Raw genomic sequence first — 60,729 nt, 5'->3', positions numbered from 1 at the left:
TGTGGATTTCCATAAGCTTAGAAGGCATACAAGTGCTTCGAATTGTAGTTTGTTACATGACATGGTGTAATATGAGTGTGCTAGAACCCCTCTGTAAAACGGTTGCCATGGAATATTATTCGAACAACAAATGGCTGATGTATCTGTTCTGGTTGAGGAGAGTTTCAACTGAAATTATAATATTAATCATACATATGCCTTGCCGGGAACTATGTCATTACTGAGTCTGATTCCAGAAGAAAATAAGTGTGCGAAAAGGTATTCTCAAAAAGATTTCCATCACACAAACATAATTAATCCTTAGCTCATCCAGTTACATATTTGTTCAGCATTGTAAAAGGAATTTCTCACATAAATTTCTACATATTGATTTTCCAATATGTGTATTGTCAGATTGTGATTGATAGGATCACTTAATACGATGAATATATCGTTAATTTACATACATTGGGTATTTGTAGTTAAGATAACTTATGAATAATGTGTACATCCGTCGATAAGTTTATCAGTTTATCTTCACACATGCATTATTTTTGTATTATCGGATATATAAAAATATTTTGTATTAGATACGATTTATCATGATGGGATTTTTAAAGGTAAAATTGATAAAATCTTTCAGGAAGTGTGATGAAACGACTATTGTATGTGATGTGTAATTGATTATAAATTTTGAGTATTTCAAAAATGCTAAGCTTATAATATTGTAGTGTTTCTTTATTTTAGCAAAGAAAATTTAAATAAAAGTGTGAAATATCCTTGTGTTTTGAGTAAAAAGAAGAGTCTTCACCCGTTACTCAGTACTACGACAATGTCTATAACGACTCACGGTAATAGAAATGGAGGAGGAGATAGAAATATATCGAAGAGAATTATATCTGCGAAAGATCATCGATTGAAACAACTGCAAAATCAACTTGCTGACGCTCATTACCATTTGAATGTATATTTTTATTTTTAATTTATTAGAAATGTAAATATTTAAATTGAATTTTCAATGAACAAAACGTTCAAACCTTTCAGGAATTGACTAATGAAAATCGACTTCTTCGTAATCTTCAAAAAAGAATGGATTCAGCATTGCAACGGTAACATTTCTATGTTCAAATTTTAAATGAAATAGCATTATATGTATTTTTTTTTTTTTTTTGAGGCTTTTGATCATAAAAAGTATAATAAATACTCATTACTAGAGACCCGTATTTTGGACAACTATTTTTGTCAATTTTCGCATTTTCATTTTGCATTTTAGCGTTTTAGGGCATTAAAAATGTTCAATTTAGCATCTATTTTTATGAAGAGTTTAATTTTAAATAATAAAAAATTTCGATGAATTTTAATAAAATTTATATAACATATACACAATTCAAAGACAACACAACCATTAAAGAATAAAAGAAAAATTAAAAAAATGTTTTGAAATTAAAAATACAATGAAAAAAACATGAATATAAAAATACAAAGACAAAAAATATGAATATAAAAATATAATACCAATTAAAATTGATTAAAACTTAACATGGAGCATATTTCTACAGATTCTTTTTTGAGATTCGTGCGACGATCGGTAACAATTATATTGTATTTACTAAAATACCTTTCAGCATCCACACTATTGACGGGACACCAAATAGATTTTTGAGCGGCACAATCAAACTCTTCATATTTAATTTTTGTTGCCATCAATAATAGCAATATATCCGGCGTGGATTCCCTTTTTATATTCTCTATTAATTGTTCAAAAAGTGCTGATATCCTTCCAAATATTGAGCCTCTGTTAATACATTGAACAATGGCAGGTTTCTAAAAAACAAAACTGTTTCTTTAAACATTAATATTAGATTTTAAACCTGCCACAGATGGATTGAATAGTTTACTCAATGTTCGGAGGAATAGATTTGTCTCATTTAGTCTTGAGTGCGAGTCTAGTTTTAAGAAGCTTTTTTGAGCAGCCTTTTGGATACACAGCTCCAACTGTCTTCTTTTGTTTACAGTAGTAGACAAAACCAGTTGCTTGGTTTCGATAGGAAAAACACCGTCTATAGTAAACTGCAAGCTCTGTTTTATCCCCTCAATTTCTTCACATAATAAATGGGCAAAGGGATAGGAAGACCCTTCTAAATTGTCTATTAATTTTATAAATTTTATGGAAATTTCACTTTTGTTTGTTATTTTAACATCTATTCGCATCTATTCCGAATTTTAACATCAATTAAGCATTAATAGCAAAGTGCCCAAAATACGTGTCTCCATCCATTACTATAAGAATTATAGTCAAATATCTATTTCAATATTTTCTCTATAAAAATTTTTGGGTGATTTTAAGATGAAATTGACAAACATGCTTATTTATGAAATAGTATGAGATCTGCTATTTTTTAAATTTAAAACTTTTAATTACAGATACGTTGGCGTCAATGGCGATATCCCCAAAATTTTCAACAGTCACAATGAAGAGGTAAGATCGTGGCAAGTCAGATTCAAGCAATTGAAGCTTCAACTAAAAGAGACTGAACAAAAATTGAAAGATAAAGAGGTCGAGTTTCAAAAGCTAAACGATGAACATCGTCATCTATTGACTCTTAGTAAAGATGCGTGAGTGCTTGATAAATAGCTCCAGTTCCCAAATATATTGAGTTTTGTGTGTAAAAAAATATTTTTCAATGCAGAAAGTTGTGCGAGAGGGAAAAGCTCCAGCATCAGGTGAATGATTTAACCGAAAAACTGAGCAGGCAAATTGAAACGGTAAACACTTTGCAAAAAAAGTTGAATCTTGAAGCCAAAAGCTATAAACATCAGGTCAACGTTGAAGTTCAAAAGCACAAAGAGACTCAAAACCAATTGAACAACGCTTTGAGCGAATGTGAAAGATTGAATTCTGTTATTGAGGTATAATCGTATGATTTTAATGATGAGTTTAAGTTTTGTCTGTAAAGTTTGTATGCAATTTATGTTATTTGTAGAAGAAAGATAAAGTTATTGCAGCTACGTTTCCAAAAAGAAGTCCAAAGATTAACTTTTCCAATTCGGAAAAAAATATTAAGGACAGTATAAAGAATTCTTCTTTTGATTTGAGTATATTAGTCAACGGAAAATCTATTGTAGATAATCAGGTGATTAATTTCATTTATTGCCTGTATAAGAGATATAATACATAGATGTAATAAATATAATATGCTATTTTTTTATCGTTTAGATATCAACTGAATCATCGTCTAAAGCGGATTATAATACTGGCTCTACTTTTACAGTGAACGATAGTAAATTTTTGACTGACAATAAATTCAAACGCAATAAAGAGTATTTTAAAAACGATAACGAATCGTCTAGCGATTCCAATACACTTACAAAAGACCTTGAATTACCGAAAGTCATAAAAGAAAAAGAGATCGAAGAACCGACGAACGACAACGTCAAAGAAAGAGTCGACTTGTTGAGGAAGCAATTGTCTAAAAAGATGAATCAACCGAAAATTTCTAGCATTCCGATGCGGTCAAAACGCATTCCTAAGACAAAAATAATGACAAAATCATCCAAGTTTTCCAATTCGTGTTCCGACTCCTCGCCGGAAGAGGTGTTAAATTCCCCCTTCGAATTTAACGGGACGAAAAATGCAAATATGCACATTCCGCTGTTGAATTTGGAGGCTGAAGTCATCGAAAATGATGAAGAATTTGCGAATAGTATTAAAGCAAGTAAGGGTTTCAATTTCGACGTCGTAGATGCCAAGTGTCATGAGCTGGAGGAGAAGGCGGCTCAAGAGAGGTTCATGGTTGAAGATATGTTGGAAAAGATTACTGATGATATATTGATCGATCGATCTGAACTGAATTTCGATGATTCCGAGACGAATAGCGTTAGTAAAAAGATTTTCACTGACGATGATGAGGTAGCCAGTACTAAAAAGGAATATAAACTCTTAGAAGTCAACAATAACGGGAATAGGAAAGTTTCGTCAGATCTAGATGAAGAGAAGAAACAAAAGTTGTTGGCCACTTTGAAAGCTATAGATCGTGGTGATGATGACGGTTTGTGTTTCCAAGGTATTCCAAAGGTGAAAAGTCGAGGAAAATTTTCAAAGAATTAGCGTCATAATTTCTAGTGCGGGACCAAATTTAACAAAATTTGTATGTAAAATTGTACTTTATTTCGTCGAATTTGTTTCAATTACAATGTAAAATACTTATATACGTATATTTAAATAAAATTATTCTATATATAATGTTATAAATAAAATACAAGATATAGTAATGCATTATTATTACAATACTACCAGCGAAATTGCCAGGTGTTGCTTGGACAAATTAAAGTTGGACATGAAAAATTAAACTTCTTCAGAACCCGGCGTGAACCACCGGTGGCCACGCGGATAGTGCTATAGCAGACTATAATTTTACGGTTCCACTTCATTGAGCACCCCAACACTAAAATTCCTATAAAATTCTAAAGATTTAGGGACAACTCATTATATAAAGTGATTTAATGCCATCAAGCGTAATTGGGTGCCGATACGCGTGACAGTGCCGCCACATGGGCAAATGTATGAAATCATGCGCCGGGCTGAATGTGTTAAGTTAGAGTACTATGAGATAATATACAAAATTTAGTGGCTGTAACAAAAGAGATACATATTTTACATTAATTTTTTTTATTATACTAGTCAATAATGCTCGCCGCATTTATGTAAGCATTGTCCAGAGTTATTCAGGTGTATAAAAGATGAAGAAATGACTCAACAAAGGACTATAATAAACATGATTTTCTAATAAACAACCATTAGTTCCAATGTTTTCAAGCATTGAATCTATTCAAATTTCAAACCCTGTATGCGGTTTAAGTTAGGGTTCCGTTAGACAATATACCAAATTTAGTGGCTATAAATTGTGAATTTGTATAACAGACAAACATAAATTTTTATTTATAAAGATTATGCAATGCATTTGTACTTAAAATTACAAACATATGTACATACATATATGAATTAATTCATCGATTAAAATTAATTGATTCCAAATTTTTACTTTATCTATGTACGTAGTAACAATAGATGAAGTTTTGTAATCATGCGAAAATTCGACATCGAGATTTTGACTAGTTGGAACTCAGAATCGAACACTGATCACTTTTTCATGATCTAGAAAAAAGTGTGTGTGTGTCTGTGTGTGTGTGTCTGTGTATTTTGGGGATTTTTTGAGCACCGTTAGTCCTATGGAACCAAAACTTAGTATCGGTTACTGAAATTCTTATAGACACAAGTTAAATTTTTTTCAAATTTTTAAGTTGACCGGAAATGGTACCCTCCCCTTATAGGTGTTTTTGAATTCAATTATCGAAATAATAATATTTAAATAATATTTATAACCTAAAATATAAACCTATAACCTAAAGAAATAATAATATTTATAACCTAATATTTTTTGAATATTTTTATCTGAACCGGAAGTAGTAGTTTTACTCTAGAGAATCAAGGTTTTTTATGTTTTTCTCAGAAACCTTATGGTTTATTGAACTAAAATTTCATATCTAGAAGTTTAAGCGTAATAGCAAGTTATGGATAAAATTTTGTAAGCATACCTTAATCGGAAGTGGCAGTTTACTCTTGTTCGATTTATCTTCCACTATTTTTTTCAACCTCTTAAACATGTGTGATCTCCACAAAAAAAATCAAATATAATTCTTGTATTAATGTGATGAAAATAAAAAAAAAATCAGTAAATTTAATAAACCGGAAGTGGGATTTTCTCCTCTTAGAAAGGTCAAAAATGTTGTCGCCTGGATCCTTTCCACACCCCTGAACGTATTAAGCTGAAAAATTATATTTGTATTCTTTATGTACTAACTTAGAGCTGCTAACGTTTTGGTCAGAATTTGTAAACCGGAAGTAGCATTTTTTTTAAAACAATATTTCATTATTTTTTCATTATTTTATTTTGACCTTTTAAATTATTTTAAGCGTCTTAATATTTATTGGGAATAATAAAAATAGTGATTTTAAGTAAAAATAAAAAATAAAATCACCAAATTTAATGAACCGGAAGTAGGATTTTCTCCTATTAAAAAGGTTAAAAATGTTGTCGCCTGGATCCTGACCAAACCCCTGAACGTATTAAGCTGAAAATTTATATTTGTATTTTTATGTACTAACTTAGATTTGATAACGTTTTGGTCAGGATTCGTAAACCGGAAGTAGTATTTTTTTTAAAAACAATATTTCATTATTTTATTTTGACCTTTTATATTCTTTTTATCCTCTTGATATTTAATGTGTATAATAATTATACTGATTTTAAATAATAAAAAAAATTTGAACAAAATCCGACAACCGGAAGTAGAACTTTTGTCTTGTGCTAGTATTTGCATATATTTGCGCTCAATTTGTATCGCTATCATAGTTATTAGTTCAATATTGAATTTTGTTTTGTAACCTTCTTATATTCCTCAAATACATAGATAAAGTCATGGGTTGGTCACACCCGAATTTTTTTATTAGAAGTCACACTAATCCTTACTAAGATTACTTACATACATACATATATATACGCATGCCTACTATATTGCATATTTGAAATTAAACGCGTAACAAATATGTAGATAAAGATAATCTGAAAGCACCTGATAATTTTATAACAAGCATATCACTTATTATTGATTCCAAAGATTGTATCGACTCTTTAACAATTCATGTAGATATGCTTAGTTCAGTTTTTGCCATCGTGTAGATTGATTACAATCGATCGATGCGAATTAAATGTAAATTAGAACGGTGACAATGTTTAAAAACAACGGTCTTGCCCATAAGGAAGTTTTAATTAATAATAAGCTGCTTTTGAAAGAATTAGAATGTACTTCCTGCAATAAATACATGGCAGCGCCCATTCGTCAATGTATTTCCGGTAAGACCAATGTTTTTTTCTTTGATTTCATAAGACGTTTTTGTCTTTTTATAAGTTTCTTTGAAAGTTTTAAAATTAACAAGCATAATAAATACTCTCACTACTAAAATAATGTTTTGGAATAGGAGCCCTTTGATTCTGAGCTCCTACAACTCCACTGTACACTAACCCATCTTCGGTATGAGTGTACGGTGAGATCATTTAGTGTTTCTAAAATGAAAACTGTGAATTTACATATTGAACAAACGTACATATAATACAAAAATGCAAAGGAATATTTAATTTTATTATTATTATTTAAATTACTAGTGTTGTGCCCGTTGATTCCAACGGGTGGCTGAAATGATCCTGGAGCGAGGGGCAAGGATCGAGGGGGTTGAAAACGGAGAGGGGGTCAATATTTATTTATGAACGATGTTCAAGTTGTTAAAGCCGGGTCAAACACGATTCCGCGAAAAAGTCAATCCAAACACCAGTGAATGTCAGATTTTATCAACGGGTAGTCCGGCGTAAACAAAGAAACGCACGCGGGTGGAGAGTACACTATCGAAAACGATCCGATATGGCAAACGTTGCCTCTACTTAATCTGTCAGAGTCATGGAAGTAGAATGCATAGAATGGTCATTGCTAACAAAAGTATCGTCTAAAAGCGAGCCATCGAAGAGAGAGAGTTTTTGTATCAACATTTTTGGAGGCTGAGAGCGATTCTATGCATTCTACTTCTATGGTCAGAATGCGTAAAACTAATCGTCTGAATAATTGATCATTTATTTTAAAATCTTATCATTTCGTTTTATTTTTTTATTTATTTATTTATGACGATTTTTTTTTTGGTTTCGAGACGAAATATGACTTTTATTATAGATCTATCCCCAGTGAACAAAATGTTTAATTTAAATCGCGCGATTTTTCTATATCTTGGTGTTGTCCGGTCGATGTCATAAAATCTGTCAATTTTCTGTTCAAAATGAATATTGTAATCTATAGTCGGGTATTACGGGTGTCTTTATATAAGAATTAAATAAAATTTCACTGAGAAAAATCATATTTTGACTATTCTTGTCGATTAATAACAAAAATTCGTTTATTTTATCGAGGTAAGCTAGCTATCAATAGAATTTTTGTTATTAATCCACAAGAATAATCGAAATATGATTTTTCTAAGTGGAATTTTTTTTAATTCTCATGTAAAGACAATTTAATATATTATCCCTATTAATTCAATTCAGATTCGTGTAAATACGAGTAAATACTAGTCGAGCTTTTAGCTCGAATTTTTTCCGATTTTAAATTCAGCACACTTTCAATCAACCATTTTAAACGAAAACAAAAAATAGTGTGGCCAGAACACTATTAGGATAAACATGTTTCAATAGAAAATACTCAATATAGAATAGTATTAACAGTGGGAAAAAATCCCAAGTGAAAATACGTACTTTTGACTTTTGACTTGAACTGGACGACTACTTAGAGAGATTTGAAAGCTGAAAAGTACTACAAATGAAAAATAAAATACCCGACTATAGATTCCAATATTCATTTTGAACAGGAAATTGACAAAATTTTGAGACATAGACCGAACAACACAAAGATATAGAAAAATCGCGCGATTTAAAAAACACACAATCTCCGAATCTCGATCCAATCAACATTTTTTATTACCAGATTCGTGTTCACTGGGCATAGATCTATAAGAAAAGTCATATCTCGTCTCTGAACCATTTTTCGTGTCGAGCAGTGTTATTTTTACCCACCAAATGTTTTTTGTACTGATTGGTTAAATAGAGGCCTACCGTCGCGGTTTCGGAAACCGGAACACTTGTGATTTTACGATTTTTGGGAAATAAAAATATTGTCCCTTTAGGTGTGTGGTTTTTAACGATCGGGTCATTTACGATTGTTTTCTACGATTTGAGTTCAGTTTAGTGTGAGCTGTTGAGGTTTACGGATCGAAATCGTTGAAAATAAAAATACCATGCAAAAATACACTCAACTATCATTGGAGGAGAATATAAAAATCGCGGCTTTGGCAGACTCTGGACATTTATTGTGATCAATTTCTCAACAAATGGGACGTTCTGTATCTACTGTGTCAATAATAATGAAAAATAAAAAGGATTCTGGAACTTTTGCTCGTAAGAAGGGGACAGGACCGAAAAGATGCACATCCGAGAGACAAGATCACCCGATAACTCAATTATCTTTACGGACACGGTTCAAAACTGCTGTAGAGATAATAAAAGAGATCTCGGATCAATTTTCAATTGAAATTAGTGATGTAACCTTAAGAAAACGACTCAGAGAAGCTAGACTGTACGCTCGTAAACCTGCGAAAAAATCATTACTTACGAAGAAAATGATGAAAAACCGATTAGAGTGGTCGAAATATCACGAAAATTGGACGACATCGGATTGGCAACAAGTGATATTTTCTGATGAGTCGAAATTCAACCTCTTCAGCTCCGATGTTTTTCCGTATGTTCGAAGAAAAGTTCGAGAAAGATTCGACCAAAAGTGTACCCTGAAGACAGTGAAGCATCCCCCAAGCCACATGGTTTGGGGATGTTTTTCTTATTATGGAATTGGTCGAATACAGTTTCTGCAAGGTTCCATTAACGGAATAGAATATATAAAAATTCTAGAAGAAAGTTTTATCCCATCAATGGAAAACCATCTTTCAAATTCTGATGATGTCATATTCCAAGATGACTCTGGCCCTTGTCATCGAGCTAAATTAGTGAGTATTAATTTTATCTAATGATATTGAATGTAATTAATAATATTACGATCAAAAAACTGAAATATTTTTGTTACTTTTTTTAGGTTCGGGTTTATTTGCAGGAATTGGGTGTAAAGACATTAACATGACCTGGGAATAGTCCCGATTTAAACCCAATTGAAAATTAATGGATGGCTATTAAATATAGGATTAGTAAAACAAATGTGTCTAGCCATCAATCATTAAAAGAGATCATTGAAAAAGTATGGTATGAAGACTTCCCCATCGACATTTTAAGAAACTTAATAGATTCTATGCCTAGCCGTATAAAAGCAAAAAAAGCCGCAACAAAATATTAATAAAGTTTTTATAATTTGTAAATAATACCATGTGTCTAATAAAATTAAAAGTTTACACTTAACTGTGTTTTTTCATTCAAAATTTCATTCAACTGTGGAGATTGCGTTTGGTCATAAAAACCGGCTCGGACTAAAATTCTCCCTACCTTTTTTTTTGTTGCTTTTTTTCTTAACGATTGTCGTTAAAATAAAGCACTATGATATAATCTACCATTTTAATGACTTTGGGTATTTATTTTATTTAAGATCATTGAAATTAAAGCGCAAAATCACATTTTTCTATGGTGTTCCGGTTTCCGAAACCGCGACTGTATATACATATACTACCACTAAATGAATGATTTACGATTTTTAGGCCACAGTATGTGCGAAAAATGTGGAGACAAAAACGCTTGTGCCAAATGCAGGAGCGTCATATCAAAAGTGCGGAACATACATTTGGAAAATATAGCATTTAAAGTCAAATACCCATGCAAGAATCTAGAAGGAGGATGCGATTGTAAGTCCATCGACACACTTTACAACACTTTTTTTTTTTTTTATGCATTTTTTTTATTGAAAATTTTCCAGCCATGTTCACACACTCAGAGTTGCAAAATCACGAGGAGCGTTGCTGTCACCGTTTACACACGTGTCTTTTGAACGAAGGATACTGCACGTGGACCGGGCGAATAACCGATCTGAAGTCGCACAGCCTCTATGCACACTCCAGGGAGAAAGTCATGCCCAAGAAGTCCTTGTTTATCTGCAATGGCTTCAAAGATATTACGGATTATGTGCGACTCGTCGCAGCTTACAAGGAGGTGTTTTGGTTTTTCCACGTGAAAAGGGAAAACACGGCGTACTGGGCCATCCAGTACTTGGGACCGGATGTAAAATGTGGGAATTTCAATTTCGATCTGAAAATTCACCATGCCGAAGACAGGGAGAGGTATGTCGGGTTCACGAAGGTCCAGTGCTTCAAAAATGGAGACGATATGAAGACGTATATCTTCGCGTCGAGTGCAACTATGAACCTCGACGACTTGGGTAATTATCTGACGCACGATAATAAAGCTGTCTTCAGTATTAAAGTAAATAAAACAATATTCAGTCACAAAAGTAAAAAATAAATTCAATATCGATAACGATTCAACTGCAGTTATGTCTCAACCAGTATATGTATATTTATGTAGAATCAGTGGTGTCATTCCAATTTCGGAACAACGGGTTTCAGATATACATATGTATGTATATGTTACACCGAATCCATGAAATTGTCTATTATAAGCATTCGCCAAGAGAATTGCCGAATGCGTGAAAAATGCAAGCACGTTGCCCACTTTGACACTTGTCCACGCTGTCCAGTTCTAAAAAACAACACCGGAGCGCTGCTGTCTATTTGCCGACTCCATGCTTTGAGCAGACAAATTCTTGCCGAATACGCGCATTCGCCAAAAAATTTGCCAAATCCGTGAACTGGGCAACATGCTTGAATTTTTCACGCATTCGGCAATTCTCTTGCCGAATGCGTGTAATGGACAATTTCACGGATTCAGTGTAACATATATACATGTTACAGTGAAAGCATATTTCAAGTGAAAATATATTTTCACTAGTGAATATATATTTTCACCGATTCAAGCAGTGAAAATGTATCAAACAATGAATTTACAACGTTTAACTCTATAAATTCAACCCTAACAACCCAATCTTATATGAATGGGGCCAACCCTTACTTAACCTAACCTAAACTTATCCTTAAATGATACCAACCCTAACAATCTAATCTTAAATGAATAAAACCAACCCTGAAAATGTAACTGGTTATGATTTCACTGAAACGTCAGTGAAAAAATATTTTTACTTGAAATATAATTTCACTGTGACATAGGCATACAATATCGGAATAAAATTTTATATAAAATTAGACTCTTAGCCCTTTGAATGCTGACCAACGCCGATCGGCGTTTTGTCAAGAAGTCCATGGGCCTGAAAAACACCGATAGGCGTTGTATTTTGAGCACGTACAAAGTAAACAAAAATACTTCCCTCTCCGAAGTCTTTCAAGATACATAGTATTGAGAAATGAATGTTTTGAGCATGGATCGTGTAATCCGTTATTTGTCAACGTTTTGAACTTTTTTTTTTTTAAGAATTTTATTTACATAATAAACATAATAATAAACATAATAAAACAAATATTTAGTATTTTTATTTTATTTTATATTTAACTAGCTGAACCCCGCATGCGTTGCAATGCCACAATAAGGCATGCAATTCCCGTTCCCGTTCCCGTTCCCGTTCCAGCTCTCGTTCCCGTTCCCATTTGTCGGAAAAACGCAGGCAGCGAACACATTTGAAATTATTCCGTTGCAATGACACTCATTCCCGTTTTTCCCGTTCCCGTTTATGGGCGATTTTTTTTCACAATAATCTTCCCGGACATGCATACAACAAATCCTGAAAATTCAATCGTAATCGGTTCAGTGGTTTAGGAGCCTATACGAGACACACAGACAGACATTCAATTTTATATATATATAGATTTATACTAAGAATGCCTAATAATATCTTTAATTTATAATAAGAAGGTAACCCCAATGCCCCTTCCGGGCCAGAAACATTGTACACTTGATACAAATATTTTAAGTTTTATACAAAGTACAAAATACATATCAATTAATATCCACAGAGACATCTATGGATAAATTTGTAAATTTGCAGCATTTTGCCAAAAATTCGAGATTTTGCTAGAAAATGGCTAAGGTTGCCAATTTTGTGGAACCGTTTCAATGAAAATCAGTTAGATTGGCAAACTATGTTAAGAAACGATCGACCTGGAGTCACAAATCCAAGGCGTGGCCAGCAGATACCATTGGGATTTGAACCCGTGACCACTCTGTTCAAAGCATTATATGCTAACCACTACTCTATTCTTCTGGTATGAATTTCCGACATGCTTTCAAATAATGTTTTATTTTATTGAGCTAATATTATTATATTTTTATTTTTATTTTATTAAAATGAGTTAAACATATAACCAGCGACATAGCTTAGTGGTTAACTAATAATGCTATCAACATCATGGGTTCAATCTCTGGCTTGGTGTTGCTGGCCAGGCCTTGCTAAATAAAATATAGGCACATTATTATTTGTAATTCATATCATACATAGATTTACTTAATGTTTCATTTATTTATAAGTTTGAATTTACATTATATGATTTTAATCATTGAATAAATCATTTTGTAATACGTATGTACGGGTCTACCTCACGGGCCGGAATGTGAAATTACCGAAAACGCAAATATCGGAAGGTAAAGGTCGAAAACCGAAAAATCTTAAGTCCAAAGATCAAAAAAAAAGGGTGCATGGTAAACGGTACATACTCACTTAATTTACGCGAGCAGGATACAACAGGAACAAGAGGAACAGGCTTTTCCTCCCGTATTCTGCGCGCGCACATTAATACGGGAGGAAAAGCCTGTTCCTCTTGTTCCTGTTGTATCCTGCTCGCGCAAATTAAGTGAGTATATACGTAAGTATGTATCGTTTACCATGCATCCTTTTTTATGATCTTTCGACTTAAGATCTTTTGACTTTAGTTCTTTGCCTTCCGATATTTGCGTTTTCGATAATTTCACATTCCGGATCGTCACGGAGACCGATATGTACATATACTGTATATGATATACATACATATAATTTTATGCATAATTGATTTGAATATGCGATATTTTGCGTGCTTTTATATCCGTGTAGTAATCCACATATAATTATATTTGATGGTGGCTTAATGCATAAAAAATGAAAAAAAAAGTTAATTACAATTTCAATGTAGCTGAAAATTAATGCGATGACTGAGAGAAATATCATGATAAAATAAACATTGTCAGCAGTTATATTGAACGAAGAACAACTGATACATTAACTGTCATGTCAAAACCCGTGGTTTTTTGGGTTTCATTTTTGGTTTTGTTCTATTCCATGAAAGGCTTCAATGGCGATAATTTCACGCGACAAATATCCACTGAAGATATCCCACCGTTTGGTTTTGTAAATATTTTATTGTTTCTTAAAGAAATCAAGAATTAATAGAATTTTTAATACTCATAAGTCTTACAATCAAAAATATAGAAATTAAAATTTAAAAAATGTTATTTAAATATTAATACTGAGCAACAAAAAATTTTTTAAAATAACCGAAGCGGAAAATAATCAATCTATCTTAAGTTTGACCCACTAAATTCGAATATGACATTGGTTTTCGTTGGTTTCTTCTCATTTATGAGATACTTATTTTTGTATGTTTAATTGTTATTTTGGTTTTTTTGGTGTTATATTTTTTGAACATTGTGGCGCTTTAGCAATTCCTGTTATGCCACAATGGTCTGTTTAGAATAAATAAATAAATAAGCGAAAAACTGCGCAATTTTTACAGATTTTTAACTTTTGCAGTCTTTAACTCAAAATATAGAGTATTGCTGTGCTAAAAGTGAGTTTTGGAATCCTTAGTCAGATGTTTTTTTTTATATTGATGTGAGTTGTTTTTGCTTTAAAATACATAAATAAATAATAAATAATAATAATTTAAATAAAAAATAAAAATAATTTAAATGATAAATAATAATAATAATAATAATTAATAAATAATAATAATTGAAAATTGTACATAAATAAATAATAAAAATACTTTTTAAATATATAAATAAATAATAATAATAATTTAAAATACATAAATAAATAATAATAATAATTTAAAATACATAAATAAATAATAATAATAATTTAAAATACATAAATAAATAATAATAATAAATAATAAATACATTTCTAGCGAATTTTAAAAGTCAAAAATATAGTTTTTTCTTACATATTTTTTTCTTAAATTATCCTTGAGTAAAAAATGTGTCTATATATTATATCGATGTCTAAAATTTTTTTTCTCTTACTCTTAGAATTCACTTAATAATCAAATAGTTGTTTCACCCGGCTTCGCTCAGTATTTGTAATACAAACAGCGTAAACATGGCGAATCTAATAGTAAATATTCATTTGTTTTTTTATTAAATTTATTTGAATCGAAAGAAACATAATATTCATCCAATTGAATTGTCGTCATAGAAACTTTGTATTGTTTACGAAGTTCCCAACCAAAGTTATATACATACTTACATACATACAAAGTCTCTTTCAAAATTATATATTAGATAATAAGTATTTTAAAGCCATAAAAAGTCACAATCAATAGAAAGAAATTTGGCTACTGATTCCAATACTCACTTTTGGCACATCGATATTAAATTTTGAGTTAAAGAATGCAAAAGCCGAAAATTTGTAAAAGATTGTGCTTTTTTTTAAATTGTTTATATCTCATAAACGAGAAAAAACCAAAAAAGTTCATTCTCATATTTGAATTTAGTGAGTCAAATTTAGTAAAGATTGATTTCTTCGCTCCAATAAGAAAACAAAAGATTTATTGTTGTTCAGTGTAATTAGGTCTTGTCTCTTTTTATTTTATTACTTACCTCTTCTTAGCTTGCAAACGATTTGGTCGTGTGATGAAGTTTTTGTTCTTATTCAATCGTTTTCAAACTTTGCCATTTTGCTCGGTTTGGTCATGACGTCCGCCATTACCATGGTGAAACATTATCGTAATAGACACGTTTGAAAATACTGCATCTTCCTTCACGGTGACGTTTATCGTCCACACTGTCCCATTTGTCCACACTGTTCTGACTCTCGCTATGGAACTTTGCCATACTCATGACCAAAGTTTACGAAGAGAATTGGTGATTTCTAAATTAGGTTTTTTATATATTTTCTTAATTTGTTTTTTATATATTGTCTTATAAGAAGAGGTTAGTTTTTAAAAAGCATTTTTTTGTATTCTTTTTGTTAACAAGGTTTTTATTAGTTTCACTTCGCCAATCGGTCTGACAAACTTCCTACATTCTTCCGATCGCTTTGAAACTTTGTCATTTTTCGAGGCTTGGCCGCCGATAGAGATTTCAATTTCTTCCTCTTTAAGAATTCAAAAATTTGAGACGGTGACGGCTAACCCTTTTTCACTAGCCTGTAGTCTTTTATGTGTGACTTTTAGCCCCCCCCCCATTCGTTTGTCAAATTTAAATTTTTAAACGCCTATAACTTTATCTTTTTCACACTATATTTATAAAATTTTGATTATATGCTCTCATTATCTCTCATATACATATATATTTACTTCATTAAAGGTTATTTATTTACTATCATTAAAGCATTTTATTTTATTTTCATCGTATAATAGATCAATTTCTATTTAAAAATACATTCTGAAGTACACAGGATAAATTCACAGCGTCATAAATAAATTCGCGACCAGGTTGCATTCCAACTTGTGCTTTTAGTACATAATCGATTAATATTTAAAAGTGATTCACCTGGAAGTCTTTAAAGCAAAATAAAAGCTTACTCGCTTTAAATAAAATACAAATCATAATTAACTTTTTGCTTTTTTTGTTTCAATCAAGGGTCAATTCATACTTGTGGTGAAATATCTCGAAAAATGTTTATCGTTGCGTTCCCCTATAGACACTGAAGGACTGATAGATTTTAAATTTGAAATAAAAAAATATAACGCTACGGATTTTGTAATAACGGCAAATATATACGTGCCCAAAAAAATTCAATTTGTCAAGGTGAGTATTTGTCTCTGATTTAAAATATTTAAATTTTACAAATATGTATGTAAAAGACAATTTATCGCCAATTCAACTTTCAGATGCTATATTTACCCGTGTTTGTGAAACCAAATGGAAATTTAACTTCAGTGGTTAAAAGTTCAAACAATCCATGTAGTGATGTAGTATTTATAACGCTGTTGAGATTTTTCACACCGATTAATTCAGCTTGCTGGTTGAAAAGTGTGAGTATACATTTATTGTGGTACACTCTATTATCTTGTAATATTTTTAATGAAATTTTTTATGAATTTTTAGGGCAATTACTCTGTTGAAAATGTCAACATTAACGGTTGGGTTCATAAATTTTTTAAAAGCTATATTTACACCAGGTTTTACGCTCAACTTGAATATTACACAGATTTTGGATTGGTGTTCTGCCTTGATGGATTGATTGATATTAGACCCTTGCCTAAGCCCATCGCTAGAAAAAAATCTCACAAAAAGAAAATTATGTAGCTACATAGATTTAAATTAGCTACTTAGAAAAGTAGCCTTTAAATGTTTATTTAATTTATTATTATTACAGCATATAAAACAAATTTCAGAAGGCAAATCGATAAAATAAAATTAATGTTATTTCAAATCACTTAAACATTTACATCACAAATATTTTAATTTTTATAATTAAGTTTGCTTTATATTTCACAATAATAAATAAATTGATTACAATTATTACACGATATTGCCTTTTTATTTTTTTTTGCTTTATAATGTATAATATTGGTATTGATTATAAAAAAAATCTATTGATTATTATTGACAATAAAAAATTTATTGATTATTATTAATAAAAAACTTTTTATTATAAATTATATCAAAAACACTCTTTATTATTAATTATAAAAAAAAACCTGAAAACAACCCTCATCTTCTACACTGGTGATTCACAACAGAAGTACGTGAATAATAAAATCGATAAGATATAGAAATATACCTTTGCACAGGGGTATGTTCTGGGACCCAAATGATAGATCAAAGTCGGTTCACAATATTTATTCTACGATAGTATTTATTTTTCACATGGTGCGCACCTCCTTTAAAAAGTAGGTAGCTGAGTATTCGGATATACGATAGTCCCCGTATGCCGGGCCTGTTCGGACGTTTTTATACGTTTTTTTCGAAACTCTCCAGAAACGTTATTCCCTGGTTATCGTTATCCTAGAAACTCGGAATTCTCCATTTTACATTGGTCTGGAATTCTTAGGTTACAATACGAAAAAATCACAGACAAAATGCAATACGAAACTGAAACGAAATGTTATTGGCCATCGCGGGCCGAGTGGGGGGTGAATGCAATAGCATGTACATTTTAGTCTAATGCTAGATCGTTTCGAATATATATATATATATATATATATATATATATATATATATATATATATATATATATATATATAAATATAGGATTGATTTTTAAACGAGCCGAGCCGTATGTGTGGTTGGCCAAACTGCTAGGGATAAAGTGTATGTGGTATGCATGGGAGAGACCGGATGCGCGTTGTTATGGTCACTTGTTGGAGAACTGGCCGGACGATATGTTATAATAAATAGTTCTGACTTAATCTGCGCGTTTCACTTGGAATCCTTCACATCCGGATCCTATATTTGGGGGCTCATCCGGGATGCCCGAAGACATTCCAGTGACAGCCAAGAGCGGTCAGACGACGACGCGGAATTGTGACAGTTTTGGTTTAGGACGCGCGATGACAGCTAGAATGCGGACGAGCATTAAGACGACGCCGGTGACGTAGGTGACGTCACGCCACGGTACGATGATGATATCACAAATACGAACATTAAAATTAATTTGAAATAAATGCGTAGGCTAAAATAAATATCATCAGCAGTTACTAAGCTTGACGGGCAACTGAGACATCTGTCATGTCGAAACAAGTGGTCTTCTGGGTTTCATTTTTGGTTTTTTGCTATTTGATGCAAAGTCTCAATAGTGATAATACTACACGCCCAATTATCCTTGAGGACATGCCCCCAATTGGTTTTGTAAATAAGTTACATATATTTAAACTATTTTTTAAGTTATATAAAGTATATTTAAAATTAAGTTTTTTTGGCTTTATTCGACGTCGCAAGACAGCCCATCGATATAAATTTTCTAAGGTTTTCTGCTGTATTTTTTTAATTCAAAAGCAGATTTTAAATACAAGAATTAATATGCAATATTATTTTGTACTAGTCTGCGAATGGCTTTTAAAAAATAGTGTAATATAAAGTTCGTAAAATATCGCAGTTCCGAATAGACGCTTTCAGACCAAAATCAAACCAAAAAGCTAAAATCAGCAAACTGGTTCGAGCTGAGAGACGTCAAAAAGTAACCGCTAGCGTGTTGGCCATAGCATGCATATTGAATTATCAACATTATGATATAAACATTTTAACATTCATTACTTTATTTTAATATATACGAGAGCCTATAATGTAAATTTTATTATAGGCTATTTGAGGTTATGTACATATGTATTCATCGGTGACTGTCAAACGAAATTGATGACACAATACTAAAACTAATATCTGGGCCTGGTTGGGATAGCATTTTTTTGTACATACCTCGTACAAAAAATATGTGTTTTATAAAAAAATGTGTGGATGCACTTTTTATTTTCTATTTCACCACGTCAACGACGTTTTGACAGCTTTACCTGTGGGGATGACAAAAACGAAGTTGGATGAAAAGGTTCGTAAAATATTAAAGTTCGGAATAGACGCTCTCAGTCCAAAACAAGACAAAAAGTCAAAATCAGATAGTTGAAAACAAAGATAGATGAGATCAAAAAAAAGAGACGTTAATCTAGCGATGAGAACGCCTTGGCCAAAGAACAAAAATCGCATCGGCCATTTCAATTTTATAAGAACTTATTTTTATCGTTCATTATATAATCTATTAATGAAGTAAAAATATATAAGAGAGTCTGTAATGCAAATTTTATAAGATATAGTGTGAAAATTATAAAGTTATAGACGTTTAAACAATTAAAATCTGACAAAACGAGTGGGGGGCGTAAAGTAAAAAAAAAACAAGGCTACTGGCTATTGGCAATAGATTAGCTGTCACCGTTTCCAAAAATTTTGAATTCCTAATCGTGGTCATTACGATTACATTTCACCATTGACTCAGCGGACTCAATTGAAATCTCTATCGGCGGCCAAACTTCTCAAAATGGCAAATAACCAGCGATCGGAAGAGTGTAGGAAGTTTGTCAGACTAACGAACGAAGTGAACCAGAAAAACCTTATATGATGCTTAAAATGCTTAAAATGCTTATATGATGCTTTTCGAATGGCTCCTATTCCAAGAGCTATTCGACTTCTCAATGAAATCGTTGCTGCTGTCCCTGAATGTGATATTTTCCACCTTGGGGAGCGTAGATTGTCGGATATTATCTTAACATATTTATCTGGTAACCTGCGCTCATCATTACTTTCTTAATTTGAATGTGATGAATGAGTGGAATCTTAATCTACTCTCTTCCATTTGGGCCTCGCTGTGATTTTATTTTTTATTCATATTTTGTTTTATTTTATTTTATTTTTTCTTTCTCTTTTGTACATTTTTATATACTATTTTAATTTTGATCAGTGTAAACAAAGAATGGGATTTATGGATTTTATTTTTAATTTTTACACTTTTGTTATTTTTTTTTTCTCTCTGAATGATGTATTATTTTCCTTTTGTTACTTTTTTTGTAATTTTATTTTACCATGTTTTCTGCTTTTGCTTTTTTCCTTTATTTACAGTTTACTTGTTTTTATATCATGTTTTTATATATTTTTCAAATGTAGGCCATTGTGGCGCATTAGGTTCTTCCTGTAATGCCACAATGGTCCAAAACTATTAAATAAATAAATAAATAAATAAATAAAATAGCATTTTTCGAAATGTATTTCTCATACTTGGACAACGAAAAATCATCGTAAAACTAATTCCATGCTGGCGATGCTCAAACTAAAGTAAATATTGTTTTAACATTTTTATAGTGATTCGTTGACGCCTGTCATTAAAGACCATGTATTATTTGACTCGGATGTCTTATTTGAGTATGTATAACTTTTATTTGATACAAAATATATTGTTGCGTGGACGTGAAGAGTGGTTTCCAGGATCGGAGAGAAAGGCGCAGCTGTATTGTAGAAGTTGTTTATTGGTCTGCACTCGTCGGCTCTCCAGCTCCGAATGCTCCACAGTTTGAAAGCGGCCAATATTTATACTCATCAGGCGCTCTCCGTATACAGATATTCGCGACATCCTATTGGTCGATGAGTTGCGCGATCCTATTGGCCACTATACACGACTCCTATATACGTCGAGGCCATTTTGGCGCGAACGCGAGACAAGGTGATCAGCGCTAGTAAACCATCGGTCCACGAGCGCCACTCACCTAATATCTATGTTACAATATTTACTTTTTAAAATGTATTCACTTTTATGCTGCGTGGTTGTCAGCGCAGCATTGTACAGTTGCGCGGCCTTGTCGGGTTGCCATAATAAGTGGTTACTTTTTTTTTTGTTAATTGTTTTTTTGTTTTAATCAAGGGTCGATACATACTTAAGATAAAATATCTCGAAAAATGTTTATCGTTGCGAAGTCCCATAGACACTGAAAGAATGGTTGATTATAGCATTGTAATGAAAAAGTATAACGACACAGATTTTTTAATAACGACAAATGTACACGTGCCCAAAAAAGTCAAATTGGTCAAGGTGAGTAATTACCTCTGATTATTTAAATATTACAAGTATGTATGTATGTAAAAGGTAATTTTTTGCCAATTCAACTTTCAGGTGCTATATTTACCCGTGTTTTGGAAACCAAATGGAAATTTTACTTCAGTGATTAAAGCTTCAAACGATCCGTGTGGTGATGTGATATTGATAACGCTGTTGAGACTTTTCGTGCCTATTGATTCAACTTGCTCGTTGAAAAATGTGAGTACACGCCAACTGTTGGATTTTATTTTTCCTCCTGAGGTTTTTAGTGAAAATTTTGTGCATTTTTAGGGAAATTACTCTGTTAAAGATATCAACGTTAACGGTTGGGCTCACCGTTATTTTAATAACTACATTTACGCCAGGCTTCAAGCTCAACTTGAATATTACACAGAGTTTGGATTGGTGTTCTGCCTTGATGCATTGATTGATATTACACCAGCCTCGCCTATGACTGGCGTTGTAAAAATGTCTCGCAAAAAGAAAAGAATCACATACAAATGAAATGAAAAGCTAAACAGTGGTCTCTTATTATTATACAGGCTTTATTTTTCACAATATAAAGATTAATTTTCAATCAAATCAATAAACGAGAGATGCATACAATATGTGTTTTAATCAAAATCCAATTTTAGTAGACATGGTATATGTATGTATATGTATTTATTTACGATAAGGCTTGCAGGCGGTCTTCTTAATGCACTTTCCGTTGATGACGTCACGCACGTATCCATCTACGCAGATGCATCCTGGTTTGCTTCCCTTGACCACGGGTTTTCCCAAAGTTGCACAAGTCTCTTGCACGTAGGGAGAATCATCGACATAGATTTCATACGGTCCGCAAGTTGGACCTGTAAATGAGCAAAAAATTGAATGTGAATATATCATCATATCATATATATAAAAACGGTAATCTGTCTCTGTGTGTCTCTCTGTGTGTGTGTGTGTGTCCTAACGCTCGCCGAACATAATGAATGAATCGATATAAAAATCGATAAATTCATTTTTCGACGAGACGACTTTGTCGCGACTCTTATCTAAAATACTTAACACGAAAATATTGACATTGTTATTGATTTTTTTTATTACAATTTTAAGTACTTGTTTATTTATTTTATTGTGATTTATTTTATTAAAATATATATTATAGTATATATTGAAAACTCCTGTCAACTCTATCTATATAAAAAATAAGCCAATAAGATAATCCTGGAAAAATGAAATACGCCCAAATAGCTCGCGTGGCGACCTGTGACGTACGTACATAAAGTAAAAAATGAAAATATTTTCTTTAACAGACAACTCTTGAAAATATCATATATCTTTTTATTTTTTTTGTAAATTGTGATTTTTCAAGGCTGAAAAAATTCCTCCACCTATTATATCGCATCCGAATTGCGACACATATCGCGCACGGACACTCAAGGTATTTGACTATGCGTTCAATAGAAACTTTCAGGTTCAAATCTATATAAATTATACAATAATGGCTAGTTTCATAAAATATAATTAAAACGTACTATCGAATAAACCATTATATAAAATTTAATTAGAAATTACAGATAAAAAATCGGATTATGTATACGAATCATGTTTAATACAATTATGTGTAGCATATTATGTACATAGTATTAATGACACCACTGACGATCATTCACCTATTATATATGTATGTACCTATACATACATACATAGATATTTTAAATAGTTTATAGATATATAATTATAAATATTATTCATATATGGAGTGGCTCCCTGTGTTAAAATTAAAGGTATATACCAAATAAGTTCTCAACAACTTTTAATTTCAAAATAATCAAGGAAACATGAAAAAAATTACAATTTTCTGAAAATAACGCTTCTCCCATACAAATACCCATTGCGAGTGCGGCGCACTTTGTATGGAGAATTTATGGCTAAGCGGCTAATTTGAATTCTCGTTAATTGGCAAAAAAAAAAAAACTGTAGTAAAAAAAAAGTTTTTTAAAAACAAGGCTCTTCTATGTTTTTTTATATAAAATTAAAAATGGGTGGGTATGTGTGTGGGTGTGTGTGTGTGTGTGTGTGTGTGTGTGTGTGTGTGTGTGTGTGTGTGTGTGTGTGTGTGTGAGTGTGTGTGTGTGTGTGTCCTAACTCTCGCCGAACATAATGAATGAATCGATAAAAATCGATAAATTCATTTTTCGACGAGACGACTTTGTCGCGACTCAAACCGATCACCCCAAATAGCCTGAATATAGGTCTAAATTGAGCTAATGGTCACGAAGATCATGCCAAATCCAATTCTTCATTTTGCCTTTTTTTTTAAACATTAATTGAAATATTCCTTCTCGCCACATAAAAATACGTAATTTTAATAATTTCATTTAGCGAGGTTTTGAACCATTTTTTTTATATATTTATTTTTAATTAAATTTAAATTTAAATTATTTATATTTTGACGATATTCGAGAAAAAAATTGATTTCATTCACCGCGGGCGCCGGGAATCAAACTTCGGACCCTCCGATCCAAACGCGATGTTCTCACGAGCCCGCGCCGAACGCCATATCCTCGCCCAGAATACGTGTTGTAAATACACATCATATGTATATGCACGTAATTTCTTATGTGTAATACTAATATTCAACGTTCCGTGGTCAATGACCGTTTGTGTATAATCGGAAAATATTACATTTTGTTAACTTTAATTAACATTTTGTTAACGTTAACTTTAAGACTTGAAAATTATTACAAATAAATAATTGAAAACTATCTATGAGAGTCTACGAAAATAACAGTTCCGGTTCCGGATTTTTTTTTGTTTTATACTAGTATATAATAATTTTATACTCATGCGATGATATTTCATCGGGTTATTCACTAGTTATATATAATTGTATGTATACATAAATATATTTAGTAAAATAATAAATACTTTTTCCGTCTAAATCTGGCACTGCATTTATATTATTATTCACAATTGAAAGTAAGATTAGAAAACACAAAATGTAGTATCTCTCATAATGTACGAACTGTTATATTAATTTGATGTTTTGATAAAATGGTTAATTTGATTTAAAATTACATGATTCATTAAAAAAAAATATATATACATACTATATATATGTATATATTTATATGCATATATGTAGATACATATATTCACACGCATCATTACTTGAATACAATTACTAATAATAGTTAATGATGGATTAATGCGTACAAAGTAAAGCATATCGCAATAAATTGGTGTAATGGATGAAAAATTATTATATTTACATACATACAAATGAAATTTTTTATCAATATCATTTTTTTTTCATCAACAGTTGGCGGTAGAACTATTTGCCACGATGTTATGTGTGTGGCTTTCATTTTGGATTTTATTTTATTCGATTCAAATTTTACCCGGGATTTTGACAGAGTATGTGCCCCCCCAAGGTGGTGTAAGTGAAATTTTTAATGAAGCCAAATAATTATTTTATGTATTTAATGTCATTTTTTAGATTAGAATTGATTGTCTGTATATTAAAATATATTTTTTATACCGTGCAAATATTTCGCGTAATTAATTTGACTCAACACGGAAAAATCCACCTCAGGAAAAATGAAGGAAACAACAGATTAATGTTGCGAGTAAAATATGGGCAATATGCATATATAATATATTGCGCAGTGCATACATACATATATAAAATAACATAACGGTCTTTATTGATGATTGCTATTTCAATGCAATACTATTTCATAATTCAACACATTATTTATAACTAGCACTTTGTCCGTTAACGTTGGGGCTTAACTAGTTTTCTAGCTTTGGGTTTGATTGGGTTACTAATGGATATTTCAATTTTTAATCAAGGGTACTTATATGATAGTTATCACATCTCTCGAGAAATGTACATCAATAACGGATCCCATTGACACACAACGACATTTGGAATATAAATTTGGAGTACGAAAATACAACGAGACGGAATATACACTATCGGCGGAACTTCACGTGCCGAAAAGTTTCAAAATCCACAAGGTCAGTAGTAGAGCTTCCAATTCGAGTATTCGAATATTCTAATACCAAATATATTCGTCCGTTTTTAAGTATTCATTGTTCGAAGTATTTATAATTTCATTTTTATATTGGAAAACGAAAAACAGTGTGTTTAGATTTGGATGTGTATTCGAACACTATGGATATACGATTTTCTTCATTCTGGATTTACCGCGGCAAATAACTTTTTTTGTTAAAGACCTAATTTATTTTCCTTGTTTTATTTTATTATCATTTATGACAAGCTCGGAGTCAGCAATTGAAATTTCAGTTCTGTACAAAATAATTATGGTTGTGGCTATTTGCAGGTACTATATTTGCGAATTATTGGCAATTTGCAGGTACTATATTTGCGAATTATTGGCAATTTACAGGCGCAAAGCCATCTGCGCAAACTTCCGATTGTCGGATTTTTTAAAATTTTTATTACTTAAAAACATTATATATATATTATATTTTTTTAAGATTTTTTAAAATTGTTATTACTTAAAATCATTATATATATATTATATGTACACATTAAATATCAAGAAAATAAAAATAATTTTAAAGGTCGAAATAAAATAATGAAACAATTTCTACTTGCGGTTTACGAATTCTGACCAAAACCTTATCAGCTCTAAGTTAGGACATAAAAAATACAAATACAAATTTTCAGCTTGATATGTTCAGGGGTGTGGAAAAAATTTTGTGGTTACAACATTTTTGACTTTTACAAGAGGAAAAAACCCACTTCCGGTTTATTAAATATTTTTTCTAGATCATGAAAACGTGATCAGTGATCGATTCTGAGTTTGGATCAGTCAAAATCCGGAGTTCAAATTTTCGCATGACCACAAAATTTCATCTATTGTTACTAAGTAAATAGTAGATAAAGTAATAAATTAATATTTTGAATAAAAATACCAATAATTTTATTTTACTACCGCCGACTACAGAGACGTTACCCAGATTTAAAATTTTCGAACTTGAAACGCGTCTTAAACGATATTTTATCTCTATCGTAATGGCGGAAGATCCATTTACTTATATTGATGACCAAAATGAGCAATAGGTAAATTGTCCTCTGAATTGTAATCGTAATTGAAACGTAAAGGAGGTTTGTAAAAATGACAACAAATAGCACACTGGTCGTTTGCGAATTTGTCTTTTTATATTTCTGTTATTAATAAATATTGTCGAATATTTTATTATTTGATATTTGAATAGTTGAAATAAAGAATATCGGGAGGCTCTAGTCGGTAGTAATGCTCTTTTTATTAAGTTTTTGAACAATTCTAAGCCGATTGTGAAACGAAACGCTTTAGCCCAGTGAGTCGAATATCGTTTGTTTCATTAAAAAAAATTCGACAACTTCCACTTGGCCTCTGACGTTTCGATAGGCGTTCGGTGATATTAATTTGGGAAAATTTGACTTTCAGGGGAGATTCCTACCACAATTTATGAAACGCGACGGAAGTTTCGTTCGTGCCACAAATAGGACTTCCTATGATCCGTGCAATGACGTGATATTGGCAGGCCCGCTAAAATTTTTCACACCTGTGGATAAGACTTGCTACTTGAATGCGGTAAATATTATCTTTTTAGTAATACGAGATTTAAATATGATGATTGATAAAAATAATTGTCTCTCGTTTTCAGGGCAACTATTCTACCGATAACTTCAGTATTAATAAATGGATCCACGCTTTCGCCGGTTCGGTTTTCGTTTATTGTAGAGTAAAATTGCAAGTTGAGTATTATTCGAGATTAGGGATGGTGTATTGCATTGCCGCAGAGGCTGATGTCATGCCGATACCCAAGATTAAAAGGAGAAGAAAAAAGTCTCACAAAAAGAAAGATTATTGATGATTTTTTAAAAGTTATAAGATAAAACCGCACATGCAAAAATGCACATGGAACTTCGATAAAATTTCTCATATGACTGAATGAGGCTGAACAAAATATGAATGACATGTCAATCTCAAATGTCTCACCACTGTCACTGAAAGGTTGCATGGTAAAGATTGGTAAAGACACAAATATGGCGTACCCCAACCACAATTGGGGTTTTTTACGAGTGTTGAGATGAGCATTAGAGTTATGTTTAAAAACTATGAAAATGATGCGAGCAAAACATGGTCGTGAAATATCAATTATTGGCACTTTAAGTTGATGCTAAGTTTAGAAATCAGCTCATGAGAAAGAAGATATTCCATTGAAAATCACGAAGATAGTTACAAACAAGCCGCATATGTAGTCAACTATAATGCACGATAAAATTATATTATTATTTTTATTGAATCAAAATTATTGAAAAAAATAAGCACCTTTAGCACTCTTCCTCACTTAAATAATAAATTTGAAAAACAAAAATTGTTTCTTTTAAACCAAATCTTAACAACCTATGTATATGAATATTTTTTTGTTTTTTGCTTAATGATTTTTTTTCAAATTGAAAATATTTCGTTGCCTATAATTACGTAAATGTGTAGTTCAAAGATATACATAAGTATATCATTATTTTTATTTATATATTATTTTTTTCATATATTTCATACATATGTATAATTTTACAACGCTAGGCCTAAAATCTTTTACACTTTCACACATGAGCCCAATTTAATAGAGATAAAAAGATGAAAAAGAAAAGAATAAAAACTAAGATATGACTAAATAGAACAACGCATAACTAAACAAAAAGTGATAGAATATTGCATGAAAATTATAAAATAGAAATAGAAATGGATCAATCAATCAAAACTCTTCAGATGGCGGTCCTGAATTGATGCATGGAAACACCGAATAGAACAACCTCATTCAGTTCCCCGTTAAACTTTTGTCTCGGCTTTTGCCATTTTAAACTTGCCAGAAAGATCCAACTCAATTTTAAGAATTGCCAATCATCAATGTACATCGAAATGTCATCTACGCAACCCCATGAATGTCTCGTCTTTCGCACATGCTGAAATTCAAACAGTCAAAATTCAATCGAAATGCATATGTTCAATCGACATGAAAAGCATTTGTAGCAAACCCTTTTTAAAGGACTATCCCATGAACGCCACATTTTTTCTATATGTTTAAAACTATCTAAAAAAAAAACCACATCCCACATTCACCGCTGTCTGATTTCGCCCTAGACAACGTAGATATAGATATTAAAAACCGAAAGCATATGTATACTTCCGGTCTCCGTGACGAGCCGGAATGTGAAATTAAAGGCAAAGATCGAAAATCGAAAGATCTTAAGTGGAAAGATAAAAAAGGGTGCATGGTAAACGGTACATACTCACGTACATACTCATTTAATTTGCGCGAGCAGGATACAACAGGAACAAGAGGAACAGGCTTTTCCTCCCGTATTAATGTGCGCGCGCAGAATACGGGAGGAAAAGCCTGTTCCTCTTGTTCCTGTTGTATCCTGCTCGCGCAAATTAAGTTAGTATGTACGACGGGGGGAAATAAGATTGAGATAAGTTAATAAGAGTCCAACGGTTGATCTAGATTCAATAATCATCTAGATCTTTCAATGTCAACTCATTACCTATGTAACTATAAAAGTAATTATGTCAATGTTGATATTGTATATTAAGTTTGTTTTAATATTTGCAATAAAAAACGTATTATCCACACGCATCACTATGTATTATAATATGTACATATGTAGATTGTATCACTGACAATATGTAATGATGGGTTGATGCAAATTTATTGATGAAATAAATTAATGCAATGGATTAATTTATAATTATACTGACATTAAAAATCAAATCACTGTTTCCATCACTAGTTGGGAATAGAACGTCAGACAGTTTGCTACGATGCAAAAACATTTCATTTTGGGTCTTAGTCCATTCGATTAAGATTTTAAATGGTATGTCAAATGTAGACATGCCTCCACAAGGTGTTGTAAGTAAAACTTTAATGAAATAGTAATAAAACCTTTGGATAATAATTTTGTCGATTGTTGTAGTTGTAGATTGTTGTTGTAGTTATATTAGTATTTTAAGATCAACTGGTTTAATAATCGGTATTTAATTTTCCAATCAAGGGTTATTACATGGTACATACAAAAGTTCTCACGAAATGTACATCAATAACGAGTGCCATTGACACAAAACGATTTATGGATTACAAATTTGAGGTACGCAAGTATAACGAGACTGAATATACACTGTCGGCAAAATTCCACTTGCCTGAAAAAATCAAAATCTTCAAGGTTAGTAATGTTCGTTTATTTGTAGGTGTGACTTTTTCTTTTTTTTAATCCTCTTTGAATACTTTGATCCCCTTTGAAATTATAAAGCATTTTGTATTCAACTTGTTTTTTATACTTGAAGTTACAATACTGACTGTAAAATATTGTAATTTGCGAGGAACGCAGGAAGTTAAGTGTGAAATATCAACTACTCATGAATAAATCATGTCAAACAATAAACTGTATATATGTATAAATTAGATACTAGTGTACGTAATTAAAAAAAAATACTATTTATAATACGTTTTGGAATATGTCTACATATGTAGATTGCTTTTTTCTAACATAAGTATCTCCCTAACACTTCTAATACTCTCTAATTTATTTATTTATTTCTTTATTTTGTTTGGAAAATTAACAGTTTATTAAATTACATAAATTGATAAAAGAACATAATTATTTTAAGAAAAACCATTAAAATTTTTCGCATATCGGTAAACAAAAGAAAAACTTAAACATTTAAAATAAAAAACAAAAATAACAAAAGAGAAAGTTAATTAGAGAAAACAAAAAAAAATATAAATAAAAATATAATAAAAATAACAAAATAATAAGAATAATATCTGTGTATTAGGGATTGCAATACCGATATACCAGTTTTTCGGTAAATTGCCAAAACTTTGCCATCGGTAAATACCGGTAAATTTCGAAATTTACCGGTATTTACCGTAAACTATTTAATCGCGAATTAAGTATATATGTGTACAGGCATATTATTACATAATATTACGTGAAAAACACTGCAAATGGCGTATTAGTTTGTTTGGAATTTGTTTATTTTCAGCATTAAATGTGTCAATTTCAGATTGATAAATTCACTTGCAATACAGATTAACCAAACCGTAATAAATGCGATCAAACGGTCGTTTTAATTATTATCGGAACATTCAAATGGTTCAAATGTATTATAAACAAACATGACATGAAAAATATAAAATAAAAAAAAATATTACGAATTTACTTTAATTACTTAACTTTTTCACTTTTTAATTTTTTTATGTTATTATTAACAGAAATTTATTTTCAATTATTTACGATTCAATTTAAGTTATCGTGCTTAGGAAAAGTAACCACATACATATGTACATCCACGAATTTTTTTACCGGTAAATCCCGGTATACCGATAGCAGGAAAAATCATTTACCGTTTACCGGTTTATAAAATTTGACGGTAGATAGTAATAGCTAGTGGGTATTTTGAAAATTTCAATAAGTATTAGGAAATTTAAATCTTGAAAGTAAATTAAAAGGTTCTTAATTTTTGAATAAGCATTAAAATTTGTAAATTTAATTTTATATTTTTTTCTTAATATATTCTTCTTCAACCTTTATAAAATTTATTACAAAAAAATGGGGACACTAAAACTAAACTGGTCTAGGGCAATCATATACCCTCCGGCGGGCCTGGCATGTACTATACAGCTGGTCAGTAACTTGAATCTGTCAGTATTTTATATTTAAAGATGAGCATTTTCATTAAATGGTCAATATTTACATTTATACTATGTATGAAAATGTTTAGGTTTGAGAAGTAAACGCATCTCCGTATTTCATCGTTTCATGACGTGTTTAAATCCAATGCAATCGACCGTGCGTAAGGAAGTTTTTACATAAAAATAAAATTAGGTTGAAATGATTCATATGCGCCAAAAGCTGCGTTCAAATTAGAACAAAAAGCGCGAATATATTCGTAATAGTCACATATTCTATTTTAGTATCTTACAAATTGACAGTTTTGAGTTTGAAAAAATTTGACTTTCAGGCAAAATTCATCCCCAAATTTATGAAAAAAGATGGACTTTACACTCCTGCCACAAATAAGACTTCCTACGATCCATGTAACGACGTTATATTCTCTATTCCATTGAAATTTTTCATTCCTGTGGATAAAACTTGCAACATTAACAAGGTAAATATTTTATAATTATTTGAAAACCACAGGGGCAAGACTTTGATGAAATATTGTGTTTTCAGGGCAACTATTCTGTTGATAATTTCAGCGTCAATAAATGGATACACTCTTTCTCTGGTGCCATTTTTGTTTATTGTAGAGTACAATTGCAAATTGAGTATTATTCGAGATATGGGATGGTGTATTGCATTTATGCAGAGGCTGATATTGCGCCTGTATCCAATATCAATTTTGAAAAAAGGACGTTCAAAAGGAAAAGAATTCATTAATGAAAATATTGTATTTCATTTAAATAAAATTAAAAATATGAATGAAAAAAAACCGCACATACAGAAAAACCACGCTGATAAAAACCGAATCATTACCGAAAATCGGCGTTCGGTGAATGCTTTTCCCGTAAAAAAATGGTTCTTACAATATATGAGAGTGACAAATTTCACTGTTATAACTACAGGTAGGACCAGAAGCGTGCTTTTTCCAGGGAACAGGGCATTTTGGGTATATTTTCCAGGAAACAGGGCAAACTATTTACAAAGCTAGAGAGCATAAAAAAAAGGTTCATCATAAAAAAGAACAAAGCACGGCGAACGTCCTACCTCCAACTATTACTAAAGAGCGGACCAAGTTTGCGCCGATCATTGTTCATTGTTCGCCACGCATTGTTCATTTTTAGGATGAACCTTTGTTTTGCACTCCAGCTTTGTAGTTTGCCCTGTTTCCTTGAAAATAGACTCAAAACGCTTCGTTTCCTGGAAAAATCACGCCTCCGTGCTTCTAGTTATAACTGCTTATCTGCTTAGCCTGTGAGTTGTGAAGGGGCGGTAGAAAGACCCTAATTGATGGCGAAGCTGTCATCGCTTCGATTTGAAGATTCCCATGTTAACTGTAATGAATTCGTTAATCATTAAGCTTTTCTAGCTTCATGTCAGAGACACTAACTTACCTGAATGTTGGCTAAATTCCATATGTCGGTAAGATATCAAAGCGGCTTAAATAGTGGAAGTGGTTCAAAATCAGATCGCAATTTTTGACGGGCAGGAATGTTACTGAACTAACAGAGTGCAGCTAATAAAAAGCTTGTAAAAACCACGTTTTTCTGAATACTAATGGAGTGGTCTATTGCTATTTGAAAAGCATCCATCCAACGCTGATCTCTGCTAATAACATAATTACACTACTGAAAAACTGATTTGTGACATAATTACACTACTGAAAAAGTTGTGTTGTGTTTGGAAACCATTTTGTGATAAAAACGACATTCGAGCAATCGAAATATATATTACAGTTCAAGTATATATTTTTTTCTAACATGAATATACTAGTTTATTCATGTACGAACCAATCTGGCCAGTTTTAGTGTACACAAAAAAACAAATTGACAAATGACCTAGTTTTATCATGCAAAAACTATTAGGCATAAGCTTAAGTATTCACAATCGTTTATCCTATTCAGTTATAGTTTATCTATTATATCAACGTCGTTATATGGTTTACATAGGATTTCCCTTTTAAGAACTTTATGTTTTGACATCTTAGCTCTTTACCTACGGCAACTATCGCGGTATTTTTAACGAATTTTTAAATAAAGTTTTTGGCCATAAATATATATTGTAAAATTGATTCAAGTGAATAAATATGTCAATTGACACCTGAAGTATTTTTTTAAATAATTTATTACGTCTGACGTATTTTCTTTACACAGTGGGTCACGTCATTTTCGCTACTGGCATTATACGCATGACGTCTATAGCTGTCATCCGCTTGTTAAGGGTTAAAGATTTTGACAGCTAAAATATTCATACAACACCTGGTTAGTCTATTTTAAGATATATTTTGACTGTTAAAAAAAGAGCAATAGTTCTTATATGAACAAACTAGTTTATTCATGAAAGAACCGGGGTGAACATTTGAACTGTAAGATTTGGTCAGTTATTGATTACGTTTGGTTAGTAACTTTTAAATTAAATAACTAATAACTATATACATATATCGGAATAAGGTACGATAATGTACGAATTTACATATATTTAAATATTTAAAATATTTTTATTGGATTCAGTAAAATTAATTTTATAAAATTACAAACATAAAAAATGGCGGTATTAAAATTGTAAGTTAATAGTAAACGTATTTCAAATAACGATTAGTACAACATAAAACGTGTTATTTGCAAATGTAAATCTACAATTATTATTTTGCAATGAATGGGATGTAAATAAAATTACCTTTTTAATGCATATAATGTTTATTAATTACTAAGCGATTTAAATTCACAAAACACAAATCGCACAAATATATATATATATATATATATATATATATATATATATATATATATATATATATATATATTATTATATATATATATATATATATATATATATATATATATATATATATATATATATATATATATATATATATATATATATATATATATATATATATATATATATATATATATTTATATATATATATATATATATATATATATATATATATATATATATATATATATATATATATATATATATATATATTTATAGAGTTTGGTTAAGAAAAAATAAAATGCTTTTAATAATTTTGGATCTTAAATTAATCCAATAAGTGAAAAGCTTATGGTCAAACACACACTTTAATACTTACGACATTGCGAAAGAAGTATACACTTTCCGGTCTTGTCCTTCACGTATCCATTTTTGCATTGACAACCTCTGATTTTGCAAGGAGCTTTACAATTCGCAAACGCAGGAGCTTCGCAAGTTCCTCCTGGACATGGATTTGGACAGCTAACTACTTCTTCGTTTGGATCACTGCAACCTAAATGTTAAAGTTCCAGAACTATTAAACACTTTCATATTATAATATTGTATATCTTATCCTGAAATGACTAACATCGATCTGGTTTGATACAATCGCCATTTGGACTCTTTCTGACGAAACCTGGTAAACATTCGCATCTAGGAGTACAAACTCTAGTTTCTGCACCGTTTGGTGCACAAGCAAATGCTATTCCAGATAAATAAGACTCGCATGTTTCCTCCGGTGGACAGTTTGGAGGGCACGCATTATACTTTTGATTCTTTCCGCAACTCATTTTTGCTGAAAAAATCATTTCATCTTAAATCTTTGAATGAAAGTTTGGTTTTCATGAAGTAAGGAGTTTTTAACATTAAATTATGTTGTTTAAGACCCTCTATAAATAAAAGTGGTTGAGTTTAATTCTGGGAAATGAAAAGTAGTTACAAGTAGTAATAGTTAGCACATGCAGATAATAAGCACGACCTATATATGTATGTACAAATATGAAGATGATTGTGTAGATTAAGTGTAAGATGATATTAAATATGGAAAGTTTGTGTAGATTATCGAAAGTGTCAAACGTAATAGATAAAAATAAAAACTGGGATTAGACCTAATAAAAACATCATCCTTGAGGTACTCCAGAGTTTGATAAATTGCAAATTTTAACTTAATGATTATAATCGTAGAAAATGAAGCAGGAACACTTAAAGAAGGAAATTTCACTGACAAATGTGATAGGAATGGAACTAGATTGTTTGTGTTGAATTTACTTACGAGGACATTCTTTAATTGGAACGCAAACATTTTGAGCATTTCTTGCATATCCATCAACACAATAGCATTTCTCGGTGCATTGGATGTTGACTATGGGACACTTTTCACCCAAAGTTGCACAAGTGGTGTCGCAAGCAGATCCACAAGCAAATACTTCATTTGGTCCACATTTTGCTATAATATAATATTTCTAGTATTTTATACCACCCTCTAAATTTTAATTCAATTTTATGTAATACTAACGGCATTTTTCCGGTGGAATGCACACTCCTTTATAATTTTCCACGAATCCTGGTTTGCATATGCAACCACCACCGACCTTACATATTTTAGGACAAACTCTATTTGGAATGTCTTTGTTCTTGCAAGTTACGGGGCAAACATTTCCGCACTGTTCAAATATAGCGTTTGGATCGGAGCAATATTCGGCTGAAATTCAAATTCAAAATATGAAACTTCTACACTGATATTTTTATTTTAAGATTCAATTCTACTTACGGCATTGAGTTTTAAGAATGCACTTTCCTTCAGCGTTTCGAAGATAACCATCCTTGCATACACATGCAGGCGCACATTCTCTAACTTCGAGAGTGCACATTAGTGGATCATACAAACTCCTACAGCTTTCATCCAAACATGATGGTGGACAAGCCTTGTAAATTTCATTATCGCCAGTGCAAGTTAGAGGAGCTGAATTAAAAAATAAATATTATGCATATATGTAAATATGAACATGTGGTGTTGTGGAATATTTATTATGTTTGTACTTACGACACTTTTCAATTGGTACACAAACACCATCTGAATTTCTGCGATAGTTGAATTTACATTTGCAAGCTGGTTTACAGTTGTTTGGATCGGGTGCTGCACACTTGAACATCTTTCCGATTGCATCACAAGTGCGTGGAGGACATTTGTTATAACACATATCTAACTCTTCATTTGGATTACAATCTGTAATGATATCAAAACTATGAAGATGCTGCCAGATTTCCGTTGATTAGATGATTAAATGACTAAAGTAACTTGTACGAACCGCATTCTGCAGGTGGAACACACTCGTTCTTGGAGTTTCTGAAGAATCCTGGTTTACAATCGCAGCCTGCATTACATACGAGGAAATTGCATACTATATCTTGTCCCAAATTGGAACATCTTTCACCGCAAGGTGACACACAAGTGGAGAAAAATTCGTTCTTTCCTTTACATTTTCTGTTTTCTGTAAACACATTTAACAATTTTTTAGATCAAAAACTTCCTTCTAGAATCTTTCAAATACTACTAGAAAACCAGCTGATTTAATACACCGTATGTTATAATCAGAGGTACGTAGGCGTTAGGTCGATGCTTTTCGCACAAAAATGGTTCACTATTGTGAATCATGCTATTTTACTCTCTGGATTTAAACACTAATGAAGTGGTTTATTCTTATTTGAAAAGCACCCAGCCAATGCCAAAAATTAGTCATAAACATCGGAGGATGATTAAGGCAATATGGTTTTTTGTCGTCATAGCAGTTATAAACTTCGCACAAAATATCTTTTTATTGCTCTCTTGCTTTCAGCACTGTTGGAACGTGTATTATCATTTGGGTTTACCCTAACGAGTATCAGCCCCTTAGTTGGTACCCTGACTTTTCCGCTCGGTCAATAAGCGCCCCAACATTTCCGCGCCGCAACAAAACTGCTAGAGCCAAAACTGTGATAGACTATAATAAGCGCTCAGAGAAAAAACCACGCTAGAATATATTGTAAAGTTATTAAGAGAGACGCCCGTAGACCGATGACGTCATGCTGACGCCGACCAATGGTGGAGTCGGGCGTTGCGGCCAATGGCTGCGCCAGACTCCTCGACCAATGATAATACGTGTATGCGCTGAGCGCTCTATGATATAAGTATGGTACGCTCTCGATCGGTGGCATTCGGATCCTGGCCTCCACCTGACGAGCAGCTAATAAAGACTTGGAACCTGCCTGCGTGTTTTCTTGTACCTCGACCTGACTCCACTTACCTCTGAATACTCTTCAATATGAAAAAATAAAATAACAATTTAGACGTTTTGCCTCTAGTGGTTTTGTCGCGGCGCGGTAATCTCGGCGCGGTTATGCCGGGACGCTTATTGATCGAGTGATTTTGTCTGGATACTCCCTTAGTTATAACCCAATTCATTAAATTGCTAATTTCATCAAATTCTTAATAAAAACTTAGTCCATGAAGAGTGCAAGTCTGATTTATTTTATTGAAATTTTCAATGTTAAGTATTATTATAAAAAAATCCATTCTATATCATTTCGACATACATATGATAGTCAAATTTAGCTTTTAGAATCATATCACACGGTTTATCAATGAAATTAAAATCAATATTTTCGTTCATATTGCCCGTTATCATATTATTATTTCCACAACATTTTTGACAACGCAAATTGATAAAAAAAAGTTGACAGACTGTTGGCCGAATGTAAACTTGGCCGACGGACGCTTGGCCCAATGGACATTGCACCGATGGACACTTGGCCGAATAAAATTATTTATTGTTTAAATTTATCAAAAATATCGAAATTTTTAAGATACTTCGAAGTGATTTCTGAAAACTGTATCTATTTTTATTGAGTTTTGAATAATTTTGAAACACAATTATTAATTTTTATCGTTTTATATAAAAAAAGTGCAATTAAAAGCGTCTTTCAGCCATGTGTCCATTCTGCCAAAAATCGCGCACGAAACCACCATATTTTAGATGTAGTGAAATATCATTTGGTTTAATAAAAAAATCACAGGGGTCTTTGGAAATCGACTGAATTTTTGTCGATTTCATGAAAAAAGCATTGGATTTGCACCGTTCATGCATTTACACCGTTTGTACCGCAAGCATTTTTTGAAACTTTCATGCAAGCATTTTTTGAAATTTTCATGAAATGACCAGTTTTACGATAGTTACATATTTAATTGTCTTACCGCATTGATCTGGAGTTACACAAACTCCTTGTTGATTCCTTATGTAACCATCTTTACAGATACAACCTGGATTACAGCTCGGCCTACAAGCAATGTCTTTCCGGTCATATGTATCACAATTTTTCTGGCACGAATTATTTCCGCACTCGGAGAACATTTCGTTGGGTCCTGTGCATTTATCTAAAAAAAATAGGTCACACTTTTAATTGAGAATTCTATAATAGATATACGTACGAAAGTAAAAATTGTAAATAATTTACAGCATTTGCTTTGTGGTATACAATCGCCGTTATTATTCTTCAAGAAAGTTGGTTTGCAGAAGCAACCTGGAACGCAAACAGCCGCACATGCAATTCTTGTCAGAAGATCTGGTTCTTCGCAAGTGTTAACACACGCAGGACCACATTCTTTGAAAATTTCGTTGTCCTTTTTGCAATCTGTTATACATAAAAAGATTAAAATCATATTTTATAGAAAATACTTTCAGTAATAGATTAAGTTTCGATAATAACTTACCGCAATCTTTAATCAAAACGCAAACTCCTTTCGAGTTCCTAAGATACCCTTCGGCGCATACACAACCTGGTGTACACGATCCTTTGCAAGTCAACGATTTTTGTGGATTCTGACATGAATTTTGGCAAATGTTGTTTTCGCACTGTGAAAATACTTCATTCAATCCGGTGCATTTTTTTGCTGAAAGTGCGAATTGAATGTTAATAATTAAATGAATAGATATCTAGGATCTGGATTTAAGGAGATATAGTCGGTAGAGTGAAATGAAACTCGTTTAAAACATTGTTTATTCGGTGGAGAACCGCAACGGTTTCCCCGTCACATTACATGTTACCAATCGCATCATTCATTCTACTCAAGCGGGCCAACCTCATGCGTGGACTTTTGGCCGAACGAACAGTTGTCCGATTACGAATCGAAATTGCTATCAACTTACTGAAAACAGATACATTATTCAGAAATCACCTTTACCTAGGGTTGTCAGACGTCCCGATTAATCGGAATTGTCACCAGTTTTAAGTCTCGTGTCCCGTTGTCGCGAAAAAACCTCTCGGGACGCCCAAATGTCCCGGTTTAATACTTTTTAAATTCCTACATATGTTTTTAACTCGGAATTAATATATAATATATATATTGATGTCTGGACCAGATGTTGCAGTGTTTACCAGTCTGATAAACACTGCAGCAATATTCAACAATGAACTATTTGTTTCTGTCTTATACTTTCTGGAGAACTCTGTGTATAAAGGAGACAGAAAATGTGTATCAGACATCAATCAATTTATCTTGAATCGATAATTTTCTCACACTCAGAATGATTAATCACACGCAGACGCGGAATAGACACTGTCAGAACAGAAAGACTAAAAGATTTCTGTGATTTTGCTAATATTGAATATAGTTGGCTGTCACTATTACTTGCAAAGGAACGCACTCGAAGCTTTAAAAGCTTTTTTTTAGCTGAAGAAAAAGCTCCAAAAACCTTATTATATTTTTTCACTAATCCTCTTAGTGAAGTCTATATTTGGTTTCTTCGTTGTAATTGTATCACTTTTCATTTAAATATATTAAAATAGAAGAGAAAAAAATCAATTATAGATATTCTAAATATTATCACTTCGGTTGAAAATATATCTATAAAAAGGTCAAAGATCTGATTTTTTTTGGGGTTGAGGGCTGTCCTGGTTTGACTTGCATGAAATCTGACAACCCTACCTTTACCTCATTAAATTTTGTTATTTTTTGGTAAATTTAAATAATTAGAAATTTCATTCGACCAAATTTTCGTTGGCCTAATGTCCGTTCGGCCAAGGTCCTAGTGTCCATTCTGTCAATAGTCCGTCAACCGCATTCTTCTAGTTAAGTAAATTAAATCCCAAAGATATGATTATCAATTCGGCTCAAAATAATATATATAAAACCCGCCTGTCGCTAAATATGTATATTTGTGACGGACGATCAACCAGTATGGGGAACCAATCACAGCCAAGTAATCGAGATGCCAGGAAGCGTGCTAGTGAGGAAGTGTGGGAGGGGGTGTGTCGAGCGTCGTCGCATTTGTCAAGCGTCTTCTGACCGCACAGGACGTGTCGGGGGTGCGTAGGCAAAGACCCCGTAGCACCGGAGGCGCTTTGGGAGTCGGGGGCACAGGCGCTGGGGGCGAAGCCCTCAGGGCGACGGGGGCGTTAGAGCGAAGCCCCCAGGACGCCAGAGGCGTCGGGGGGCGGTGGGGGCGAAGCCTCCAGGCCGCTGGAGGCGTTGAGGGTGCGGGGGGCCAAGCTCCCAGGGCACACACACACGCATTCATTCATCATTTCGAACGGGTTGGATTGCTAAGTGTATAATGTGCCACTTTTATTACGATTAATATTACGTGCGCGTGCGCCTATAAATTATCTTACATTAGACTACATATAACTTTATTTTTATTCTTGTTTCAATTCCTTTTTGAAACCACCTGTTGAAATCAACGGGCAAAACACTAGTACATATGTAAAAACAGAAACTTACGGCAATTCTTGGGTAAGACACATTCACCGATTTCGTTCCTCACGTAGCCTTGGGTGCAGAAACATCCTGGATCGCATGTATTTGGTAATGGATCGCATATTTGCTGTTTGTTTGGAATTTCACACGTACTTTCACAAGCAAAACTTCCACAGTCTTTGAATATTTCATTTGCCTTGCAAGTATCTGGAAAACACAATGCGATATATTGAAGATACACTACTTTGAAGATAATCTTTTGCTATCAGACACTTACAGCATTTGCTTTGTGGTACGCAAATTCCACTCTCGTCCTTCAAGAATCCTGGTTTGCAAATGCATCCAGGATAGCAACCAGCCACGTAACTGCATCTAGCTAAAAGGTCAGGTTCCTTGCAAGTGTTTCGACAACCATGGTTATCGCATTCGCTAAAAATTTCATTGAGTCCAGTGCAATCTGTTTGGGAAATGAAAACATCACATTGATATTAAATGTGATCACTTTAAATTTATTCACCTTTATATTTATATATTTTATATGATTAGTGGCCTAGTGTACGCATTTTCAAACTTGATAAAAAGTGGGCATCGTCTAAAGAACTAAATTTGTTACCCAATAAAATGTACATACGTAAAATTATTTTTAAAGGATGCTTGGAAAGCATAGAGAAATTTTTGAGTGTTTACTTACATATGAAGTTGATAAATAAAAGGTCGGAATATTTTTTAATATTTAAATTAATATATGAGAAAATGGAATTTATAAAACTGTTCTTACCGCAATTTTTAATCAAGACGCAAGCTCCTTTTGAATTTCTGATATATCCTTCGGCACAAACGCAACCAGGTGTGCAAATTGCTTTACAAACCATGGAAAGTTTTGGATTCTGACATGTGTTTTGGCAGCCATTTGCTCCACATTCGGAAAATACTTCGTTCAATCCGCATTCTAATGTCAAAAAATAAATACATAAACGTAGTTAGAAAAATCGGATGTGACCATCTATGTATTCGTTTGAGGAATATAAGAAGAACTCTAAGTTAGTACATAAAAAATACTAATATAAATTTTCAGCTTGATTTCACTGGTGTGGAAAAAATCTTGTGGTCACAACATTTTCGACTTGCCACTTCCGGTTGTCGGGTGTTCACCAAATTTTAAAAATAGCTTGGTATTAAGATTAAAGTTCTAGATTTGAATTTTCAGTTCAATACATTCAAAGGTTTCTGAGAAAAACATAAAAACTTCGAATCTCTGGAGTAAAAGTACTTCCGGTTGGGGTTAAAATATTTAAAAAATATTAATGTATGAAATTAGACAATTCATATTAGGAGTAAAAAAAAAATCAGTCTGATCTGTTGAGCGGTTTGGGAGAATGAATTCAAAAACTTACTAGGACAGCTACTATGTATAAGGGGAGGTACCATTTCCGGTCAACTTAAAAATTTGAAAAAAAAAATGACATCGATATTAGCATTTCTGAAACCGATACTAAGTTTCAGTTCGATGGGATTAACGGTGTTCAAAAAATCCCCAAATACACAGACACACACATTGTTTCTAGATCATGAAAACGTGATCAGTGATGGATTCCGAGCTAGAATCAGTCAAAATCTCGAGTTCGAATTTTCCCATGATCACAAAATTTCATCTATTGCTACTACGTACATACATATAGATAAAGTAAAAATGGTAATTTAAAAACTTCGGAGGAAATCTATTTTAAAATACCTATGTAATTTCCAAAAACGTTAAAAATTCTAAATTACATTATTAAAAACACAAGTAAATATCTTCCATTCTAAGCAAAATCATAAAAATAAATTTTAAAAGGATCGTATTAAATAACTGCGTTTTTATTGTATGGTGATCCTTTGACCTAAGACTCCGAGCCCTTCCAAAACGATTCCAATAGTTGAAAACTTTAGATTTGCATCGAGATTATACGTATTTTTATTTTATTTTACATAGATATATGTATGTATGTATATCAGGAAGAATGCACCTCCCTAGACAATTAATTAAAAACTTTTCAGCATTTTTATTACAGAAATAGCTGTATTTAGAGAGGTTTAAGAACACAAAATTAACAATTAATTAATTAATTAATTAATCCATAGAGATGTCTACGGATTTAGACTTGTACATATTTTTTACATATTGTACATAAATCAAATTCAGATATTTGTGACAGCGGGTAGGATGATTTTTGCCAATTTGATGGAGGAACCGTTTCAACAATGAAATCAGAAAAATTGGCAAACTCTAATAGAAACGGTCGACTTGGAGTTACAAATATCCAAGTCTGATCAGCAGTATTAAATATAAGCATAGGATCGAACCCGGTAACCTCTCGGTGATAAAAATAAACCCAAATCGCAATAGTCCATCCAAATTAATGTACGAAGATTAATTTGGATCGACTAGTATTCTGCCCGTCGATAATTTTTTAAGAATATTCGAATTTTATGAATCCTATCTATATGTATATATATATAAAAATCAATGTTTGTCTGTCTATCTGTCTGTCTCAAATAGGCTCCTAAACCACTGAACCGATTACGATGGAACTTTCAGAATTTGTTTTATGCATGTTCGGAAAGATTACTGTGAAAAAAAAACGGGATAAAACCTCTTAATAATAATATTCGTAATTATGATTTTATCGACACGAAAGTATGAAGCGCCAGTGTGTAGTTAAGGAAATGTTTACGTTGGTAACCGACTTGCGCGCACGCACGCCAACGTACAAATACATTACGTACCGCTCATACTAACCTGACATTACGTACCACTCATAACAATCCTACATATGTATATAAATAAATGTTTTTCTGTCTGTCACGTATGCGTTCCTATACTTTACTATAATTTAATTTGATTATTAAGTATTAATTTGAAACTGAAACATTCACTTATCGAAACGCATCGACAAACGGGAACGGGAACGGGAATTGCATGCGTTATTGTACGATGGAACTTTCAGAATTTATTGTATGCATATCCGGGAAGCTCACTGTGAAAAAAAAATCGGCCAAAAACAGGAACGGAAACGGGAAAAACGGGAATGAGTGGCATTGCAACGCAATAATTTCAAATGTTTTTGCGTCGCGACATGCGTTGTTAGGGTAAAATAAACAAATAATCGAATAATTTCAAATGTGATCGCTGCCTGCGTTTTTCCGACAAATGGGAACGAGAACGAGAACGAGAACGGAAATGGGAACGGGAATTGTATGCGTTATTGTGACATTGCAACGCATGCCGGGTTCAGCTAGTATATAATTAAAAGTTATAAATTATTACAATTTTATATAAACTCCGTCACCGTTTCAATAATAATCAACAATATTTACTTGGTGCACCAGGTGGTGCTTTGGTAGGATAAGCAAAATTTTTAGTAGTAGTAGGAACCACAGTAGCTTCGACAAGCCACGTGGCAAAGAGCAGACCCACAAGACGATACATGATGTTGGCCATCTCAGAAGACGGTGGAACACAGAATGAATGCAGAAGGTCGTAACAGTCCAAGACCAGACTTCAATGACGACAGACTAAGCAAACTGTCGACAGCATACCAATAATTGAACTAGGGGATTCCCCTGCCAGTCACGCGATCAAGGCTACAAGGAAAAAATATTTAATTTAACAATAACGAAACGTGAGTCCATTAAAACTAAATCACGATAATAGCTAATAGCTACCATGCATGAAAAAGTGCTAAAAAAAAATCATGATCGTTATTATGGCGATTACATATTACGGTGCTCGATGTTTGTCGTCGATAATTTACAGCTGTCAATATCAAGTGTGGTTCGTTTGAATACGATGCTCGTCAACGTCAATGTCACAATACAAACTGCTGTCACATTTTCGCAGTGTAATTAAGATACTGTTTGTCATTGAAAAATGTAAATAAAAATAAATTTAATATTGAATATGTTTATTTTGATGTTATGTCGTTTCGCTTCGTAGAATCGATGAGGATAAATGAGTTCAAGTTTTTATCATATCGATGTTTTTTTTACGAATTTATAAATAGTTTTAAATTCAAAATGTCATAAGTTGAATTACTATTACGTAATATAAACAACACTGTTCTGTGTTGTAATGTTTTGATGTAAATGGGTACTTTTAGAGTGGTCCAGTGTTAGGTAATTTGCTGGAAATAAATTGTTTGAAAATGAATTACTTGAAATCAAATACTGAAAACAAATTTCTAAAAATTTATTAAAAAAGTATTTTAAAAACATAATTTGTATATAAAATTATTATTTTGAATAAAAATACCAATAATTTTATTTTACTACCGCCATCTATGTTTAAAACTAAAAACTAGATAGATGTAGATTCAGAAATTCAAATTTCAAACGCGTCTTAATCGATATTTTTGCACCATCGTAATGGCGGAGGATCCATTTACTTATATTGATGAGCAATATCGCAATGTATGAAAACGATCGGATAAGAGGCAAACTTTTTCCCGAATTGTAATCGTAAGTGAAACGTAAAGGAGGTATGTAAAATATTAGAAAAAATATATCAAACAGGCCGTTTATTTGTTGATATATTTTTACTTTATCTACGTATGTACGTAGTAACAATAGATGAAGTTTTGTGATCATGCGAAAATTCGAACTCGAGATTTTGACTGATTCGAACTCTGAATCGATCACTGATCACTTTTTCATGATCTAGAAAATATGTTTGTGTGTGTGTCAGCGTGTCTATGTGTGTCTGTGTATTTTGGGGATTTTTTGAACACCGTTAGTCATATTAAACCGAAACTTAGTTTTGGTTACTGAAATTCTTATCGATACGACGTAAATTTTTTTCAAATTTTTAAGTTAAGTGGAAATGGTAACTCCCCTAAGAGGAGTCCTCTTTTTTATGTTTTTGAATTCAATTATCTCCCAAACCGCTAACTGAATCGAAATTATAAATTTTATCTGAACCGGAAGTAGTACTTATACTCTAGAGAATCGAGGTTTCTTATGTTTTTCTCAGAAACCTTTTGATGTATTGAACTGAAATTTCAAATCTAGTTTCAATTAACGTCATTCAAATAAATGTCTACATATGTATATGTAAAAATAAATAGGTGACAGCAGAGCTTGCGAATTCATGTGATTTAATTGAATCGGTTCCACCAAATTGGCAAACTGTCACGTCTCTCGCAAAATTTAAGTTCATTGCATCACGAATTTGATAATATATGTATGTAGGTATCATCATCATCATTTACAGCCATTCGCCATCCACTGCTGGATGAAGGCATATCCAACACGCTTCCACTCGTCTCTGTTTTGCGCAACACTCATCCATCTCACCCCGCACATTTTCCTAATTTCGTTCACCCATCTTCCTTGCGGTCTTCTTTTTACCCTTTTGGTTTACATTTAGTGAAGTTTGGTGAAACATTTAGTATTATCGAATTTATCCAATGATGTCTCTATAATAATATATAGGATTTTTATTTTTTGAAATATCTACAAGATTTGATGTTAGAAAATTTTATTTTAAAATAATAATAAATAAGGGGCGGCAAGAATGTTGGATCGGGACCTGCTTACTGGTATTAATATCATCATCATAATATACAGCCACTCATTATCCACTGCTGGATGAAGGCCTCTCACGTATCTGTTTTGCGCAATACTCACCCATCTCACCCCACAAATTTTCCTAATTTTATCTACCCATCTTCCATGCGGTCTTCCTTTTACCCTTTTGCAATCTCTTGGGTACCATTCTATCACATATTTTGTCCACCTTTTGACGATTTTTCTAGCCACGTGGCCCGACCATTGCCATTTAAATCTCTTTACTCTATCCACTTTGTCTACCTTTGTCATACTTCTCACCCACGAATTCCACTTCCTGTATTTTCTCGTTATGCCGAGAATACAGCGTTCCATACATCTTTAATCATTAATTAATATAAGTAAACCAGCCGAATAGACTAGAGGTTAGCAAATAAAAGTGGTTATGGATTCAAATGCCAATCGTTGCTGCTGGCCAGACCTTGGTAATGTGACTCCAGGTCAATCGTTTTCTATAAGAGCTACCCTTACCCATTTTTCACAAATATCGAATTTTCAGCATCTTGAATTTCGCTGAATTGTATAATAATTGTATGTATGTAAGCTTATTGTAAAAAACTAAATGTATGTAAGCTTATTGTAAATCATATTAACAATTAGATACAACATAACTTCTTATTGAATACTTATCTCGCAGATAAAACTCCGTGAAGAGATATACTTTTAGCCGTGAAATGTCAGATTTGACATCTTTGGCCATAAATCAATATATATCGTGTATTACCCTACAAGAAGCTACACGCCAAATTTGAAATTTATATATACATATGAGAGTTAAAACTATAAATATTTATATATTAGAGATAACGAGAACCAATAGAGCAAATTTCATAAAATATAGAGTGAATTATAGGCGTTTAAACAATTAAAATCTTATATCACCATATCAAGGCGAACAGGTTGGAAGATACGGGACGATCGCTTATTAAACGTCAGGGAGATTTACTTTCCGCGTGTTTAAAACGCGTTGTATACGATATTTTATCTCCAACGTAATGGCAGACGATACATTAACGTGTATTGATGACCAAAATGAGCAATATGGCAAAGTATGAAAACGATCGGATAAGAGATAAAAATGACCACTGACACGAAAGCCACGTGAAACGTAAAGGAGGTATGTAAAAATGCAGCAAATTCGACCATAGATATCTCTGTCGATGTTAATTGATATTTTTATTTGCTTTTTTTCATGCTCACAATACTTATGTGCAATGTTTGACCACATCTTTATTTTACAGATATAAATACATACCTTTAAAATAAATAAATAAAATGTTACAGTGCATTGGATCATTTTGCAATACTAGGGCGGTATAATAAATAAATAAAAATCATATTCAAATTAAGTGTGTCAAACTTTGTAAAGATTGATTAGATTCGCTCTGTTGATTATCAGTTATTTTTTTTACCCATCTTTTATCAAATGTTGAAATTCAATACAGATAGTTCATATCAAATGTCATTCGTGTGTTCTATTCTGTCAAGTAAGTACGTTTAAAAATATGTTTTTGCATTTAATAACATTTTTATAAATATTTTTGGTTTTTAGAAGAAAGGATAATATTTAAACAAAATGTATTATACGATTACATAAATCAGAAAAATCAAATCGACGCAATAACGGCGAAACAAATACATGCAAGTATTTTTTGATTACTAAAATTATAAAATCAACATTAATACCCATCGTTATTAATTGTTTACTGTTGCAGATCGGTGATTTTATAAGAGTCTGAGTCATCTTTATCATGCAAGGACCAAATCATCGATGCATTATTGACGTTCGTTTATTTGTCTCAAACAAACAATCGTCAATAATGCATCGACCATTTTGTCGTTGAGTATGAAAAACAGACATGTCCGTGGCTTCAAACAGTAAAACATGTGAGTCTATAGTTTTATATTTATAAGCATTCTGCATGAATTTAAGCCAGGCAATGCCACGTATCCGATGGCAACAACTTTCAGTATTCAGATTTGTTCATTCAACTTTTATAGAGCATTTTTTTAGATTACGATAGTTATATCAATACTACGACACGTTATCAGCACTCGTAGTCTACGTGTGATGATAGCAAAGTGATAAAAAAATTAGATTTAAAGTTATAATTAAACCAAATTTAATGTTGAATTTATTATATAATTACTGTTTTGATGGGTCTACCTCGTTCCATCAAACTTGCAATATCTCAAGACTCATATTCCCAACTTAATCGGTATATTTCGTCGTTGAATTTGTTTATATACATATGTATTCAAAACACATACTAATATGTATGCACGTAAATGTTTGACGTTGTGAAATACTAACGAGATAAACATAAACTATTAAAAACATATGAAGTAAGAATTGATTTTTAAACGTTTAAAAGGTGTACTATTAGCTATTTTATTATTAGCGACTTTATCTATGTATTTGATTAATATAAGAAGGTCACAAAACAAAATTTGATAATTAAACATACATAAACGTTCACACATACTGGTTATTATGAGCATTTTTAAGAATTGTAAATAGGTTTTTGAGCTCTTTTTCCTATTATGCTGTACATTACCATTATAATAATATAATACTATGATTACTAACCAAATTAAATTAAAATTGTAAAATAGAAAATGATCAGTAGATCAGTAGCTATTAAAATAGATATAAGATGTATTGTGAACATAATTTAGTAATAATAAAAAGCATTTAAAAATCAAAAAAGACTGGTTATTGGAGCGTTTACGTAATTTACGTAATTTGTTATGTGTAATAATAATATTCAACGTTACGAGGTCAATGACCGTTTGTGTATAATCGGAAAATATTACATTTTGTATGCATTAAATTAAAAATTGGAATACAACGTCTTTACAGTTATCTTCGACCTTACACATGAATTATTTAGTTTACTTTTAAAATTACTGTTTCAGTTTCGATTCCGATTAATTACACTGTTCGACAAATGACGACTTTTAAAATGTTTCAGAGACGATATATGACTTTTCTTATAGATCAATGCCCAGTGAACAAGAATCTGGTAATAAAAAGTGTTGATTGGCTCGAGATTAGGAGATACATACATATATGTGTTTTTTAAATGGCGCGATTTTTCTATATCTTGGTGTTGTTCGGTGGATTTCTCAAAATCTGTTAATTTCCTGTTCAAAATGAATATTGGAATCTACAGTCGGGTATTTTATCTTTAATTTGTAGTAATTTTCAGCTTTCAAATCTCTCTAAGTAGTCGTACAGTTCGTACATGTTTCAATAGAAAATAGTCCATATAATATAGTATTAACAGTGGAAAAAAATTCCAAGTGAAAATACGTAATTTTGACTTTTGATTTGAACTGTAGATTCCAATATTCATTTTGAACAGAAAATTAACAGATTTTGAGAAATCGACCGAACAACACCAAGATATAGAAAAATCGCGCGATTTAAAAAACACATATATCTCCGAATCTCGAGCCATTCAACACTTTTTATTACCAGATTCGTGTTCACTGGGCATAGATCTATGTATAAGAAAAGTCATATCTCGTCTCTGAAACATTTTTCGTGTCGAACAGTGTTATTACTATTCATATTGTAGCTTATATCGAAGGATCGAACTCATGACCGATGATACATTTCTTTTAATTTTTTTTATTTAATAACTTAATATGGCAACACCCATGCAATGATATGTCATTGGGTAATAGTCGAAAAATATATTTTTACATGCAGTTTAGTCTTTACATATATATATATATATATATATATATATATATATATATATATATATATATATATATATATATATATATATATATATATATATATATATATATATATATATATATATATATATATATATATATATATATATATATATATATATATATATATATATATATATATATATATATATATATATATATATATATATATATATGCATGTATCTTGATAATATTGGTTGAAATAACATGATTTTGTATGAATTTAAAAAATAAATGTGGCAGTAAAATAATGATGATGAATTGTTATATATAGCAGTGATGAAATAATGAAATTCACACTACTTTACAATAAGAGAAAAAGTTATGGTGTATAGGGGAGAGTGGTGTATCTATGGACGAATGTACCTGTAGACAATGACTTTATTTCGGTCGGGGAAAATATTTTTGCTACACAATGTTCTACGGAATTATGAACATCAAATATTGGCAACATTCAATCCACCTTTTGGTGCCACGCTCTGCCAGATTCGAATTTTTTCTCGAGAATTTCTTTATTTGGGACCCAAAAGTAATTATTTACCAACGAACTGTTTGTTTTTTCATATTTATTAAAATAACTTTTCATACAAGATATGCATTTAGTTTTGTATAGTGGTTATTTAACTATTTGGTAACGACGATATCTGTGTTAAAACGTAACCACAAAGATGTGTATTTTAATATTAGTGGAATATTTCGTTTTGTTGTACCTTTGGACATTTATTTGGTTGTACCTCTGGACGCGTCCAGAGGTTAAGGTTAGAGGTTCTTGTGAAATTAACAACCAAAAAGACTTTCAAGTATTATGTTGCTGAAGTTATGAATAATCCAATCGAAAATGATATTGAAATTGAGATTTCAGATTTCTTGTGGTCGATGACAAAATTTATAATATTTGTCAAGAGGAAATTTCTGGGAAATTGCCTCCTCCTCGAGTGGTAGGCCAGTCTGGGAGACTCAAATCACAGTTGGAATTTAATGTAGACCTTAAGAATTTCAACATTGGATGATATCGTTTACTTTATATAAATTATCATATCTGTTCAAAATACACTGTCCGTAAATGATTCTTCCTAATACCAGTAAATGAAAAAAAAATCGTGGATCAAATAATTGTATGTGGTAACTTTTCCTAAAAATTTTAACCTAGATTGTTTAGTTTAAAAAAATGGAAAAAAAAAGAAATATATTTAATCTTTTAGAAACCATGTGTTTCAACTTTTTTTTCATATTATTTTTTACTTATTCAATCTATCGTGTTATAAGGTATATACTGTATTGGGGTCTACGTGACGAGACAGAATGTTAAACGACAGAAAACGCAAATATCGGTAGGCAAAGATCGAAAATCGAAAGATCTTAAGTCGAAATATCAAAAAAAAATGTTGCATGGTGAACGGTACATACTCACTTAATTTGCGCGAGCAGGATACAACAGGAACAAGAGGAACATGATTTTCCTCCCGTATTCTGCGCGCGCACATTAATACGGGAGGAAAAGCCTGTTCCTCTTGTTCCTGTTGTATCCTGCTCGCGCAAATTAAGTGAGTATGTACGTGAGTATGTACCGTTTACCATGCACCTTTTTTTTTTTGGTCTTTCGACTTAAGATCCTTCGATTTTTGATCTTTGCCTACCGATATTTGCGTTTTCTGTCGTTTAACATTCTGTCTCGTCACGGAGACCGACTGTATTGAGATAGTAAGAACAAATTTTTAATGTTTTAAAATTAAGAAATACATTTTGGAGGACTTATGGAATACATTGTGCATTTATCAAATATTATTTTATCTTGAAATATAACGTTAAATACATATATGTAGGCTAAAAACTAGTTAAATCGATGCTTTAAAATATGTATGTATTTCGTAGGTGCTCCAAAATATCATTTAAACTAGTTGGAAAATGTATATGTACATATATTCATTTAAATCACATGTTTATTGATCATGAATTATTTGTTGGTTTCAGTAAAATATTTTTTGCAGATGGATTTATTCCCTAAGAATGCGGCGGAACGCCGTTCCGGCACCTTTTTTCAAGGTATTTTTAATGTTTCAAAAGCAATTAGACGAAACAATATTCGAGCATACATAATCACAATCCATCCATACTTATGTATATAATTAGCCAAAATGCTAAAATATGGTGTTCGTATGGATAGGATAATAAAATATAGAAGTCCGAACCAAAACGAATGAATTATACAAAAACGCATCGAAACTCTTCACTGCAAATAAATTATATAATATCGAAGTTGAAAAATATTATTATATATATTAGAAAGGGTTTTTTTCAATTTACCGAAATCACCGGGAATCCCAAAAAAAAAAATTACCGGTAATTCGGTAATGGAATTTGGTCATGATTACCGGTAAATTGGTAAATTGGTAAATCTTTTCCGAAAAAAAGACCTGCATAAATATACAGATATGTATATATTAATATGTTCATATGCATATAGTGATGTGGTAAAACTTTTTGTTCACTTTTCATACAGCGAATTCACAGCTGAAAAAACCGAAGACAATAATTATAAAACCACGAATAATAATTTTGCAAATTCGTGTCTTTTGTTTTGTGAAAATATTTTAATCAGAATGATGGGAACAAGCTCTTTACAAGCTGTATCAATATAAATGTAAATATTTATTTCCAACACAATTAAAATATCAAAGGCAACTTCAGTTTGAACAAGTGCTTAAAGAGTCATCGTTGTTTTACATATTATAAATTTGGTCACAAAACACCACTTTTCAATTCAAATTTAAAAATTTAGCATTTTTATAACATTAAATTAATTGAATGTTTATCAAAAAAGTGGATAGTCAGTAAGGAACCCATATTGAATAATTGGTATTTGTTAACAACATCAAATAATCAATATTCAGTATTTGCATAATTACAGCGTGTAAATGTACATACATCGGGTTTATATAACAATCGAGGGATGGAAAATGAAATTTTAAAATGCAATGTTGATTTAAAAATATCTTATTACGACAACTATTTTTTGCTTTAATTTAATTGACTATTTTTAAGTCTTTGTACGTAATGTATTAATAAATCAATATTTAAATATAAAATGTAAAATAGATATAAAATGTTTTTCATTTATGCCGTTACGTCACCCCGAATCGATATTATATGTAATTTCTTTATTTATTTTTTTAAAGTTTAAACCATAGTGGCATTACAGGAATGCCCAATGCACCACAATAGTCAAAAATATAACAGCAGCATGGCTCGGTGGTTGCGTTGAGCACCGAGAGGTCACCGAGTTCGATCCCGTGAGCTGACCTCGATTAACCCTCCCTCACCAAAGTGGGGTATGCAAGTGCCCCAATTTTAACGTTTTTCGTAATAACTATGTGGTTTTCAAAGTTATACACCCTATATTTCTAGTATTCTTAGAATGAACAACAAGAAATTTATGTTAATAGATTTTGTATGATTTAGAAAAGGGGTACATCGTAATGCATTTATATATTTCTACGTTCCAAAGTATGATTTAAAGGCGATAGCGATAAGTCATGTTTTTGACTGTCCGCTTGCATATTCTTGTTGATCGATGAATCGATGCGAGGGAAAGCGACAGTTATATTTTCGTAAGCTATTGTTTTTGTCGCTTTTGGCGCGTGGCTATTGAGTCATGCAGTTGCCTGTTGGACTTACCTATGTGCGCTTACGTGTCGATGTTTGTCGTTATTTTTTAATACAAACATAGTCAAAAACATCCTATAGGACTAAAACTTTTTTATGTTGATGTATAAAATGATTAATAAGATATATGTATATTGAACCCATTCGTATTGAGAAAATCTGTATTTTGATTAAAAAATACTGAACATATAACTCGACCCTCGGTTCGGGACACTCGTTCGATCTCGACGCTTCGTCCTTCAAAGGTTAAAGGAATTTATTCTGAGTATAACCTTTAATGCTGCTGGTCAGACTTGGATATTTATGGCTCCAAGTCGATCGCTTCCTATCAGAGTTTGCCAATTTATCTAATTTAATTGTTGAAGTGGTTCCTCCTTTAAATTGGCTAAAATCATCCTACCCATGTCACCACTAAAAAAAACAGCCTCACCACTATTTGAATGTGATTTCAAAAATTTATTATCTTATAATATAGATGTCTCGTTAATTTGAATGTGATATCAAAATTTACTATCTATAACATAGATGTCTCGCTAATTTTCTTATAGATATGTAGTATTTGTATTATGCTAATATGTCTGGTCACAGTGACGCGTTAGAGTATTCTGTAATGTCACTGTGGCTTAACATGTAAATTAATACATAAATAAACAGAGAAGAAACAAAAAACATATTAACTACACAGTTGCAGATTATAAAGGTCTAATTATAAAATCTACTATACAATCGCACACATTCATTAAGTAATTGCCTTTTTTCATCAACGTAATCAGATCGATGAATATTTAAATTGTAGTTACTATAGTAACATTGTTGTTGATAAAATAACTGTATTACTAATGATATTGTATACGCTTACGAATTGTCCATTCGATTTGAATAAACGTTGAAATATATTGTATAATAGAAGTTGGCAGCATCCAAAAAAAATTCGCGTTAATCAAAGCTATGTTGTACATGCATAGTTATGGGATTAATTATAAAAATCCATTACAAAAAACTTATAAAAATGCTCTCATGAAAAATGAAGATGAACATTTACATACTTGTAATCAATATCTTTGACAGCGTTTTTGGTTTTGGTGTTTCTTGAAATTCTCCATAACACTGATTTAACAAAATATCATGATACCAAATTACATAATTACCAAATCGAAGAATAATCAATCTTTACCAAATTTGAATATCTTTCAACTATACACACTTCATTAAAATAAAATACATATTTATTTGAGTTTGGACTATTGTGAAATTACATGAATCCCTCATGGTCTATTATATGTTCGCCACAATGGTCGAACATATAATAGAGAAAAGGAAAAAAATCTTTCTGATAAATATACATTAATAAATAATTATTAAAAACAATAGAATTAACAATAGTAAATACAATAAAAATATCAAATAAACAGAACACATAGTGTGGAATGTCTTACATTTACAGCCAGCATCAATATACACATAAGAACCCACCGTAAGTAAAAAAAAATCCTGCGAAACCCAACTGGAAGCGACAATATCAAAATTCCATTCATATATCACGTCCAATTATGAAAATAATGATGAGCGCAGGCTACCAGACAGATGAGCTAAAATAATCTTTGATTCTACGCTCACTAAGGTGACAAATATCACATTCAGGCTCAGCAGCAACGATTTCATTGAGAAGTCGGATAGTTCTTGGAATAGGAGCCATCCGATAAAGAGCTGTGCGGGCAGGAGGTACAACCATCAAATGGTGATGTCTACCACGCACATAATTATTAGAGACATAAAGTCCGAACTGTTCTAGCAACGACAGGCATGTCGTATTACCACGTAGAAGCTGTAAAAAAAACAATTAATGTGAAATTCAAGGAAATCATACCCAAGCAAGTAATCCTCTCTGGAGAAAGTCTGGAATGGCAGTCAGTAATAAAATATTTAGGAGTAACGTTCGATAAAATAATGAGATGGGCACCTCCCATTGAGGCAGCGAAATGCAAGGCGATGCGGGGTATATCATCAATATACCCAATATTTAATCGCCATAGTTCTTTATCAACTCAAAATAAAATAAAATTATATCGCGCGCTCATATTACCATTATTAACCTATGCTTCACCTGTATGGAATAACGCCTCGAATACTAACCTTTACAAGCTCCAAATAATACAAAATAAATCCCTAAAAATAATTTATAATAAACCCATATACATATACTAACTTGAAAACACTGCATGCCATAAATAATATTCAGTTTGTTACAGAAATTACTAACCAACTAACAAGTAGATTCTATGACAGAATCACTAATAACCATACTAACATACTTGTGAAGAGTCTCGGTGATTACAACAAAATATCTATACCCTTCAGGTATAAACACAGATTACCTAAACACAATCTGCTTTAGGTCATCGACTTTAGAGAGTCTTTAATTAATATTATGTATTAGATGTATTATGAGCATTTATAAGAATTGTAAATAGGTTTTTGAGCTCTGTTTCCTATTATGCTGTACATTAACATTAGAATAATATAATACTATGATTACTAACAAAATTAAATTAAAATTGTAAAATAGAAAATGATCATTAGATCAGTAGCTATTAAAATAGATATAAGATGTATTGTGAACATAATTTCGTAATAATAAAAAGCAATTAAAAATCAAAAAATACCCAAGCATGCCCAAAAGTAAAGGAGTAGGATATAAATATGGGTAATGACCATATTCTTTCCTTTATAGGAAGCGAAGAAATGCTTTTCTCACTTTCTCAATCACTAGAGAATAATTTGCTTCATGCGGATTCCACACAATCGCATTATACTCTAGCTTGCTCCTAAAAGCAAGTTGAAAAGCAAGCGAGAAGACAATTGGTTGAAGAATAACCTTGCATATCTCAAGACCTATCTGAGCCGGCGAAATAAAACGCCAGCGACTGTCTTGATATGGTTGTGAAAGGTGAGTTGAGGATCATAAGTGATGCCCAAATCAACCATACATAGATACATATTTATTTTATTTATTTATTTATTTTATTTCATACCAGGAAGGCATTACAGGTAAACCCCAATGCGCCTTCCTGGCCAAATTACAAACAATACAGCATTTTTTTATTATATAAGTCGCTAAATTACGAGACACTGACTTAAACTCGACAATTAACGAGACATCTATGAATTGTACATACATTTTTATTGTAATATTTACATTAATCATACTCAAATAGTGGTGACATAGTGGGTAGGAAGGATTTTTAGCCAATTTTTAATCGGGAATCGTTTCAACAATGAAATCAGAGAAAATTGGCAAACTCTGATAGGAAACGATCAACCAGGAGCACAAATCCTGGTCTGACCAGCAGCATTACAGATATACTCAGAAAAATTCTTTTCAATCGAGGTCAGCTCAAGGGATCGAACTCGGCGCCTCTCAGTGTTAAGCAGAAGCTTAACGACCGAGCCACGCTGCTGGCTAATATATATAATATTGTATATAATATTAATATATATAATATTGTATATTGCTGGCTAATATATATAATATTGTATATAACATATATAATATTGTAGCATATGCTAAAAAGAGCCGCCGTTATAACTAATTTTCGAGGATTCGTAAGTGCTGTCGGCTAACAATGGAGACCCCCGAATGGACTTAGTGGTCGGTAACGGCATTCGGTCGCTTCCCGCTAAAGTTCTCAGAACTGACAGCGCGAAACCGTGGGACTGCATATCTGGTACGTGACTATAACAATAGGCAAACAAACGCGTCGAGGAAGATGCACTGAGCGACCTGCCCTTTATAAGCAGGTACTTAGGCCATATGAAGGCATTCTGGACGGAGCACTGACAGTGCGTGGATCTCCTTAATCACCTAATAAATGCTCTGAAGCGATTTTGGTCTTTTATTTGGATCCTCCACCCACCCCTACGCAAAATACGTAGTTACCCGACAATGCCGCGCCCGATTTTATGAATGTATCCATATAGAATATGCCAAGTTGCTAGTATGTGCTGTGCCAATATGAATAGACTTTTATGCTCAAAGTTAATTTAATGTCCATTATGAGTTAATTAAACTAATTAAACAAACCCTTTATATAGAGTGACAATTATTGTCTGTGTTGACACAAATTAAAATATCGATTAATTAATTGATTCTCAATATACATATACGTGGATATGTATAATTGGTTGAACATTCAATAATCATGCAACATTCAAGCAATTTGTACCCGGACACGCATACTTTAACATTCTTGAAATATAACAATGTTATAAATGGACTATTTGGACTGAAAAAAATCGCCATTGGAAGAGATGGCATTTTTGAAGTTGGAATTTGTTACAAATTATTTACCATTTCTGTTGTTATTCTAGCAACATTTATAACAATAATGTGTGCAAAGCTTGATACGTTGAATATGAGTACACAATTTGCAGTAGTAGTTTCTGCGTCATATTACATGATGATTGCTGGATATATTGGCATTACACTGCATAGTGTTCTTGTTTGTCCTTCTATGTACAAAATAATGATTGTAAATATTTCAAAAGTGATACAGGATTTACAATACAAAGAAAATTTTAAGCAATATTTAATAGTCTTACATGCAAGTTTGGTGTTGACCAAAATCAGTCTTCTTTGGGTTGAGTTAAATGATTTCTTTGTTTTGAGGCAATACTGGCTGTTGGGAAACCATTTTATTTGTACGACAATTGACTTGGAGCTACTTCACTTCATAGTTGAAGTTAATCTTATTACTAGACTGTTTGAAAACTTAAATTGTCAATTGACAAAACTCTACAGCGGTACCATCAATTCAAACTGTCCAATTTTAAATAGAATTTGGCGACTGCGAAAATATAAAAACAACTTTCCGATAAACCATTTTCAAAGAAAGAAACACATAATCAAAACCAGAAGAGTTTTTAATGAACTAGCGGATATTATAGATGGAATTAATAATTGTTATGGCATAATGGTAGTTCAAGAAAAAAATCTAATACATACATATTTTAATACATATATATATATATATATATATACATACAGTGGCGGACTGGCCATACATGCGAACATGCCCGATGGCATGTGGGCCCCACTATCTGTTAGAAAATATGGGCCCTCAGTAAAATTAAATAACTTTTATTACTATTATTTTTAACTATTTATAGGATATTGCAACTTTGGGACCTAAAGTTTGGGTATTTCAACAAAACAAATTTCTTACGATATACACAAACAACTAATACCTGCTTTAACAGCCCAAGGATCGGTTAACTGTTTTTATTAGGCTCGAAATTTAAGTTTCAACATTTGCGTGGGCCCTTTTGCCGGGCCCATTTCCAACGTTAATATTATGTATATACCAATACCTATGTAACAACTAACTACTGAAATAAAAATGGAAATAAACAAATTTTCGTGAATAATATTAACAGAATTGCTTAAAACAATTTTGATAGGACGATTCATCATCAACCAACTATTTAAATTTACTTCATACTTTCAAAATAACATTTGATTATACTTCGATGATATAGTAAGATTTAAATACACAATTTTAAACAGTTTCCGAATATAAAATCTATTCCTAATTTAGACACATCCATGTAAATAGAAATATAGGATAGGGGCATTTTCCCCAAAATCCCGATTTTCGATTAACATTAATTGAAAATATTATGCATTTTTTTCAGGGACGTAATTTGGGGGGGCCATAGGGGGGCACTCGCCCCCCTAAACTAAGGAATAGTGTGAATTTAGAAAATATTATGAATTTAATGATTAATGAGATACTATGGATCTATGAATGCTACGTTTATTTCTTATGTATGTTACTTTTGGGTAACTAATAAAATAATCGCTGCTATGTGCTTTGAAGAGAAACAAAACAAAACTTTATCTATTGTTATTACATACATGTACATAGATAAAGTGAAAAGACAGTGTGTAGAAATTAAGTTAAATTGATAGTTTTTTGATGACTCAGTTTGATGGTCGATTAATGTTGACCATGTGAATATTTGTGGAAAAAAATTTTCGCCTGCGGCGCTTTTTTCTCTTTACATAATATTTTTTTATAATTACTTTTTCAAAAATAAGCTTATTTTTTTCATATTTTATAACTCAATAAGGTGTATGAATATTTTCCATTTGTATTCCGATATAAAAAAGATTTTTTGAAAAAAAATTCAATTTGACCAATCTTTGCTTGCCCCCCCCAAGAAAAAGCTGAAATGACGTCCCTGACGTGGTGGAAAGAAGAAATTTTTGTTATATGGGGGGGGGGGGGGGGGACAAATTTTTTAAACCCTGGGGGGGCCCCCTTTGACTCCTGGCATGCACTGATTTCAGTCCCAGTCCGCCACTGTATATATATATATATATATATATATATATATATATATATATATATATATATATATATATATATATATATATATATATATATATATATATATATATATATATATATATATATATATATATATATATATATATAGCAATTTATTAAATTTATTTTCAGTTGTGGTTTATATCGTTTACATCTTTGACACTATTTTTATCAACAGCAAACTTGGCGATTAAATTGGGATACAATGTACGATTAAAGCATGCATTAATAATATTTTAAGTTTTATATTAATCGCACTGTTGCACATTTGGTTTTTCAGGCAATAAATTCCCGATGCACAATCTTCTGGATAATTTACGAAATTATTAGATTCCTGAGTCATTTCATAGTTTGCGAAATTCTTCAAAGTGAAATAGAAGCAACTTCGACAATTGTCAGTAAATTATTATTGAATTCCAAAATAGGTACATATTTTCTAATTTTCCGAATACATATGTATTTACATATATAAATAATTTATCTCAAATGCAATAGTTTGATTACTTTTTTTTTTTAGCAAGCATTGAGTATAAACTTTGGAAGACTTTTATGAGTGTAGTTCAACGAAAGAGCCTTCATATACATTTTGGACACATATTAATAGTAAATTTTAAATTGATTTTCTATATGATAGGATTGTATGTTTCATTTTCGATAGTAATAATTCAAATAACAAGATAATAATTTAAAATTGTTGAAT

The 60,729-nt window shown here is 31.8% G+C and overlaps 3 protein-coding genes and 1 long non-coding RNA gene across 8 annotated transcripts; 3 read left to right on the top strand and 1 right to left on the bottom strand.

Annotated features, from left to right (window-relative positions):
• Positions 1-6,668: 6,668 nt before the first annotated feature.
• On the top strand, positions 6,669-11,084 carry LOC143913079 (E3 ubiquitin-protein ligase siah-1-like). The gene is made up of 3 exons (XM_077432628.1): positions 6,669-6,893; positions 10,328-10,471; positions 10,543-11,084. Exons 1-3 carry the CDS (start codon positions 6,770-6,772, stop codon positions 11,082-11,084), a joined length of 810 nt encoding a protein of 269 aa, XP_077288754.1. The 5' UTR covers positions 6,669-6,769.
• Positions 11,085-19,131: 8,047 nt separating this feature from the next.
• LOC143914541 (uncharacterized) lies at positions 19,132-22,006 on the top strand. The gene is made up of 4 exons (XM_077434806.1): positions 19,132-19,371; positions 21,229-21,396; positions 21,478-21,621; positions 21,694-22,006. Exons 1-4 carry the CDS (start codon positions 19,276-19,278, stop codon positions 21,904-21,906), a joined length of 621 nt encoding a protein of 206 aa, XP_077290932.1. The 5' UTR covers positions 19,132-19,275; the 3' UTR covers positions 21,907-22,006.
• LOC143914514 (zonadhesin-like) lies at positions 21,222-44,546 on the bottom strand. Of its 5 annotated transcripts, none has more exons than XR_013260828.1 (17): positions 44,380-44,517; positions 43,980-44,246; positions 41,401-41,571; positions 40,900-41,079; positions 40,647-40,829; positions 38,637-38,816; positions 38,381-38,557; positions 38,121-38,300; positions 36,199-36,381; positions 35,934-36,116; positions 35,661-35,852; positions 35,406-35,591; positions 35,163-35,336; positions 34,479-34,685; positions 34,230-34,403; positions 32,166-32,332; positions 21,461-22,253 (listed from the first exon to the last, which is right to left on the bottom strand). XR_013260828.1 is itself a non-coding variant. In XM_077434775.1 (16 exons), the coding sequence occupies exons 2-16, from the start codon at positions 44,101-44,103 to the stop codon at positions 22,066-22,068; spliced, it is 2,682 nt and encodes an 893-aa protein (XP_077290901.1). In that variant the 5' UTR covers positions 44,104-44,246; positions 44,380-44,546; the 3' UTR covers positions 21,222-22,065. The 5 variants fall into 5 exon arrangements, 3 of the variants coding, with proteins under 3 accessions (XP_077290901.1, XP_077290917.1, XP_077290910.1); XR_013260829.1 differs by having other exon boundaries at positions 44,387-44,494; XM_077434775.1 differs by lacking the exon at positions 32,166-32,332 and having other exon boundaries at positions 21,222-22,253; positions 44,380-44,546.
• A 3,141-nt stretch (positions 44,547-47,687) lies between these two features.
• On the top strand, positions 47,688-48,930 carry LOC143914552 (uncharacterized). The gene is made up of 4 exons (XR_013260833.1): positions 47,688-47,713; positions 47,779-47,867; positions 47,942-48,113; positions 48,241-48,930. It is a non-coding gene; the product is annotated as an uncharacterized LOC143914552 (long non-coding RNA).
• Positions 48,931-60,729: the final 11,799 nt, after the last annotated feature.

Source organism: Arctopsyche grandis, chromosome 1, assembly GCF_051622035.1.
Source record: "Arctopsyche grandis isolate Sample6627 chromosome 1, ASM5162203v2, whole genome shotgun sequence".
Taxonomy (NCBI): domain Eukaryota; kingdom Metazoa; phylum Arthropoda; class Insecta; order Trichoptera; family Hydropsychidae; genus Arctopsyche; species Arctopsyche grandis.
Note: the sequence above shows the minus strand (reverse complement) of the source record. Positions and strands in the feature narration are given on the sequence as shown.

Excerpts from the sequence above, each read along its gene's own strand:
- LOC143913079 (XM_077432628.1), top strand. The coding sequence starts at position 6,770 with ATGTTTAAAAACAACGGTCTTGCCCATAAGGAAGTTTTAATTAATAAT. Across the intron at positions 6,894-10,327 it reads CATTCGTCAATGTATTTCCG|GCCACAGTATGTGCGAAAAA; the intron begins GTAAGACCAATG and ends TACGATTTTTAG. Across the intron at positions 10,472-10,542 it reads TCTAGAAGGAGGATGCGATT|CCATGTTCACACACTCAGAG; the intron begins GTAAGTCCATCG and ends AAAATTTTCCAG.
- LOC143914541 (XM_077434806.1), top strand. The coding sequence starts at position 19,276 with ATGTGTGGATGCACTTTTTATTTTCTATTTCACCACGTCAACGACGTT. Across the intron at positions 19,372-21,228 it reads AAACGAAGTTGGATGAAAAG|GGTCGATACATACTTAAGAT; the intron begins GTTCGTAAAATA and ends GTTTTAATCAAG. Across the intron at positions 21,622-21,693 it reads CAACTTGCTCGTTGAAAAAT|GGAAATTACTCTGTTAAAGA; the intron begins GTGAGTACACGC and ends GTGCATTTTTAG.
- LOC143914514 (XM_077434775.1), bottom strand. The coding sequence starts at position 44,103 with ATGGCCAACATCATGTATCGTCTTGTGGGTCTGCTCTTTGCCACGTGG. Across the intron at positions 38,558-38,636 it reads CGTTTTGATTAAAGATTGCG|ATTGCAAAAAGGACAACGAA; the intron begins GTAAGTTATTAT and ends TATGTATAACAG. Across the intron at positions 36,382-38,120 it reads TGTAACTCCAGATCAATGCG|AAAACAGAAAATGTAAAGGA; the intron begins GTAAGACAATTA and ends ATGTGTTTACAG.